The sequence below is a fragment of the Archocentrus centrarchus genome, chromosome 9 (genome assembly GCF_007364275.1).
Source record: "Archocentrus centrarchus isolate MPI-CPG fArcCen1 chromosome 9, fArcCen1, whole genome shotgun sequence".
In the NCBI taxonomy this organism is placed as follows: domain Eukaryota; kingdom Metazoa; phylum Chordata; class Actinopteri; order Cichliformes; family Cichlidae; genus Archocentrus; species Archocentrus centrarchus.
The window spans coordinates 10,340,569-10,411,462 of record NC_044354.1 but is presented as its reverse complement, the minus strand read 5'-3'; the positions used below and the strand labels follow the sequence as shown (position 1 = coordinate 10,411,462).

The 70,894-nt window shown below is 39.8% G+C and overlaps 5 protein-coding genes across 9 annotated transcripts in view; 3 read left to right on the top strand and 2 right to left on the bottom strand.

Moving 5' to 3' along the window:
• Positions 1–1,291, top strand: part of grid2 (glutamate receptor, ionotropic, delta 2) — a 540,691-nt gene extending 539,400 nt beyond the window's left edge. The window contains exon 16 of the mRNA XM_030736912.1: positions 569–1,291. Coding sequence (XP_030592772.1) covers positions 569–1,033 — 465 coding nt within the window. The 3' untranslated portion in view covers positions 1,034–1,291. The remainder of the gene's footprint in view (positions 1–568) is intronic.
• Positions 1,292–7,307: 6,016 nt separating this feature from the next.
• On the top strand, positions 7,308–9,516 carry atoh1a (atonal bHLH transcription factor 1a). Its single transcript, XM_030738271.1, has 2 exons — positions 7,308–7,675; positions 7,913–9,516. Exons 1-2 carry the CDS (start codon positions 7,402–7,404, stop codon positions 8,752–8,754), a joined length of 1,116 nt encoding a protein of 371 aa, XP_030594131.1. The 5' UTR covers positions 7,308–7,401; the 3' UTR covers positions 8,755–9,516.
• Positions 9,517–40,972: 31,456 nt separating this feature from the next.
• Positions 40,973–56,864, top strand: smarcad1a (SNF2 related chromatin remodeling ATPase with DExD box 1a). Of its 2 annotated transcripts, none has more exons than XM_030737962.1 (23): positions 40,973–41,460; positions 42,134–42,272; positions 42,350–42,479; positions 43,542–43,611; positions 43,891–43,985; positions 44,308–44,409; positions 44,618–44,696; positions 44,824–45,503; positions 45,943–46,139; positions 47,165–47,255; positions 47,587–47,686; positions 47,941–48,000; positions 48,497–48,572; positions 48,707–48,842; positions 48,939–49,070; positions 49,498–49,593; positions 49,987–50,104; positions 50,195–50,310; positions 50,954–51,142; positions 51,238–51,356; positions 52,000–52,182; positions 52,423–52,532; positions 56,167–56,864. In XM_030737962.1, exons 1-23 carry the CDS (start codon positions 41,337–41,339, stop codon positions 56,226–56,228), a joined length of 3,204 nt encoding a protein of 1,067 aa, XP_030593822.1. In that variant the 5' UTR covers positions 40,973–41,336; the 3' UTR covers positions 56,229–56,864. The 2 variants fall into 2 exon arrangements, with proteins under 2 accessions (XP_030593822.1, XP_030593823.1); XM_030737963.1 differs by having other exon boundaries at positions 40,975–41,442.
• Positions 56,865–58,650: 1,786 nt separating this feature from the next.
• Positions 58,651–62,519, bottom strand: prf1.5 (perforin 1.5). 2 transcript variants are annotated; one of them, XM_030737965.1, is made up of 5 exons: positions 61,768–62,519; positions 61,243–61,518; positions 60,781–61,052; positions 60,321–60,462; positions 58,651–60,166 (listed from the first exon to the last, which is right to left on the bottom strand). In XM_030737965.1, the coding sequence occupies exons 2-5, from the start codon at positions 61,510–61,512 to the stop codon at positions 59,279–59,281; spliced, it is 1,572 nt and encodes a 523-aa protein (XP_030593825.1). In that variant the 5' UTR covers positions 61,513–61,518; positions 61,768–62,519; the 3' UTR covers positions 58,651–59,278. The 2 variants fall into 2 exon arrangements, with proteins under 2 accessions (XP_030593825.1, XP_030593824.1); XM_030737964.1 differs by lacking the exon at positions 61,768–62,519 and having other exon boundaries at positions 61,243–61,634.
• A 606-nt stretch (positions 62,520–63,125) lies between these two features.
• LOC115785801 (macrophage-expressed gene 1 protein-like) lies at positions 63,126–69,708 on the bottom strand. 3 transcript variants are annotated; one of them, XM_030737669.1, is made up of 3 exons: positions 68,907–69,708; positions 66,783–67,317; positions 63,126–65,196 (listed from the first exon to the last, which is right to left on the bottom strand). In XM_030737669.1, the coding sequence occupies exons 2-3, from the start codon at positions 67,233–67,235 to the stop codon at positions 63,535–63,537; spliced, it is 2,115 nt and encodes a 704-aa protein (XP_030593529.1). In that variant the 5' UTR covers positions 67,236–67,317; positions 68,907–69,708; the 3' UTR covers positions 63,126–63,534. The 3 variants fall into 3 exon arrangements, with proteins under 3 accessions (XP_030593529.1, XP_030593530.1, XP_030593528.1); XM_030737670.1 differs by having other exon boundaries at positions 66,783–67,177; XM_030737668.1 differs by lacking the exon at positions 68,907–69,708 and having other exon boundaries at positions 66,783–67,349.
• Positions 69,709–70,894: the final 1,186 nt, after the last annotated feature.

Here is a 70,894-nt window from a genome sequence, read left to right as displayed (position 1 = left end):
CTTGCAAATACAACTACTTGAATCTTGTGTCATGTTTGTCATGTTTGCCATGTTTGCTTGTTGTCTCGCCCTTTTCATAAACACACTAACACTTTTCTCTTGCTTTCACTATTATTTTTAATAACCATTTATACTGATTGGATGGATGGCATCCGAATTGCTGAATACAAATGCACCCCATACTATGTCCTCTCTGCACATACTCTGTTTCCTTTGTTGTTCTCTTCCTTTCTTCCTTACTCCTGTATTTGCACTACCCTCACTCCTTTCCTTTACTCCCTTTATTTCCTTTTCTTCCTTTATCCGACTTTCCTCGATTTGTCCCTCCCATTTTCGTCCTTTTTATCCTGTTGTAATCCATGTCCCCCTTTCCCTGTCTCCCATCTTTAAACGCTGTCCCTGGATCTTTCTCCTATCCCATCCCTTCTCATCGTTCCTTTAAAACATCTTCATTGCCACTACATATCCTTTCCATCTTCCCTCAATTCCCATTAACATTTCTCCCCTCTTTCCATTTACCATCACTTCTTCTCCGTTCTACTCCCTCCCTGCCCCTCCCCACCTGCAGGACGATAAGGAGATCGACCTGGAGCACCTACACCGCCGGGTTAACAGCTTGTGCACCGAGGACGAAAGCCCCCACAAGCAGTTCTCCACCTCTTCCGTCGATTTAACACCCCTTGACATGGATGCGCTGCCTGCTGCCCGCCAGGCACTTGAGCAGATCAGCGATTTCCGCAACACCCACATCACCACCACCACCTTCATCCCTGAGCAGATCCAGACCCTAAGCCGTAGCCTCTCTGCCAAAGCCGCCGCTGGATTTTCTGCTGGTTTCGGTAGCGGTGGCAGTGGCGGGGGTGGCCTCCAGGACCACCGGACTGGTGGAGTGGGCCCTTTCAGGCAGAGGGCCCCCAATGGTGGCTTCTTCCGCAGCCCCATTAAAACAATGTCCTCCATTCCCTACCAGCCCACAGGTCCAGGACCCAACTTTGGCTATGGCAATGATCCAGACAGGGGCACCTCCATTTGAGGAGCCGCTAAGGATATGGTTGTTTTGGGAAGAAGAGTTATATGGAGGAGGAGGCAAGGTGGTTATAGTCAGTCGTGTGTGGCAGAACAGATATGTTGCGGCTAAGTTCAAAAGTCAAAGGATGGAGATCTGTGTACATAGAAATCTTTCTGTTTTCAGTTTCTGCTGGGGTATTTCCAGGGGTGTCTATTTTATACATGGGGAAGACAAAGGAGGTGGAGGTCTGTTGGGGTTTTCCTCATTTGTGCAAACCATGTTGGTGAGGTGCAAGAGGGGGAAGGGCAGGGTGGGGTTCGGGGGCCTGACTCTTTGCTTTGTTGTCGTTGTTCTTGTGATTGTTTGGGGGATTATTTTGGGAGATATGTGTGAAAAGGAATCTTTTTTTATTGTTTCTGTTTTACAACATGGGATCTGCCTCATGTTACGGGATCTGATGAAATGACTTGACTCCTATTACTATCTGAACCGCTGAGGGTTTAGTTTATACTAGTCCAGCACCAGGAAATACTTCTATGTTCTTGTTAGCTCCAGGGCTGTCATTTGTGGATGATTTCTGGTGATCTCTTTAGCCATGAAACAACTCCAAGGGGCTTCTAACTACTAAGCAATTATGGGGCTGTTATTTTGTGAAGGTATATAAAAAATATATACTTTTGTGTGTAGCCCTTGGAATACATACAGTATACAGCCCTTGTAGTGTTTTGAAAAGGCCCCATCTCAGTGAATATTGGAAGATTCCACTTCGCCAGTTTTACTCTGCCTTTTCACTCTGTTTTCTCTTCTCTGGTGGCGTTTCACCAATACCTGGGGCTCTAAATGTGTAATCATCTCCAAGATGGTGTCCAACCAGTGGCCTGACTAAACCTAAGGCTCTACCACTGAACACATAGCGGCACCTTCCTGGTGCATCCTGGTGCATCGGTCTGAAAACTGTTGAAATGCCATGACAGTGCAACAGTATGACACTGTAGAAATCGCCAGTTTGGTGCATCAATCTTAAACTACTTCTGCCATTTTGGTGCATCAGCTTGAAACTGTTTTCACCATTTTGATGCACATTAAACTCTTTGTCAATCCCACTGCACTGTACCAGTGCCCACAGACCTGTAAGTGATTGTATGTAGATCTGACCTTTTCTTTTGTCACCTGTACTGTGCTATCTGCTTTTCAAGTCAAGGTGAGATCCTCTAATCTGACTCTAAGAGGTATAGTAAAAAGCAGCTTAAAAAAAAAAAGAAAAAAAAAAAGCATAAAAGACAAGCTGAAAGACTTAAAAAAGCTTATGCTTATTATATGTCTTTTATTGAATTTTGTTTTTGAAAAAAAAAATAGATTTTAATGCGTGGAATGTGTTTTGGTCAGGAAGTACAAAAAAAATAACATTGCTCTAAGCTGTCTATGTTTTTTTGTTTTTCAGCAAACTTTGAAAAACTGCTAAATGAGTGCTGTAGTCTCTGGTTTTGCATCATTAAGTCATTCAAAATTTTGATTTTTTTTTTTTCCTTTGGTTCGCTTACCTTTAGTGCTACCATGGCTTGGGTGTTTAAAAAAGATAAAATGTCATTCTATAATGTCATCAAGTTCATTAATCACTTCTTATCAGGTTCAAGTGGTGATATGGAGTTTATTTTGTGTTGAGGAGAAGCCATTGCATCTTCAGTACAGGCCTTACGTGACAACTAGTTAGCTGCATCCTCCTAGCTTCCAGTTTAAACCCGTTATGTCAATATACTGGAACTATTTAAGAACAACAGGTCAGTGGTTGTGCTGTAGGTGATGGGAAAGTTGTGAAGATCCAAAGGCCATCACAACTCAATGGCTGCCTTTTATAAGATGAGTCCAAAATGTGGTTCTGTTTCATATTTTTCATGTTAAGGGTACTGTTTATATACCTTTTTGTTTGTTTGTCTGTTTGTTTGTTTTTAAGTGCCAATTAATTAAAATGAGACCATTAAGGTGCATTTTGGGGTGGTGGAATGGAACATTAAAAGCATTAAAGGAATATTTTGTGGATTAGGGGAGGGGGGGGCCGGGTTGGTAAAATGGAACCAAACCTTTTTCACTAACGCTGTATTAATAATTGATAATGATAGTTGTTTAGAACAAGTTTTCAGTTTGTTATCTTAAAGAACTAAAACTGCAAAATGTTGTGTGTAGAGAACTCAGTCAAGCCACAGTGTTTTGAAGCAAGCGTTCTTAGGCATTCTTTTCTTATATTAGGCTACAGTATGGCTATTGAATGACAAATAGGACACAGACGTTTAAAAAATTTTATTTAGTATAAATGAAAGAGACATTATAAAAATGTATATTTTACATGTTGATGCTATTTTTGTTTAACAAAAAGAAAAGAGTATATCATGTTGGGCTTTGGTGTTGAGTTGAGCAGTCGCATTGCTGCATTTGGCTTTCCCCTTGTCCTGCCCACGGTAAACATAAACACACAAACTGTTTGTTTTTCTCATGTCATCCTGAGTTCATTTTATTATTTGCTAGCTAAATAACAAAAAGTGGCAAGTTCACTAAAAAGAAAGCATGCACAAACTTGCTGTTTTGCTATCTGTTAACATTTTTAATTTCATACATAGAACTACAGGATTTACTTGATAATTTTCAAAACTTTATGATGTACAGTATTTAATATAGGCCTATTTTGTTGTATGTGTTGCATATTATTCAAAAACCGAACAAACTGGGGCCTCTGTTACAAGTGGCAAAGCTTTCTGTGTATAATTTGTCTAATAAACAGGTTTTCTACAGTGGGATGGTATTTGTTGTCTTTGCTAATGTGGACAACCATCAAAGTAAATTCCACACTTCAACCTTCAACATAAAAAAATACAACAATTTGTGAATAATTAGTCGATTAAAGGAGCGCACACCTCACTTTAACCTCCTGAGACCTGAGCTCCTGTTTGCGATGCATTTATAGTTTCTCCTAGATATTTGTGATTAGACAGACCTGATATGTATAAACTAAGCTTCCTCTTTAAACAGGAAGTTGTATTATGTTACATGCGCTTGTAAAAAAAAAATGTGAATAATGGGTTTATTTTACAGCATGACACAGGTTAAACAGCTCTTCTCAAACTTATTCTGGTGCCCCTTCAGAAGTCCCACACCACGCAAATTTCATCAGTTTTTTTGCAATATAAAAACACCCAAATGAAATCTCAGTGGTAGTGGTAGTGAAGTAAAGGTGGGCACAATCACATCAGCAAACGAAAAAATAATTTAATGCAGTGTCACTCCATATCTTTTTTCCTATTTTTCTTTCTTTTTTTTTTTCTTTTTTTTTTTAACTGGAAGGCCATGCTCCACTTGGCAGCAGCTCTAAGCCCCACCACAGGTTAAGAAACACTGCCCTAAACATGTCATTCTCTACATAACCTTAAATTAGAAGCATCTGAAGAGTTCAAATCACCAGCACTTTTCACTGTTTTCATGCGTTGTTTCCAATTTTACTGCTAAGTTGGTCTGAATACTGGGATGAAACCTACCAGCATCAAGAAAAAACTGGGTGCAAATGTTTTGTGAGATGATTTCATGTGTGAAATAGATGTGAAGTTCAAGCCTGAGCTAAGCTTTTGTGTTTTTCCCATAGGCTATCCCTTCAAAGGCCCGTATACTGCTGTTAACAGCTGGATAGAGATCCTGCTGAGGACGACTGCTGTCAAGTTCACTGGAGCATTACACTGCAATAGCCTTTGTGAACCAGATAGTGGCACTACATAGCTCCCACAAGTCTCTCTCGCTCTGAACTTACTCAGTTTGCACTTAGTGACAAGATGAATGGCGGTTGGGCATTTCCAGAACTAATGAAAATTAATGGAAGACAGTGATGAACACAGCTGAGCCACAGCAAGCTAAAATCCTGAGGTCACTGTAAGCTCCTTAATTTAGACTTAACCACTGATTTTCATCCCTTTGGAGAGTAAACCTAGGCTGTAAACCACTCTGGCTTCTTGTTTATTTGTTTGTTTTTTCATTAAAACTGTTCTGATATATTAGGCACAAAAATATAAACTGTGGTAGATATCTACATATTTTGAGAAACTTCAAGAAAATAATTTAGGCATATATATAATTTACTGACGATTGGGCCTGTTAAGGTCAAACTGTAAGCTACTATACTATCAAAAAGTTCTGTGTATATTACTGCTTGTGACTGCATTATAGCTCCAGATATGCAGCTATAATGCAGAAAGACAGTCAGAGGCTATGTTCAACTATATAACAGTTTAATACAGCCTACTTATACACTGTAGGTAAAATGTTGATCTCCAAGGCAGCAGCAACTAAAGGTGGATGAGTTAAAATGAAAACATGAGTATTTTCCATTGAAGTAAACGTAATCATTTCGAGATCTTAATTTTTCCCGTTGTTTCCTATTTTAAAGTTACAAATTTAGAAAATGACTTCATCCCAAACTATTTCAGATCTAGAAGGATTAAGTGGATTTAGGAAAGTCCACAGATACGTTTTGAAATCCCTGTCCAGCTCCCCTCACTCCAGTCTCGTGCCCGTCGCGCCCCTGTCTCCAGGGAGATGGGAATGAGAAGGGGCAGCACGCAGACTCCTCTCGCGCACTGGAATGGGAGCCCGCCACTCTCCCTCGAGGAGCCCCCCAGGCGTGACCAATGGAACATAGAGTCTCCATTGTGGCTGCGACACTTTAATAATCGCCAGCTACAATATCCAACCTGTCGGTAGCTTCAGGAGCCCAGCACAGCCCGTTAGATGGGGGGTGGGGGGGTGGGGGGCTTGTAGGTGGGAAGAGGGGGCGAACGCTCGGCGCCAGACCTCTAGCCCGCAAGACATCCACATGATGAATACATGAATAAAAAATTGAAAAGACTGATGTTGGATTATATCTGAAATTATGGGGTTCCTTCCCACAATCCCAAGCTATATCTTGTGGGAGTCCCATGGATTCGGTTTGAAAATGCAAAATTATATGATTTTTTTTTTTAAACTTGTATATACCGGAGTATACTGTTCATGGATTAATACTGCCTTAATTTGTTTTGAAGCTTTCCACCTTGTTTGGTTTTTTGTTAGATTATTTGATATTAACAGCATGGTGGGGCTTGGTTGGGGTCGTAGCCACATTCAGTCTTGCATCCCTTGATCACTACCCCTGTGTCCCTACACTGATCTTCTCTATCATATAGGCCGAGGCGCTATCTTTCTGTGCTGAGCCCATTTCCAACCAACAATTAGCCTCTTGCTCATTTGCCAGGTGCCTAAAGTTTGTATCTCAGTAAGCATGGCTACTTTGATAAGCAGACTGAAGGTGATTCTCTTAAGAGCAACAATTTTCTTCCAATTAATTTTTCAGACTGTAGCTTTAAAAATTGTTTGCCTATCTAATAATACACATTGTAAAGTTTGGCAATAACACGGTCGTGTGTGTGTGTGTGTGTGTGTGTGTGTGTGTGTGTGTGTGTGTGTGTGTGTGTGTGTTGCAACTGCGCGCCACTTGTGTCAGTACGGAAACAGCGTTGAGTGCAAGACCCCTGCTCATGTTTCCGTTCCCTGTGAAGCCCTTTTTACCGACAGGGCGGTTCCGAGAGCTGGATCAAAAGGTTTTAGAGCCGCTACAAAAGAAAAATGGAAACTGGAGATGATTTTAGAATGAATGAATTGACAATGAGCGCGCGAGCCCCAGGAACCGCTACTTTTTTTTCTCTTTTCCACCCCCCCCCCCCCCCCCCCCCCCCCAAAAAAAGTGGCTTTTGGTCAAGCTTAATCTATCTGCCCACAGACTTTTCTTTCTCAACTTTGTGTAGTTCTGCTACTTAGTCTTGCTTTGCGTCATTGATGAAATTCAGTAGTTTGGTTTTACAGTGGAAAACATTGAATTAATTAACTGAGTACTTCCAGTGCGATACAGCTGAGGGTTGCAAATTAACCATTTGAACCTTGCCATTTGCTTCTTTCTCCCCACTGTGTTATTCCTGAGATGTAAGCAGGTAGGTTTTCTGTCCTACGCGCGTCTCGCGCTGTCCACGCTCCTTACCTAAAACCGTCCTCACTTGCACGTGCGTCCTGTGGGAGGTTCCCCTTATCTCCCTTGCGTTAAACAGCCCCTTAAATTGTAACGTTATCATAAACAGTCCAGCTTCGGGGGGTCATAATCACCTCTCTCGGGCTTTACCGAGACTTCTCATTGGACGTCAACACGCGACCGGCGCGAGGAGGGGGGCTTCCAGACGCGTGCCGCTTTTTAAACCGACGCCGCGCCTTGAGACACCAGAGAAGGAGTCTCGCACGCGACGGTCATATTCACACAGTGCGACAACATAGCTGTGCGTGCCTCCAAGAACTTTTCCCCCAATATTGTTAGGAAAGAGTTTTTTGGAATCATGGATGTCCTATCTGTGGAGGACTGGAGCAAAGAAGCACGTGAGATGCCGGCTTCCCACTCGCGGCAGCAGAATTGCGGGAGCCCGAGTGAGATGGAGAGGGGAGGGAAGCAACAGTTCGAGGAGTCCCGCTACGAACCTGGGCTGACGCTCGTGGACAGCGACAGTGACCCACGCGCCTGGCTGGCTCCTACTTCTGGCACCTGCGCGGCACACGCCACTTCACCTGACTACCTGCGGCACTCGCCATGTCCGAGTACCGGCTCCTACCACGGTGAGGAACGCTGCAAACGCATACCACTTTGGGCAACTATTCGATTAATTTTCCAAGAACCACCACATGCAACTGGCAACAGGGATTTGCTGTGGTAATTTAACTTAATGAGCAGAAGGAGCGCTGCTTTTATATAAAGTATAATGTTTTGCACAGGAAATGTTTTATTTTGTTTTATTTTTTTTTCATTTTGTGTTATTTTTTCAAATCAGCTAAATTTCTGTTTTTATTTTTCAGAGAGTGGCTCCCCGGGCTCCTCAGGCCATCCCAGCCCTCCAAGCTACAGAAAACCTGCCAAGAGCCTCACCTCTTCTTCGCTCAAAGTCAGGGAGTTGTGCCGTCTTAAAGGCTCAGTCACCGGGCCCGAAGAGGAGGCCTCCATGAGACAGAGAGCCCCTTCCAGCAAACCTGTCAACGGGATCCAAAAGCAAAGGAGAGTAGCCGCGAACGCGCGGGAAAGGAGGCGAATGCACGGGCTTAACCACGCGTTTGATGAGCTGCGCAGCGTCATCCCAGCGTTTGACAATGACAAGAAGCTCTCAAAATACGAAACTCTGCAGATGGCGCAGATTTACATCAACGCCCTCGCTGAGCTTCTCCAAGGTCCGGTGTCCTCCTCCAGCAGCAGCAGCAGCAGCAGCAATAACGACATCTCCAGCAATAACAACTCGCCAAAGTGTGACATTATGCTCTCAACCACCGCTGTTTACGACGGAGCGAAGGACAGTGCCTCCCAGTCCCCTACAACATGCAGAACAGCGGACGCTGCGCCCGTCTCAGGTAGCAGCTTACCTGTTCACATCAGCGGGGTGCCTTTCCGTTCCTCCTTCGACCAAAGTTCGTTTTCCACTAGAGTCGAAGAATCGAAGTGTTCGCCCTCTCCTTCGACATCCGTTCGGGCAGGCAGTTCGCAGTTCGTAAACGGAAGGAAAGCGTCTCCCCGGAGCGACGGAGAGTTTTCCCCGCACTCCCACTTCAGTGACTCGGATGAAATAGCAATGGAGCTTCATTCAAGTGAAGAAGATGATCTCTCAGAACTTAAGCTGCCCGCACACCATCACCGCACAATTAGTTTCTAAATTTCTAAATAAATACACACAGTACAGCAAAGTTTCTCTATAGCCTACAATAAAATAATGTCCATAAAACGTGTCAATCATAGCTATAGTCTGTTGTTGACGAAATGCAATTTTAAGAGGAATTCTTGTTCTTTGCAAAAAAAAAAAAGTTATGTTTAATTTAACTTGTTACATGGTTTAAAGATATTTTTTAATGTGAGTAAGGCCTAATTCGATTCTGCCAATAAATGTCTATCCTATAATTTTCAGTCTCCATGGAGACGTGGCTGGAAGACCCCTCTGCCATGTCGCGCGCAGCACTGCCACGGGTATTTCCCACGTCACTCCAACCAAAAAGCTGTCTTCCACAGAAATCATAACTTTATTGATAATTGCTTATATTTGATAATGTAAAGACATTTTTTGTAGCTATGATATGAGTTTTTGTTGTGATTTATGTTTTTAATCGATCATTTGTTTGTATAATGAATTTTGTTTTGCGACTTAAAAAGTTCATGATGTGCACTTTAAACTATACGAGCCAGAGGCTTCAGAAATACGACTTTTTTGTTGTTTTGTTTTCACACCATTAACTATAGGGGTTTGCTTTGTTTGCTAGTGTAGTACTGCCAACTTCATACAAATAGCCTATTTAATGTAGCCATCATTGCTGCCTTCTTTTATATTTTAATTTTGTATCCTCATATCAGCTTGTGTGTCCTTTTTCTTTCACTGGTTGAGAAATGTTGTTGTATTTATTGCTCATAGCATATGTTCCATGTGATTTGATTTTTATAGTTAAAGTTCCGGGGGGGGGGGGGATTATTTGCCATTCTTAGTCATGTTAATTTCATTTTGGAAATTAAAAAGCAAACGAAAATGTCATGTCTCTGTTTCTGTGAACCTTTAGTCTCTGTAGGTTATAACCGCAATAAACTCTTAAAAACGATTATGTTTCATCAACTATTGTTTCTATAATAACAAAAACATAAAAACAATAATAGGTCTGTGATAGCAAACCTTGGACTAAAGTAGACTTGTTTTTAGCCTTTTGTTGAGTACAGTTGTATAATAGGTTTTATAAATAGAGGCAAAGTAAAATAGCACCAAATTTTTTTTGTAATTGCATATATTGCGTATTAACGAATTTTGAGTCCATCATAACAAACTGGATATATATTAGTTTTTAATTATATAAGCTTTATGAATTACTCGAACTCAAATAATCCAACATGTATGGCAGCTTTTTCGACAAAGTTGCGTGGAAAAACTGGGCTGCCTCAAGCCTAAACAGGCATTTATGTTTAATTAAGAAGCTTTTAATATTTGATCTTCTCTTATGTAATGTATCGTAAACGAACAGGGACTTGAAACGTGTCCAACACGCGCTCGTTCGCCATATGTTGCAGATGCACGCGCCCCCTGGCCTAGCACACCGTGTGCGCTATAAACTGTAAGTTGCAGTTTGCGACTTCTCCGACCCACAAAAAAGTTTGCATTAATTAATTTCACTATGTTGCTTCCTTGCAACAAACTTCTCCGCGCTGGCTTTTTTTTTTTTCTTCTTCCCTGAACTGTTGCCATGCTGCCCATTTGGTGAATATCAGATTCGTTAATGGGGAATGTGCATTAATTTCAGGCTATTGTTGGCAGGCTCGTGGGCCGAGGTGTTGGATGGCCTCAGTGAAGCACGCTCTGTCAGCTGGTGAGCGCTCGCGGGTCCCCACCGTGTCCCCGAGGACCTGACTGGAGAGGGAACACACTTTCACCACTAAAGAAAAGCCTGCACACACACATGCACGCACGCACGCACAGACACACGTGTACACCTCCTCGCCTCCACTTCTTTCTTTTCCTTTATTTCTCTCCATCAACTTAGACAAACACGCTCGTGGAACGCACGCACGCCCTCCTCTCACAGGCTCTGGCAACCTGTCCTGCGGCATGACTCAAGCTGAAATTAGTCGCCGTCTCCTCCCCTTCATCGGGCTATTTACTGTCTACAATGCTTAAAAACCCTGGTGGATAAAGGTGCCTGGTAGAGGAAAAAAGTATGGTCACCTTCGAAATTATTCATGAAACTGAGCAACCTGTTTGCTGCCTGTCATTGCTCTGTCTCCCACCCACTGTTTTGAGCCAATCACGGTCTGCGCCCCTGTGCTCGCCTCTTGAAGGCAGGGAATAAAAGGGAATATAATAAGGATGCTGTGTTAAATTATTAAAAGAATTTATGCAGGCCGAGCTGCGTATGATCGGACAGCAATTTGAACCGAGTTCGTTTTGCGGTGAAACGAGATCAAGTTTCGAAAACATTTTAAAATGGATACTGAAGAGCTCGACCAGTGACACTCAACTTCTGTGTTAACAGCCCCTGCAGAGTTTAGCACATGACTCCATATAATGAGGTCATAATAAGTATTCAAATTCTGGTGTGCGATCGGGTTCGAGGAATCACTGAAACTTCTTGTTATTCTACTTGATGTCTGAATCAGATAAATAAAAATGAAACGAGACTAGCTGTAAACGATATCCACGCATATTGCACAACAAAGAAGGGGGCGCCCGACGTGTTATATTTAAGCAAACCTGGTTTTGTTTATTTTTTAAAGCATTCATGTGTGATAGGCTATGCAAATAAGCAGGCCCAAGCCACCACCAGGAAACCCACAACCGCTGAGCTTTCAGAGGCGTTTCTATTTCTGTTATTTCTATCTTTTCTGGTTTGCCGCAAAAACCACAGGATTCGACTTCTAATAATACCATGCTCTCATCTCATGTTATTTTGTAGCGCTGGATAATTTACTGGCTTTTACAAATGATTTTTATTTATTTATGATCCAACAAGATGCAAATATCTGGCTACTGGAGTGTTTACAATAACGGCGACTAATAGGCGGTATTTTTATAACCATATAATAGATAAATAATAGATAAACATATCAAAAAAAAAGTTGCAGGCTAAAAACAGCCTTTCTCCAACAGGTGGGATGCTGGTAGGCAGGTTGAGGTTTCACTGTTTCAGACGCATTAATTATTAAAGCACGGTCGTTATGAAAAATAAAAACAGAGTGGTGGAGTTCGGGAGAACTTGAGCTGCCCTGACGCGTGTGGATACTGTTGTGAGGAAAGGGGGAGAAAAACAAAAAAAAAAAAGAAGAAGAAAAACCACACAGAGCTTAATTTGGCTCTGGCTAAGGCTTAAACTCAAAAAGTTTTTGAACATTGTCTTTACTACTGTGTGAAGATTTTCTGATGCATAAAGCATAGGGAATTTAAATGCATCATGCAAAACTTTATATCACAAATTTCAGAAATGCAACCATAAACTATACTGATACTGTGTTTTGTGCAAACTGATAAAATCAGCAAATCACACACACACACACACACACACACACACACACACACATATATATATATATATATATATATATATATATATATATATATATATATATATATATATATATATATATATATATATATATATATATATATATATATATATATATATATGCATTACAACCTTGTAAAAGTTCCAATGAAGTCCTGGGATGATAGACAGTGTTTAGTCAAGCACTGCATTCAATGCATTTGAAGCTTGTGTAGCCATGCTTATTTCGGTAAATATATTCAGAAAGTGTGCATTCCCCGACTTGCTTTTTAATGAAAAGAAAGGCACTTGCATTTTGTATGAGATATGGGGAGCCGAGTTGTGTGCTGTCCAAAAAGTCACTGGTCTCTCTGGGGACCCAGAACAAAAGGCAGAACTGGGCCATAGTTTCCATCTGCTGTCCCAGAGACAGAGAGAAAGAGAGGTAGAGAGAGGGCAGTGAGTGAGGACACCATGGGCAGATATAGAGAAAGAACAATGAGTGAGTGGGAGGGGGAATGAGAGAGCAGAGAAGAGCAGCAACAGGGAACAGGATGGGAGTAAGGGTAATCAAAAGTTGCAATAACTTCATTTCTATTCAGTTTAACCAACTGTAAAAGGCTAACACACACCCAACAATAGCGTCCCTCCATCTATTCGATCTTACCCTCAAATTAGCCTAAAGACCCCACCTTTCATTAGTCACCTATTATCGTGTACTGCAGAATAACCTATAGTGACCAGCAAACACACAATGCAGCTGTGATGCAAGGAGCACCTGTTGTATTGCATGCTCCAACTCAGTGATGCTATCAATTGTTAATGAGTTCAATTGGAAGTGTTGACACAGAATAACAAAGTTATCTTTTGTGGCATATTACAGTGAAATTACTGGTAAAACAGAAACATCATGACACTGGATTCAGATGTGCACAGGTTTCAGTGTTGATTACTGAGGTACAGCTAAAGTGTGGTAGAATATCATTTAGGTAATATGTCAGGGAATGTCATTTTATGTGTATTTATTTAGCATTGTCAATGAGTCTGGATGTTAGTCAGTCTATATATAATCATCTATTTTAAATTTTACTGTACTGTAGAAGAAATCTGTTTTGTAGACAGTGTGTGCAACATACATCTAGAAAATAATATCAGTGGAGGCAGTCAGAAAGCTGCATATCTTTAATACACTACAGTATAGTTAAATTAAAACTCAAAGCAACTAAGGAAGACTTGAACAATGGACAGTTAGATCAGAGTTAGCAAAATTAGACATCAGTATAAACATATTAAGTACTTAGACAGGGACAAGAAAGTGTATCATTTTACACAGAAAACACTCGCATTTCTGTATAATTCTGAATCCACACTGCCATCCGTATTGGCATTAAAAATGTATAAAATTTCAGAGAATTCAGCAAGACTAAAAAACTTGACAGTACTAAACAACAGGAGGGCTGTGTAAATTTTCATGTGGTATATATATATATATATATATATATATATATATATATATATATATATATATATATATATATATATATATAAAATGAAGAAGCATAAAGTGGCTGAGTTTAGATAATATCCTGGTTCTGTGAAGAATGTGCAAACAGACATAAATAAATAAAAAGCATTTGTAAAAGAACTGTAACTGTTACAGGGGAACAAAACTACTAAAAGAAGACCTCTCCTTTTATTTTGAAAGGTTCTAAGAGCTGAGGCCTTTGCATCCTCGTAAAAAGAGGTGTTAAACTATTTTGACAAAATACATCCTGTGTCTTCAGTGATTGCATGCCACCCATCCCTTAGAGCATTTCAGTCTGCACACAAACACACCAAAGCAGTCGCACCATGACAGGGAAGAAGATCATTTATCTCTGCGGTTCTCGCTATGAAAGACGTCTATGGGTGAAGCAGGGTCTCCCAGGGCTTTGTTCTGGGCAGGGTTCACCTCTTTGTGTCCACCACCTTCAAAGCAAATGTACATGAACACGAACATGAGGCTTCTTGGGTAACCAGCTCATTGAAGAGCAGCACAATGGTGCTACCAATTATCCACAGTGCTCAATGCTCCTGTGGAATCAGTTACATGGCGCTGTGTGTGTGTGTGTGTGTTTGTGTGTGTGTATTTGTGTCTCAGAGAGGGAGTGTGTGTGGTAGATTTGCATGTTTGACTATGTAAAGCTTTGAGTGTGTATCCTTGCACACAGGATTTTCTATGTAAATCTGTGCGTGCAGCTTTGTTCTGTGTGTGTTTATTTGTGAAAGAGAGTGTATTTTTCCATGTGTCATTTAGGTAACTTCCTAGAATTTCTTGCATGCTGTCACTTTTGTTCCTGTCTACCAAATCTTGTAAAAGTATAATATATTTTTTAAATGACAATTTTTTCATTAGTTTATTTGTTTTTTCTTTCATTTTTCTTTTCACTAAAACTGCTGTGTATGCACCATTATGTCTATATATAGTGTCTGTAGTGCTGTTATTCTTCTCAGTATAAATATACTCCTTTTCACACATTATGATTTCCACTAGGGTTGGATTACAAAGGGTGTGCAGCCAGCCCAGTGTGGAGTCATTCTGTATTTAGAGACATCCACTCTGACTCTGCAAACATGAAAGGAAACCTCTCTAAGCTCAGGAAGCAGTTTGGCTGCAGGTGTCTTGTCATCTTTTTCACACATTTAAACATGAGAGGTCTGTGAAGGTGTGGATGTAAAGAGCTAGGTTTATCCCATAGGTGTGTGTATGTATGTTCTGATACACGTGTGAGCTCCTTCAGTGTGTGACCAACCCTTTAACTTGACACCAGTGATTTTTACTAGATGTAACCTTTCCTGGCAATCTGCCATACTCACGTGTACAACACAAAAATGTGTAAATGTTATAACACAAAGCCATACATCACCAAGCATTATTAATGAATAGAAAACATTGGCTCCATTTACATTAAAAGGTGGCCACATTTGTTTTGGAATAATCTTCATCCTTCCATGAAAAGGCTTAATTAATTAAATAAGGCTTTAAAGAGTACTAAGAGGAGAATGACACACACTGGATGGAAGTATTTTTATTTTTAGCTCATTAACCATTTGTAGTGGCTGCATCAATCTGACCAAAATCTGTCTAATGCCACATAAAAAGCCAAATTGGAGAACTGTCGAGGCTTGCACATAATAATACTGATTAATTAAGGAAAATAAAAGAAAAGTTTTGCAAAAAAAAAAGAGAGAGAGAGAGAGACCACAATAAGCAGAATAAGAGCGATTAAGAGGGAAAGAATAAATATGGACATTCATCAAAAAAACAACATGTAACTGTGCCTCCTGGTGAAAATTTTGTCATTCTGTCAGTTCAAAGTTTGAAGGTAAAAGATCTAAACTGCAAACAACTGTGCGCACAACAAACTTTTAGCCATTCTGTATCCTTGTTACTCCATGCACATCTTTCTGATATAATTGATCACTTATATCAAATTTACACCTTTGAACATGCAACATGATTCCACATAAGCAGAGACAAAAGATTAATCTCTCCACATAACCCATAAATAAAATCATGTTAAAATACAAATTAATGCAAAGAGAAAGTCTTGGGATCAGAATGGTATAGGATTACACTGTCAGTGCACCTCAGCCTCAGCAGACTAAATGTACACTCTAAAAGGTAATACCTATTCTTACTTAAATTACGTTTGTGTGCTTTACTTAAGTCTCACTATACTGTTGAGTTAACTCAAGCAATGTGAGTAATGTACACGTTTAGCCTGAGAAAGGTACAAGACTAAGTTCTAGTGTGTAAACTGGACTTGAATATTTTTGTTACTGGAGTGAATGCTGGGGTGAGTTCAGCAGTGCACATGCGCAGTACAGAAGTGCGGGAAGCTTCCAGAAACCCTGTGGACTTACACACTGGAAGAAGCTAATCTTCTCTAAAGGTGAGCTGTTCATCTTCATTATATTTTTATGTGTCATGTATGACTTTATTATTCAATGTATTGTTACAGGCTAGTTTTGCATGATGATGCATAAACGTATTTGCAGATTAATGCTAATGTTAATGTTAGCATGGGCTTATGGGGCCAATATTAGCTAAAACTGCCATGTACTGTATTTTACTTGAGAGCCTTTAATGTTTTGTCCATGATAAGAGCTCTTAACATTAATTACCTGTATTTCAAATGCAGTATGTTAGCATGTTTGTAAGCGTAAACCAGGCCTGCTAACATTCGTGTAACCTTAATTTCACTCGGTCATGGAGGGTAATGTGATGTTCAGGAACAAGCCTCGAGTGGAAAAACTGCTGAACGGTTCAAATACTGGCACCAGAACCCCGTCGGTGGAAAAGCGGCCAGTGAGAGCCGTTCTTTGTTTTTTTACGACTTTGCTTGCTTATAATGCTCTGGACATGGAAGCATGGAAGAAAAAAATACAATGCATTCCACTAAATAAGTGCTCTCAACGAGCTGAACAATTATTTTGTATCACTTACAGTATTGTGAAGAATGTGATTCATGTTCTTCAGAAGATGCTTTTGCTTACTTTTATTGTTTTTCCCTTCTTGTAGACCAATGATGTTGTTGCCATGAGGACTGCTGTCCTGCGATGTCTCTCGGTTTTCCTCGTGGGTGATGAAAGAGACTGCTACAATGTCTCTTTTGTACGTATTGCAATTTGGTTTGTTAGAGATTCTGCACTTGGAAATCAAGATTTTCACCCCATTCTTTTTTTTTTTTTTTTTCTTAATATCCACAGGATTCAGATGCCGTGGCAGACTTCACCCAGGTTCCTGTGGGATTATTGCCTGTTATTCCTGAAGTCAGTCAGCAACCAGGTCCGAATGCTCTTCACCTTGAACCATCCAGCATGTTATCATTCTGGAAGGTACAATTGTCATGGTTGACACTGAACGCCACCATCAAGCTGTTTGTCTCATATTTGGGCTGATCTATGCCCTTCATATTTGGGCTGATCTATGCCCTTCATATTTGGACTGATCTATGCCCTTCATATTTGGACTGATCTATGCCCTCCATCCTGACAGTCCTAAAAAGCACCTTTGACTTCATTCAGAGACTGATGCTGTCTGGTTTCTTTTTTTATGCCATTACTTGTATTTCTATGTTTTTTCATATTGTGTATTCATTTAATATATTTTTTTTAACTTACTATCATACTTTTAATTTGATTTTTTTTTTTTTGCACTGTTGCACTGTATTATCAAATAAGTTGGTAAAGTTCTTATTTTGTATTTGTTGGATCCAATGTTTGGCACATGAATTACTTCATCAAGCTATTTATTTATTTCTGTTTATTGCCAAGTATGTCAGAATCTGTCCTCCATATATAACTACTTAAATCACTTTTTTAAAAAATGTTACAGTGCTAGAGTGCCTACTTGTTAGAGTTCAAAATAAACTGTTTCAGTTGCTGCTCATTCAGCCTGTAAGCTTACTTAAGCATCTTTCTGGTATTACTGTTATTGAGCCCTGTGGAAGGGTAAAAACGTGATTAGTTTTGTATTTGTTCATGTGTGGCCACATTGGCCTTTTGTTAAGAAGCTAAGGATAGTATTTTGTTAAAAATAAAACATTGAACCTTGTGAACTTATCATGTTTTGTTGTAGTTACTTCATTCATTTAAGGCAATCGGTTTCCTAGAGTCTACTAAGTAAACTGTACTGTTCATGTAAGTTGGACTAACTTGATGTAGCTAAGTTTAGAACAGGTCAATTTACTTGCTATTTCTGAGTTGAAACAACTTCACTAAACTAAGTTAATTTAACTTAACACGATGAAGTTGACACAACAAGGTCTTAAGTACACTGAACAAGTATATGTTAAGTAAACAAACATAAGACTTAATAGTTATACTTACTTACATTTTTCAGGGCAATCGGTTTCCAAGATTTTCTTAAGTAAGGTCAACTTGTCAAATTTTACAGTGTAGCTGTGTCTGTAAGTTTACAAGCATGCAATCTGACAATAGAATTATTAGTGAACTCTTTAAGCTGTCATTATTTTTGCTTCTCCTTTCTGCATAAAATGCATAATTACAGACATTATTTTTCCACCATTAAGCTGATAGAGGTCACAGAGTCAAATCTTAGTCTCTGTAAAAGGGTGGGCTGGGATGGCAGGACATTAGTGTGACGTTTTGGTAGCCCTGTAACCACAACCAGCTTTTTCTGAAGAGTGGTATTTTTGAAAGCAACATCAGTTTGCTCATAGTGTTCATTTTTCCAAGTATCATCCATCACTCATCCATTCAACTGGTGAAAAAAAACAAATTGAGCTGATAATGATAGGTCTTCTTAACTTGTTTTTTGCATTGATTTTACTGTTGCAGAACACAATGCACAATTGCTATTCATATAATTATACACTCATTGGCCACTTTTTAAAGTAAATCTTGCTAGTACTGGGTTGAATCTCCTTTTGCCTTCAGAGATGTCATAATTTTTCACGCCATAGCTTTAACAAGGTGCTGGAAACATTTTGGTCCATATTGACATGATAGCATCACACAGTTGCTGAAGATTTGTGAGTTGGGCATCCATGATGTGACTCTCCCATTCCACCACCCAAAGGTGCTCTATTAGATTGAGCTCTGTTGCCTTTGGTGTCATGGTCCTGGGCCGTATGCCCAGCATTTTGTGTTGGTTTTGTTTTTGTTGTGTTTCTAAGTTTGCTTACTGTTTAAATTTTTAGTTTGTTAGTCTTCCAAATCCTGTTATTAGTTATAGTTATTTATATTGAATTTCTGTTTCTCTTAGCCCTGTTTGTTATTCTTGGCTCTCCTCACATAAAACCATGTTTAAGTTCAGTTTTGCTAGACGAGTCCTGCATTTTGCTCTTCTGCATACTTTGGTTGTAATGAGAGCTTTTGTTGCCTTCTTACCAGATCGAAGTAGTATGACCATTCTCCTCTGACCTCTGGCTAATGAACTGATGCTCACTGGCTTTTTTTTTTTGTTTGTTTTTTTGTTCATTCTCTTTAGATGGTTGTGTGGGAGGATCCCAGTAGACCAACAGTTTCTCTCGCTCCAACAACTATGCCACATTCAAATGAACTTAAATCACTTTTCTTCCTCATTCTGTTGTTTGGTTTGAACTCCTTGATGATATCTACATGCATAAATGCATTGAGTTGCTACCATGTGATTGGCTATTAGATATATCTATTAAAAAGTAATTGGACAGTTGTAAATAAAGTGAAGAGCAAGTGCTTGAAACTGTACATGCTTTTTTTGTTTGTTTTTTTGTTTTGTCTTTTTCACGTTTCCTTTTTTTTGGTTCAACAATTGCCCCTTTTTGGATGGTGTGGATGTGTATTTTTTCCTATCTTGTAAGTAATAAAGTGGCCAGTGAGTGTATAATTATACAGTTCATCAGTTTCATCAGGTTGCATAATTACTGCAATTCTCAGCCCTCACAAGATGAATGCAACATTGATTGGACATTTCCACTGACAAAGGAAAAAACTCTTCTGACATGAGGAACTATTTAGGCTATTTGCCCCTGTTTGAATCTTATTTTTATCTTGTGGTTATTCTACATATGAGTTTCCATTTTGCATACTGTGTTTGGGTTCAACTCTTTTTTTTTTTTAACAGTTTTGTTCTGTCAGTGTTTCCCTGTCTGTTCTCTTTCTGTCTCCTTTGCTAATGTCTTGGCTCCCCTATGTTCCCCAGTCTGACGTCCTGTTAAGTGTTATTATTCATGCCTGCATTGTTATCTTGCTTGTTTCTTGTTTTACTTTGAAGGCTGGCTTTCTTTCCTGCTTAGTTTTGCTTCCTTCCTGTTTGCCTTGATCATTTTGACCTGTGCTTTTTGTGCTCTTGTCTTGCTTCTCTGCTTTGTCTCATCCCTAATCAGCCCTCAGTGTATAGTCCAGTCTTCCCTGTGCTCTTTGTCAAATTTGTTATGTGCCCTTTTGTGCACCCTTGGTTCTTATGCCTGTTTGGATTTTTTGGACTCAAGTGAACTTTTTTCTTTTAATTTTGCGTGGGACTTTCAACCAGCCTCAATAAAGGGTTGTTTGTTCAATATTCAGCCTGTAGTGACACACCCTACTTGACTCCACATTGCAATATGTATTGCATTTAGGTTTAAAGTGATCAAGTTTTGGATTAAAATGCATTCAAAGATCTCTGTCACAAAGATGATAAACATATGTTAATGAAATGTAAACTCTGTAACCGTGAAACACACAGGTGCTCTTCATTGACACAAGGTAATGGAATGGAATGGTCATGGTTAACTTTCCTCTTCTCTCTGATCTCCTGTCTTGTCCTTCCTGTGCCCATTGTACAGTTGCCCTATACGAGCTCTCCTTTCAGCTAGTTGCCCTACTCAGGTGAGGGATACAGTATATTGAAGGAGATTTTGCTTGTATTTGATTCCGCTCCTTTTCAGAGCTTCTGAAAGCCTGGCCTCCATGCTGCTCCCTCCTCCCTGTCCTGTCCAGTTCCCAGGGGACCCCCACTCTCTACCGGGCTGGCCTGGGTGGAGCGGTCTCAGAGTGGGGCAAGTAGGGAACAGACAAGGGTATCGCTTACAGCCTCCCTCCTGCACTTGCACAGCACAGAGTACACAGGCACCAACAGCGCACCCCTCCCCTCATCTTGCCTGTCTCCTTCACTTGGGTGCACACACAGTGGTTTTAATGTGTGCTCACACGTACATGGACACATAGGCATCTATTTTCTCCATCTTTACCAATTAGAGATACATGTCCTATCTTTTTCATCTCACTCTTTTCAATCTGTCCACTCAGCCACAGCTCCAGGGTGGAGGCAGTCCACAATGGAGCTGCGGAAAGTCATGTTTTTTTTTTTTTTTTTCGCAGTGAAAAGTCAGCAATTGCGATTCAGAGACCAAGAGTGATGCATGAGTTTATAGTTTATGCATAATGTTACAGATGCACTTACTGTGACAAAAACTTGATTCAGTGGCATGTGCACAAATAGAAGCACATGCACACAATCTCAGAAAAAGAAATCCATATCTGCTCCATTTTAATCAATTTAGTGTGTATTCTGACATCTTTGGCCTATGCATATACCAACCAGGCATGTTGATAGGATTCAGTGTTATGAGCACAGGATACATTGTTTTATTCTGATCTGATTGGCTGTCTACATGCTGTCTAAATGGCAGTGAATTAAGCATATCAGGATCTTTGAAACATTGTGTACTTAATCACAGAAATATTAGTAATTAAACCAGAAATTTTCATTATGTGCTGAGAACTCGATTGTTCTTAGCTTCTGAGGTAAAGCTCGAATAACTTCACACATCACCCACTTAATCAGCATAGTGGTGCTGTCATGTAGTTCTTGACTGGTCTTTTGACACACAATAGCTATAGGGCAATAGCCCCCCAGCTAGATAAAACAACAGCGTGATACTTCCTACAGTGAGAGACTCAGATTAACACAGTTCTTTTCAACAAGACAGGAAGGACAGTGGTTTTGTGAACCTCAGTCCTCACAAAAATAGCTTACATAACAATGCTCAAACTTTTTTCTTTGTTTTTTGTTTTTAACTAATGCTGCTATTACAGTTCAATTATAACACTTTAAAAGCATACTATATGAAGCTTGTGAAAAACCTTGTTTTAAATGGTCTTAACATTTCTAAGTATTTGTTTCCTGGTCATTGGTAAGGCCTGTAGGGCATCTTTAGAAGGAAAGTACTAATCCACAGGAACCCAGCAGGATAACATATCTACCATAGCTAGACATTTCCTACCAGCATAAAGGACTGACAAGCCTCTTAGCCAGGTAACACGAGCACATGTGTTTGTTTAACTGACTATAAGATCTGACTCAAATTCACCATTTCTTCTAGTGAGACATAAACCACTACCTAAAATTTGGAATTGTGTTCCACGTTTACATTCAGACTTGTTTCATTGTGTCATTAAAATGAAAAATGATTAAGTTGCCTTTCTTGTGAAAAAAGTGCTAATTGCATTCATTTTTGCAGGGTCAAAGGGGGTGGTAAAATGGAAATTAGTTTTCTTTTTTGAAAGTGCAAATGAAAAAAATATCTGAGCTCATCAACATTGTTTGTTTTTGGCTAATTTTGTCATCTTTACCTCCTTCCTCCCAGATTCGTGCTTCATTCTCCCTGTTTTCACATCATTAAGACCAATCCACATCCTCTTCTTTTGGGGGGGCGGGGTCCCACGGAGATCAGTGACGCCTCACTGACCACATCAATCAATCATTCTCCCTCTGGCTAGCTCTCTCCTGCTTCCTTTTGTCTCTCTCTGTATGTATCTGTCTCCATATCTCTCTGTCTCGCCTACACAACTTTAATATCTCTCTTTCTTTCTTTCCCACACACGACATGAGAGCTATTTATCATAAACGCACCGATAAATGTTGTTGAGCAATTCTTTGACAGGGGCCAGTGAAGAATGTTTTTTGGGTGGTGAATTGTAACCATCAGCAAGCAGCTGTTGTTGTGTTCATTAATATATATATATATATATATATATATATATATATATATATATATATATAGACAAAACATATGTTTGATATTCTATCTCTTTTAGTTACCTAATTATTTGAAAATTTTGCTAATTTCTCAAGTGAATATTTCTCCATATGTTGTATGTGTTAACCTAAAGCGGCCCTAAACCAACATTTAAAACAACTGACAGGTGAAGTGAACAATGCTGATCATCTCATTACAATGCATTGTTCTACTAAGAAACTGAGTCCTGGCGTTCACGTGAATGCTACTTGTACACAACAAACATTTGAACGTTGTCCGTCTCATAAACATGTCACTCATCGAGAACACATAGGTCCTATTGTCCATGCCCATAATTTGCTTTGACTTTTACCTTGAGGTCAAAGTCACTGATATTCAAATTTGTCCAAGAGTTTTAGTAGATCTATCTATGGCGTGAATTTGAATATCCCAGGTGACATCATTCTCATGTTATCTTGTTCACAAGAAACTTGACCTCTGACTCTGATCTTGACTCAATTATGGCAAAAATTTAATCAGGTGGTCTATGGGTCACTGGCCATCTTTTCTGCTAATTTGGTATCAATCAGACTGGTAGTTAACTGTAAAATGAACAAACAGACAGACAAACATATCAAAAACATTACCCCATTCCCCCCTCTGGGGGCTAGGTAACAACATCAAACCTATTAACAAGTATTGCTTGTAAAGCAAAAGGCCTGATATAACCCCATTCCTGTGTTATAGCTTTTCTCTGGTACTCCCTAAAGCACATATAAATGAGCTGCACATTTGTTTCTGTTACTATATTCATTCATCATGATTACATCAGGCACTGTGTTTTATTTTAACTTATTCCCACATATACCACTTTTCTGCTTTCATAAATGCTTGCTAATTTGGCTCACCATGTCCACATCTGAAAATGCTCATCTTATTTCTATTTATTTAGTGTTTGCTACAGTGCCCTGCTTTTTTGTTGTGTTAAATATGAAACTATTTATGTATCTGTGAACCATTGTTAAAGATTTTGCTTCTGAATAAGAGTGAAACAGCTTAGGTTTGACAGTCAGGATATTTCCAGCCTTATCATTTAGCATGGTGGTTAATATCAATATGAAAATGATTACAGCGTTCAGGATAAAATGAGACAAAGAAACACGCCTCAGCTGTCTATCACCCATTTCTTTTATTTTTATGCCACCCTATACACCCATTTTTAATTCTCTTTTCTTGTGATTTGCGTACTTTGTTGTTCTGTCTTCCTTTTATCTTACCTGCCTGTCTGCATACCGACCCGCCTGCTTCTTAGTGTTCCATTTTGCCTCTCAGTCTGTATGTCTGCCAGCTAGGAAAGGTCAGCACTAAATGGGCTGAGTGTAAACAATGCCTTTGGTACCCGGGACAGGGACAGCCAGCGTCCCACAGCCGCCGTCCTGCCATCAGCACATGTTGTGTGTGGTCACCCCATTCATCTTTATTGTTTTCCCTCCTCCTCTCTTTCCCTTTCTGAAATTGTTTAATTTTTTTTTTTTTTTTTGCCACACTTTTGGCCATTTCTCACTTTTTCCACAACTGTGTTTTCTTACTCCTGCCCTCCATCTCCATATCCGTCCTTTCCTGCATTCCCTTTCTCCCCTCCTTTCCTCATCAGTCCCCATCAGAAGGAACTTAATAGGAAATCAAAGTTTCTGGTGGAAGAATGGAGTAGGGCTTAGCATTACTGTCCCCTGGGTCCTTTCTGCTGAAAGAGGAGTGCAGAAAAGACTCTATGCTGGCACTGTGGAGGCGAAGCTTAATGCAGCAGATAGTCTTTCCCTTGCTCTCTTTCCATGTCTCTTTATTTATTCTTTTCTCTCTGAACCACATGCTCTTCTTACCCCCCCCCATCCTTCCATTTTTTAGGTTTTTTCCCATTTTTTTCCCATTCACTCAAAAACCCACACACTCAAAATATGCATTCTTCTTTTAGCGCATGTGTTTAGCTTCTCCTGGCTGAATATTGTTTGGTGAGGTTGAATTTGCAGCCCACTACTGCACCATCCTTCCATTGGGATGCGGTTGGGGAATGGATCGTGTGTGCATGTGAGTAAGCCTCCCCCAGCTTGGCACAGAACACAACCCCTGCCCTTCAAAGCACTGCGTATGTGTAGCAATTGACTCCATTGCCCCTGTGAGCTCAGGTACTATTGCCTTGTCAAGCATGTCAAGAAGCATTTACAAAGGCTGTCTGTGTGCCTTGTTACCCATGGAAGTCTTTGACTCATAAGCAATAATGATCAGCAGATTATCAAATATAAATAATCAATGAGCTGACAAACCCTTGCAGAAAGGCATTTGCTTTTTATGAGTTAAGATTGAAACAAAATTATGTCAACTGAGCAAAAAAAAAAAAAAGAGAGAAAATAATCTATTTTTAAGTTCAAAGCAGAAAAGAAATTATAACCCCTTCAGTGTGGCTCTTGGGTAGCATTTTGAAAATTTCTTATCAACAAAACACAAAGTAAAAAAAATGCTAAAGTCAAAGGATAGGGATGCTAAATGGCTTGCGTACAGTAAATATTGGCTGTGCCTGTGTACTTGCTTGTTGGGCGTCACATATCAACAGACTGGTAGAAAATGCCATGTAAAAGTGAGGGCTAAGCCTAGAATTAGTCCTGTATTAGTTGAGCGTGAACCGACTTTAGCCTAAGCAGTCCAGATCCTGCTGTGTTAAGCTTCTTAAACACTCAAAGGTGGAAAAGCTTAACAGCATGAATGCCTCAAGGCACGAGGCAGCACTGAGAGCACTGTGAAGAGGGCAGGGGAGTTAGTAGCTATAGAAGAGGGTGGGGCACGGGAGCCAGAGAGCAGGAGGGGGCAGCAAAAGAAAACACATCATTTAGTAAGGAGACATAAAGCAATGAAGAAGGAGGAAGGCTAAGAGGCTGGAAGAAAAGAGAAGATGCTATAGCTGAATCCACATTCTTTTAAGATATTTTCCAACCTCCCAAAATTTCCTCCTCTCTGCTTCCCTGTCTCCCCACCTCTCTTCTCTGCTCATGCCTGCACACCACCCACCTGCCCTCTGTACTCCCCCACAGAAGAGTTCGGATTCTTGGAAGGTGTTGGATGTCTACAGTGTCACAACTAAACAAAACCATTTGAAAACAAAGTGGGCTCGTGAATGTGCCGGCGCAATCCGACCCCTGTCCCTTTGTGTCCGTAGAGAAAAACGGCCTCTCAGAGTGAAGGGGATGGGGAGGAGGGAGGGGGCGAGCAAAGGGTGGCACACTATTTCAGTCCACAGGTTAGCCCCTATCCACCCACCCAGTCGCGCTTTTACCGCCTCCTCTCCACCCCACATGCACCCAGACTTTTAAGTGCACCCTTCAAAGGTGAACATGCCATTTGAGACAGAGCTGTCTGTGTTACAGTACCTCCGAGAACAAGGCACTTCCCTTTTTTTTACCTCTCTCATTTTATCTCGTTTAAAGCACTTTCATTTGCTTTCTTCCCACATTAGATTTTAGCGATGTGATTTTCCCATAAGAATTTTTAAGCAGTCAAGAAATGTAAATAAGAATCAGATGATGTAAAAATAGACTTATAACACAAGATCACAAAAAAAGCCAGATGATGGCATTTTTTGTCTCTATTTTGGAAAACAAAAGAGTGCACCAGATGTGTGTGTGCGTGCGTGTGCATGTGTGTGATGAACTGTCTGTCAATCAAAGCCGGAGTTAATTATTTTGTCACCCCGCTGGGTGTGAGTGTGTGTCAGGAACTCTGACCTGGAGACCTGAGCTTGAGTCACCAATCCATTCTTCCCCCTGAGAGTGGAGAGATCCACCCAAGTCCTTCAAGGATGGTTCACTGGCCACCTGACTAGCCACTTTGCTGACCAGAATGACATGAATGTGTCAATATGAGTATTAGTGAACACTCTTTGCAAAAGCATGGATTTCAGGAGTTATCTACAAATTTAAGTACAAAACATTCACTGTTTTTTTTTTTCATATCTCCAATCCACTTTTTTAATCAACATCTTATTTGTGTTTATGTATTAACAACAGTGCAATGATGAACATCTGAAACAGAAACCCAGCAACCCAGCTTAAGGCAATGTGGAAATATGTGTTTGTGAAATGAAAGCATGCAAAGGCTTGTGATTTTTCTTTACCGTTACTCCTGACTAGCAGCATCCTCGGCTTTTATTCTGACTGACCAATATCAGATATCAAACTCAAATCATCAGCACCAACCACTAAGCTTGAACAAATCTTCCCAGCATGATCCAATAGACATTGCATCTGTAAATAAACAATAACAAAAAGCTCCCATTCTAATGACATCTAAACCAAAACCCCTGCACTTCATTTTCCCACAGGAGAGAAATGCTTGTACAATAATCAGCACCTACATGTGTCTCAGTCCATAAGCTCCACCACACATTGTGAGCTAAACTGATGAAGAGTAACCCAAGAATGAAAATGAAAACACTGTCACCTTGTTTTTGAAGATGAAAGATGCCGAGTAAAAGAACAGTGAGCGAGGACTTATTGGATTAGCAACAGACACAATCGCATCTGTGCAGATTTGCTTCTGTGCTGTAAATGTGATTGTGGGCAATAACATGTCGATTAAGGGGCCGTGGCTGGACTATTGGAGGCTTTATGTGAGACTGCAGAGGAGGTGATTTGATTAGTGAGGGCCAAAGTGAGAAGCCTTCTGGGACAATGGAGTGAATACTGATGAGAAGGTCCAGAAGTAACCAGCCAAAAAGTAATACTTTTTTTACCACATGCGTTATTTGCTTTGTTTTATTTTGAGAACATCGGGAGGCACCAGGAAATTACTTGTGATTTTTTGTTTTCAAAAATGTAGGATACAATATGCAAATCACTTGAAATCTATATTTAATTTATTCTTTTTTTTTAACCCAATCAATTTAACACCCACCTAGAAATAGCCCTAACATAACAATTATTACTTTAAAGCGCACCAATATGTGCGCTTTTCTTCTGTTATTTTTTTCTTTCGTTTCTGAAAAGACGCTCCTTTGCTACTTTGTATGACAGAATTTAAGGCCTGCCATGCCTGCATACAACAGCTAAGATGATGAGTTATTACATTACTCAAAAAAAAATTAAAGGAACACTTTGAAAACACATCAGATCTCAATTGGAATATCAATGCTGGATGTCTATATTGAAATTGACTGGGTAATGTATCAGGAACAAAAGGATGACGCATTGTTTGTTGAAAATGATCAGCCTATAGTGGGCTGAATTCAAAGACACCCCAATTATCAAAATGAAAATATGATGCAGCAGGCTAGTCCATTTTGCTAAGATTTCATTGCAGCAACTCAAAATTGTACTCAGTAGTTCGTATAACCCCCACATGCTTATATGCAGGCCTGACAATGTTGGGGCAATGGCAGATGAGGTTTGTTCTGGGGGATCTCTTCCCAGATCTGGACCAGGGCATCACTGAGCTCCTGGACAGTCTCAGATGGACAGAAACATGATGTCTGTGTGAGGACCAGTCAGTGTCTGTGTGAGGACCAGTCAGTGGTATCAATTACTTCATCCTCCAGGAACTGCCTACATACACTCACCACATGCAGTTGGGAACCCAGGACCAGCAATGTCAAATGGGGATTTGACATTGAGTCCAACGATTTCATCCTGATACCTGATGGCAGTCAGGGTGCCGTTGCCTAGCCTGTAGTAGTCTGTGCCTCTCTCCATGGATATGCCCCCCCCCCCCCAGACCATCAGTGGCCCACCACCAAACCAGCCATGCTAAATGATGTTACAGGCACCATAACATTCTCCACAGCTTTTCCAGACCCTTTCACATCTGTCGCATGTGCTCAGGGTGAACCTGCTCTCATGTGTGAGAAACACAGGGCCCCAGTGGTGGATGTGCCAAATATTTCCATGGCAAAGGCCAGTGGGGCTCCACTGTGCCAGGCAGTGAGCACAGAGCCCACTAGAGGACATCAGTCTCTCAGACCACCTTCATGACATTAGCTTCTGATTGTTTAGTTAAAGGCATTCATACCAGTGGCCTGCTGGAGGTATTTTTGTAGAGCTCTGGTAGTACTCATTCTGTTCTTCCTTGCACAGCAGAGAAGATACTGGTCCTGCTGATGGTTTAAGGACCTTCTACGGCTCTATCCAGCTCTCCTAGAGTAACTACCTATCTCCTGTAATCTCCTCCAAGCTCTTGAGACTGTGCTGGCACACAGCAAACCTTGGCACGTATTGATGTGTAATCCTGGAGGAGCTGGACTACCTGTTCAACATCTGTAGGATACAGGTATCTCCTCATGTTACCAGTACTGACACTGACCCTAGCCAAATGCAAAACTAGTGAAAAAGCAGCCCCAAAAGATGGGGAGGAAAAACATGTCAGTGGCCTCCACTTGTAAAACCATTCCTGTTTTGGGAGTTGTCTCATTGTTGCCCCTCTCATTGTTGTTTAATTTTAACACCAAAGCAGCAACCCACTCTGCTATTTAACTGGCAATATCAATATCCCATGATTTGATGCTAAACTCTGACTAAATTTTTTTTGAGCAATGTATTTTGGGAAGGGTTTTAGGGAACTGTTAGATGGACACCTTGAGTGTAAGAACAATCAGTCTCAGAGGTTTCAAAAGGCAAAACATGGATTTTTCAAAAGCACTTTCAGTTCAAATCTTCACCTCACCTGTAGACTTCAAAATTTCCTGACAATTTAGTGATTAAAACTTGCACCTCTCTTTTTACAAGTTCCCTCTGATGCATTTACCATCTTTTAGATACCATCAAATTATCCATGACCTTTTCTGAGTATATTATTAACACACAAAAATATTTCAGACACCTTGTAAATTATTGCAATCATTTGCAGATGTTGCAGAAGTATTAAAAATGCATTGGTATTTCCCTTCTTGAGTTCCTTCATCCATCTGTATCCTCCTGGTGATCAAAGAGGCCTCTCTGATTTCTGACTTACAAATTGTCTTATCGGTCAGTGAGCTGATTGGAGAGAATGAAAACATGACCTTCTCAGATGGGGTCTCTAACAGAAAACTCCAGGTACACTTATCAGGGCTGATAAAAGCTTAAGGAAGAGGATACTGCAGAGTCACAGAGAGTCTTATCTCTGGGTTCACTGATCAGCAAAGATAAAGCCATATGAGGATAAGGGAGAGCAGTGGAGTGGCAAACAAGCACCATTATTACTTCTCAGACTTTCAGAGTGATGGTGAGCAGACTGACTGAATGATTAGTTTGCAGATTGACAGGAGTGGATGGGTTGAAAGAGGAGGGATAAAAAGAGAGAAATTACACACATTACACACAATTGCCTTTAAAGAAGATAAATGGATAAAACGCACCATTAAGGGTCACTAAACCCAGTTTCTTCATCAGCTTCTTCTAACACAGATATCAGAGATAAATGTGTGAAGATCTCATCTTGATACTGGCTTGTGAATACACCAGCATAGCAGCTCTGGTCTGCATGTCAAGGTATCCTTGGGCAAGATACTGAACCCTGAGTTTCCCCCAATGCATCCATCAGAGTGTGAGTGTGTGCACAAAGGTTAGACAAGATGCTTACATGTAGGTATGGGAAAAAAAAAAAAAAGCACTAGTATGAATGTGTGTGATTGGGTGAATCAGGTTTGTTGTTAAAAAAAAAAAAAAAAAACTCAGAAACTCAGAGTGGAAAACTGTCATAAGCCAATTTTTTCTTTACATTCTAATGTAAAAAGTGCACTTGTTTATATTCATATTCCTTTCATATAGCAACTGCCCAAATATGCAGAAGTGTGAAATAAAGTGGGTTAGTTTCTACCTCAAGCTCATTTTCTCCTTCTCGACATTATGTTTTGTGGGTATTTGAAGTAATGTTTTCATTACAATTAATATGTCTAATACATCTGTGAAGGCTTATCACAAAGTCCTGTTTCATTTTTTTCTTTTTCTCTTTTTTGGTACAATTCTGACAAGAATAACACATAAAGATATGCAGCTCTCTTTCAACCTCCTGTTGGCTGCAAACCTATTTTTATGATTCTGAACAACAAACAGATATATGAAAAATGGGTAAAAGCAAGTAATTTATATTTATAAATAAATACAAATATTTAAAAGATTGAGGATTGGGGTGTAGAACAAAATCAGGTGTAAGTAGCAGCATAAGAAAGAGAAGGATCAGTGAAGGGAGGAGAGTGCATGGGGATACAGTGCAAAAGGCTGGCTAAACTTTCAGATCTGTCCCATTGTTCCACATTAAAAGCATCAGTGTCCATTCTGACAGCAGGGAGGGCAAGATTTCCATGCAGGCTGGGGATAGTTAGAGGAAAAATAGAAGGAAAAAAGAGACAAAGAATGACAGAAAATTCAAGGAAGTAAGAGGATGTGTCAGAGCATAAACAATACATCAAAACAAAAAGTACGATGGGAGAAAGAGAGGGAAAAGGTGGGCGTAAAGGTAAATCAAGTTGGGATGTGCGCACATGATAAATCCCCCACCCCTCCCCCTTTGCTCACGCTTGGCTGCTCCAGGATGGAGAGAGAAGGAGAGAGAGGGGATGGGGGAAGAATAGAGGGTCATATTAGACAGTGGGGGCTTTGTTGGCACTTATCAGACTGATGGCAAGCACTGAACCCAGAGAGGGGAGACAGTGAATAGAAATGGATCAAGGTGTGTGTTTCTATGTGTGAGTGTTGGACTGAGGATGTGGAAGAGAATGAGGAATGAGCCCCCAAAAAAGGGGGATGATGCAAATACAGATGAGACAAGAAAATCTGAAGAGCAAAGGAGAATGGAGACAAATGAGGAGAGTCATAGCGCCCTGGAGATCACTTTACTAACCTGAATGCACCTTCAGGAGAGACTGCACAAGTCAAAAAGCGATGGAAGAAGGGGCACAGGGACACCGACAAAGAGTGAGAAGGTCAAGGAGAGGTATATGATATGGAGTTAGAGAAAATGGAAAGCCAAGGAAGGAAAGGACTGGGATGATTGTGTTACACAGGAGTAGTCTAGAACTAAACTTAACACAAAAAAGTAAGGCAATTTGTGTTTGGTCAGTTTCTTTGTTGTAACAGTGCTTCTTGGCTATAAATCTTATACCATTGGAAAGCCTTAAATGATGCCATATTTGTAAGGAAAATGCATTTGTGGGTTGAGCAACAGAGTTGAGTATGTGGTTTGCACCCATGAAAAAACTTGCCAAATCTTCTCTGCCAGTGCCAAACAGCTTGTTCTGCTATTGATCCGTGTTTGGTGTCGTTTATTGAACTGGATGATTGAAATCTGAAGAAACAAGAAATGTTGGGAATTTCACAATGTATTCAATGTATTCAAACGAGGGCCTCAGTAGCATGTGGAAGAACCATACACAACCACACAGCTTGGTCACACATGGCTATGGGACAGCATCCCATTCCTCAACCCGCATTTCTCGCAATTCAGCCAGTGTGGTTGTGTTGGTCCCTGTGGCATGAACAGCACTCTCAAGATGATCCCACAAGTGGGGTTGAGGTCAGGACTGCAGACAGGCCATTCCATCATTTCCACTCCCAAGTTCTAGAGGTCGTCTCTGATAAACCCCGCTCTGTGGGGGCAAATGTTGACATGTTGGAGGATAGAGTTCCATCCCAGACTCCGGAGATATGGGATTGCCACTGGTTGCAGAATCTCACCTGGATATCTCTCCACATTGAGATTGCTTCCAATGATGACACGCCTGATTATCAGCACCCGGGGTGCCAGAAGCTAAAAACAAAGTCAATAGCAGAATAAGCTGTTTGGCATAGGCAGAGAAGATTTGGCAAGTTTTTCATGGGCGTAACCCGCATACTCAACTCTGCTGTTCAACCCACAAATGCATTTTCCTTACAAATGCAGCACCATTTAAGGAGAAATAAACAGGTTTTTCAGTGGTATAAGGTTTATTGTCGAGAAGCATTTTTGCAACAAAGAAATTATTGCCCAAACACAAATTTCCTTCCTTTTTGTGCTAAGTTAACATCCAGCAAGGTGGTTTTTCAGACAGAGGGACGCTGCTATGACTGTGACTGTGTATCAGACGAGTGAAAAAAGTTTTTCTTTTTTTTTTTCCATTTTTTTTTAACTCCATCGCTTTCATTCACTTTCCTAATCATACACAGAGACATACAGGCACACACCATGGCAGCTCCCAGCTCACTGCCTGCTGAGAGGGGTCATGTCAGACATCAACTCCCGTCGCGTCAGCTCTTTTTCTCCCACTATTCAGCACAGCTGATGCTGTCACCACACTAACCTCCCCCCACCCCCCAAAAGGCAGAGACATAGCCTCTAACATTCACCTAGACGCAAACATATTTATGATGTATACACATAATTCAAAACGCACTCACACACTCATTCACAAGCCCTATCAGACACACCTATTTAGATGCAGTGGCGTTCCAGAGGGGACCGACCCCCAACTGGTGTCCACCAGCAGGGGTGCTGATCTTGTGTTGACATTCCCATCTCAGTCGCCTCAACTTCCCTGCCAGTTTACAGAACAGAGAGGCCAGGACACACACATGTGAACTCACACAGTCACAGTTGTTCCAGCAAGACTGTCAACAACCAGAAACGACTTAACAAGATTTTCTTCCTGTCCAAGTTTCTTTTTTTTTTTTTAATGAGTGTTAAAGTTTTCCTGTGGCTTGTAAGGGTACATTTTTGTGCATCAGTATAATGTAGTGGAGTGAAACTGTGGGAAACTCCTTATACAGAAGGCCAAAAGTGAACTCCTAACTAAAGATTATTTAAGTTAACTGCAAAGCCACTGAAGCTGCTATGAAATACTGCAAGCAAATGTGAGTAGACTTAGTACAACTCCAACCAGAAACAAGCCCTAAAATTATGACAAATAGCACTCGCCATCAGTGAACAGGTTCAGACACCAGTAAATTGAATATATAACCAACACTCATTTTAGTGATCAAAGTCATGTCCTGTAGTATTTTGCCTGTGCTTCCCTTTTTTTACACTCCACCAGTAAAATTTAAGGCAGTTCCTCACTTTGTGTTAAAGTTGACAGTTTAAGGCTAAACTGTAAAAACATTTGTAGCAGTAGTAGATGACACCAAGCAATCCAAATAGGATGATAATCAACTGGTAAAAGCAGAGAATAAATCATGAAGCCAACAATATTATTTGTCTAAGTGACAGAGACATAATTGGCATCATTTGAGTCAAACAATTGCAGACAGGCAGACAATGAAAAGGCATGGAGCACCAACAAAGCTCTGTCTGAACAACGTTTTAAAAGGCAGCCTGGGGATCAGTCATTGTCCCCCTGTCTTTCTGCATGTCTCCTTCTGTTTAATTAAAACACTGCAATAATGTGACAGACCCATCAGAGTTGACTGCAGCTACTGATTTCCGTAGCCGCTGAAAAGAAGGAAAAACAACCGTTTAGCTGTACCCAACTTGAGGCAAATACATTAACAGAATGCTATCGTTACAAAGCAAACGCGGAGATTACAGGAACAATATATAATTGCATTTATGACACAGACCTAATTAACAATGTTTCATTAAAGGAGTGCAAAGAGGACAATACAGAGGAATGCAGTGCTAACAAAGCTCTTTTTGACTGATGTTCTGTAAGGCAGCCAGGAAGATCAGTCATTGTCTCTCTGTGATTGGTGTGTTGTCTCGGCTGCTCCGCGGCATCACCACCAGCAACACGGGAATTCTCCCCTGCTGCTGTTTCACTTTGCTTGCAGAGAGAGAGGTTATGAGTGATGACTAAACAAAAGGAGTATTTAAAAAAAAGTAAAATGAGTGTTTTAGAAGTTTTCTGAGAGCAGATTTTGAGGTGGATTTGAGAATGTTTTAATAACTCAAATGCGCTTTCTGTCCATAAAAAAACATACTGCTGGAGTACTTAGACTCTGCCTTTTGTCTTTGCTCATGCATTTATATCACAGTAAATTATTCTGGCCAGCTTTTTGCAAAGAAATTGTTTATTGGCTGATTATGCACTGCTCAGTCTTGTCAACTAGCCTTTTGGCAGCAAAAACAATATCATAAAGAATGTTAAAATGCCACCGTGGGTGTTTTCTTTGCTTTGCCTGTGCATGAGCATTAGCTCAACTTGACTTAAAAAGTGAAAGTAAGATATACAGTTAAAGTGATGCTCTATTATTATTAAACTCTGTACCTGGTACAGTACGTGTGAAATGTGAATATTTGTGGTTTTCCTCTTCATAGAAAAGCAGATGTGGTCAACTTGACTTTTTGTCAGTTATACAAAAATGTAATGACAAGGTTTCCCAGCAGAAATAAGAGTCACCACATCCATACAAAAATTCACATACCTCCAACAGCATTTCTTTACTGTTCACTTACATGTGTTAGTATTTATATTCATACACTGCATCTGTTAGCACCCACAAAAGAACAAAGGTTACATGACATGTTATCCCTTCTTTCAGTTTACTAGAGCAAAACATTAATAAGGTGTCTAGTGGATAGGGCACTACATTAAACTGTTTCTGGCACAGTAATAATAATTTTCTTTTTATTTATAATGAGGCTAGCATAGCATTGTGGCAATATTTATCTATGCTGTTCAGTAATGTGGGGGCTGTGATCACTTAGATTTTACAATAGAGGGTGTTAAAAAGAAAAAACAAAAAGAACTTTTGGCTTTTTGCGTGCTAATGATCATTTTGTGGGATTTTCTTGTAACAAAAAACTTTGTCAAGTAGACAAAAAAAAAGTAATAGAGAAGGGTTTACATTAGAAATTGCAAGTCTATTTCAAATTTTTTATACAACATCAGTGGAAAAGTCTGTTAATTCAATATAGAGTGGCTCTGCAGGGTTGGCTGCACTGGCAGAACTGGATGTATCAGAAGAATCTACCAGTCCACAAACTAATTACAGTCTGTGGTGTGGAATTTGGTAAATGAATGTTATTAGAGCTATAAAACTGTTTTGAAATATCCCAAAACTGTTAAAACCAATAACCACAGCACAACAAGATGCCACTACCATTATGTTTGGTGGCTATATGCAAAATATTTTGAAGCTTAAAAGAAACCTAGAAACCTAAAATCTATGTCTCAGTGTTTTCAGCCACATCATTCAGGGTTGATTGTTAGTTATTTGAAATATGAAATATGAAATACACTCAAAGAGAGACTTTTCAAGGTGTGGTGTGTAAGTTTGCATGCATGTTTGCATGCATGTGTGTGGTGTGTCTGTGTGTGTGAGTGTGTGTCTCCCTGCATTTCTTGGGGGAGTTGGGGGGGGTTTACATCCCAGACATGTTACCACGGTGACAAGGTGCTCCTTGCCGCCGTCGGGTCTCGGCCAAGTTGGGCGCCGCGGTGACTGGGTGGTGACAGACACTGTGACAAGTCCACTGGGACATCATGGATGGGTCAACCTTAAAAATTCACACACGCGGACATGCATGTAATGAATGCACTTACACATGCACTTGACACAGGCACTAAATATTCAAAAGTGCACATAATTTACAAATTAAATATGCATATGCAAGCTTTTCACATATTTTTTTTCCAGGAGTGCATGTACACTATTTACATGTACAGTATGAGAAGTGCAACCAATATTTGTGGTAAGCATCAACCTTATCAGACAAGCTTGCGTGCCTTGTATGTGTGCACGTGTTACACTAATAATTAGGAGGTTGTCATATCTCCCGCTCCATTTTTGCAGTATGTTTCCATACTTTTGTCTCAGTTGTTGACTCCAGCCAAAACATCCATAAAAACATCCACAGTACAAATGATTCTTGCCTCACCACTGGGACAGTCTAGTGATTTATATATCTGTGTTGGTGGATTGGATACACCAACACAGATACACTTGCTCTTGTCTTTGTTTTTGATGTGTGTGTGCAATCCTATCTGACAAACATGCACATAACAACTCTGACAAAGCAAAACTGAAAAAGGAAAAAACATATCCTAACACACACACACACACACACACACACACACACACACACACACACACACACACACACACACACACACACACACACACACACACACACACACACAAACCTTGACCAGGAGACAGGAGAAGCCAGGAGCCACGGTTTGAATATCCTGCTGTGAAGGGTCACAACCCCTATCAGACTCTATGTCAGTCTGTCTATTGTGCTTTGGGTAGAGTACAAACACACACACATACACACAAGCAATGCTATAACTTACAGGGTCTCCATGACGATGGTGGGGGCGACAGTAAGGCGGCAAAATGGCGCTGTATTGGCAGCTGAGGCGTTGTGATGAGATGACCGAACGTAACCATCAACACTGTACCGACGCAAAGTATAGTGACATTATGTGATTAGGTTAAGTGTCATCTGTAAAAGGTGCATTACTTTTTTAAAGTGCTGTGTGATTTGACATTGGAAGAACATTCAAAGAATAATCAGATTTTACATAAGGCTTACAACTTATTATGTCATACAGGCATGTTTATCTGACAACACCCAAGTAGCCAGATTATCTCTGACACATAATCTATGCTCACAGTCTACATATTACATACAGTTTAAACCCATCTGTCACCACAACCTGTCAACTCACAACCTAATTCAAGTTGTACATATGCAACTGCCCAGGCAGGCATACCAATTGGATGCTTAAGGATTTCCATCTTAGCTGTTGTTACTTCACAAATTTACCTCTCTTGGATAAGAAGACACGTTAGAGGGCAAACACTGTTAAACACAGTAAAACATAATCTTAGGATGCATGTGCCAAATAGATTCAGAGTTCTGTACTGCTGGAAAGACATTTCAAAGGATTGAATTGAAGAAACAATGGTTCTTTCCGAACCAAGTAAGGTAAACAATAAGCTAAAACTCAATTTTCAAAAACAAAAAAAAAGGACCTGATCTGAGGGGGGCAAATAACTTTGTTCTCATTGCAGCCTGCTGTGAGACAAGTGCACAGAGAACATCTACAAAGTGCAACACTGGAAAAAAAAAAAGAAAAAAAATCTACTCTTGTGCAGTGTAGTGCAAGAGTTGGTTATACAATAGCACTTTTTTTTTAATTGTTATAATTTAGCAATAGAAATACTGAATAACTGTACTCTCATACAATGTAAGGTTACCAATAAATAAATGAATAAATAATAATATGGCATTTTTTTCAATTACTTCACTTTTCCAACCCCCACACTCCTGCATAACATTCAGTTCATTGGTATTATCAAGCAGTTACTGAATATGACAAAAAGCTGCAGTGGTGGTCTCTCAGTCATGGCAGAACTTATTTGACATCCAGCACATACAATAGTTAAATCTAACACACTGAGAAATTGTCATTGTCGTGGCTGATGCCCAGGATGCTCACTTACACCCACCATCTGTGGTGGCTACCAACAGAGAGAAAGCAAAGATTACGAACTAGACGGTTGAAATCACTTAAAAGTGTTGATCACTTTTAAGTCACCTGGTGGAATTCCCTAAACTGATAACAGAAAGGGCTTTGATTCTTTCTGTCTTGATCTCCTTTCACACAGAATAAACTGAACCGTCCTTTATAAAAGGAAATTAGATCATTCCAAAAAGCATCAGAATGTTCTCAAATATGTAATTTATTTAAATTACAAATGTTTTCATCTCGTGCCATAACTTGCTAATATGCTGTTTGGAACTTTGTTTCAACAATAGTAAACCCATAGCTCAACTATGATCTTTACACAGTCTTTGTAAAAATCTGCTTATAATTAGATTATTACTTGTATAAGGCAGAGATTATCATTATGAGCTACATTAAAATGACCAAAGTTAAATTTGTTGCACAAGATAACTCAGTTTGTCCTCATATTTGAAGCCTGGAGGCTGTGTAGCCATATCATATGATTTTTATACTCATCAAATGTTTTTTTAATACAGAAATAACTTTGTACTGATTTGCAGTGAACGTGTCCTGTAACGGGAAAAACTTACTCAAACCATGCACCCCTTTGAGGCATAAAAGATTGACGTGTGTGTGTGTGTGTGTGTGTGTGTGTGTGTGTGTGTGTGTGTGTGTGTGTGTGTGTGTGTGTGTGTGTGTGTGTGTGTGTGTGTGTGTTTGGGGTGGGGTAATTTCAGTTGACTTTGACAACCAAAACTAAATGAAGATGTTATCTACAGTGGCTTGTTGTTGTGTATGTTAGCAATGCAACAATCGACAATTAAGATGGCAAAACCTGACACAATGCCACATAACAGAAGGACTTGGAATTTAACAAATTCTATATTTCTTTAATAACTCTCTTTGTTACTCTGTCAATTCAAATGGGCTGTACCTTGGACACAGACATTTAGCATCGAATAACTAGTTAGTCTTATTGAAGACCATTTTGAGAGGAATGTACAATGTACAGTTTTTTCTAATCATTATAAATAAGAGCAAAGAAAATACATTTCCAGGAGATGCTGAAGTTACACAGGGATAGTTAAACAGTCTTGAAGGTTAACCTCAAGGTCCTTTTGTCCCATCTCAGACAGAATGGATCTGCTGCCCTCTTCTGATCAGTGAATGTGCAGTCTTTTGCTCTTTTTCATGTTTTTACTAAGGAGGATATGCTTCCTGAGTAAAGGCAGATCTAGATTATGGGGACAACATATTACCACATCACTTAAACACATCTTCTATAAGGAAAGCATGTATGTAGTTTTTATATAAGCATGTTTTATTTACAGTACGGTGCTAAGGTCTTGAGCCACTCCTCATTTCTTTTTATTTTGCTAGGAAAATGGGAAATAGGTGCAGTAGTTTATTGAAACATGTACAAACATACATGAAAATACAGTATATAAGGCTAAAACAGAGTTTGTACAATTCTAACAAGCTTGAAAGTCAATACTTGTTACGACCACCTTTACTTTTCAACATACTGAAAAAAAGGAAATCTCACTATTGTTGGATTTCAAAAATCCTCTTTAGCTGCATTTACTTACTTTAACTTTTTTTTTTTAGTTTCTTGAGTCATTTGTATTATTTCAATGAAATACTGCGAACTCAAAAAAATATTCTTTGGATTTATGTCAAGTGTTTCCACCCAACTGTGTTAACTCCTAAGAAACTAAATGTTGAACTGACTCTGCAAAAAGCCACTGAGTTAACCTGCTGCAACACAATATTTCACTGAAAGAACAAAAGTGACTCAAGAAAACTTAAACTGTTTCTTAGAGTTTAAGTATATCCAAAAACATTTTTATGAGTGCAGCCTGAACTCTCTTAGGCAGCTTTCTTGTAATCTCTTTGAGTAGTCTTATAAGAACAAACTGCATACCATGCTGAGATATGCCAAGTTTTTGGCTAATAGCTCTTTGGGAATCACCTTGTTGGTGCAAAAATACTGTTATTCTGGTCAAACTGTGTGATCTTGTCCATTTTCTGAAGCTTCAACTAAATAAATGGGAACAAATTAAAGACACAATTTTAAATGTGTTCTCTGCTAAATGGCCTGCTATGTGCAGACACAATACTGGTTCATCCTTTGACTTATGTGCCTCTTTTATGCTTGAATAATTCATAGGTCAGTGTTAAGTGGCTAGAAAAAATACAAATAAATAAACTGCATTCCTTTGAAAATGGTTTAGGCACAGGCTGGACTGAAAATAAGAAAAAAGAAAGAAAGAAAAAGTTTGAAAGCTCACTTGAAAACCTAAAGAATTACTGCTCAAGACTACTTTGAAAAAATTACAAGAAAGTCTTGCTCCTTGGAAGCAAAATATAAAGAAATGAGGGGTGACTCAAGACTTTTGCGAAGTACTGTGTCAGATGAATCTAAATAACTCATTGTTGCTTCCGAGACAAATATGGGTTGATAAAACTAGGCATTCCTTTTGTTTTCAAAACGCATCCAGTAGTTTGATGCTCATTATTGCATTTTTGGAAATTCCACCATCTTTCTTCACGATCTATCTAGAATGGTGTTTTTTTTTTTTTTTTTTTTTTTTAATTGCACGTTTTCTGTGATTTGTGCGCCCAAATACTCCTTGCTGAACACATTTCACAGGCTAGGCTGTAAATTATATAGTTATAAATAGACCGTAAACGCATTGCAGTCAATGATCCATACATTCAAATGATATGGTTAAACACAAGTGTTGCTAGCGTGTGTTTTTAATCCATCACTGATTTCATAAGCGATTTTGAAAACGCTGTCAAGATAATTAACTTCCTGCTCTTATGCCCACAAACGGAAAGTGCTGCTTATCAAACCTTAACGTATGCAGGTATTCATATCCGCGATAAGACACTGACACTTTGTATATTTCACTACTAATAATGTGGTTGCATGTAACTATTTGCCTGTAAAACGGAATTTGAGCGGAAACGGAAGTATGCTACGGAGTATTATCTTAGTGCTGAGTTTCCACCCACTTCCTCCTCTTACCAATGAGCAGTGCCGGCTTGGATTCCTCCAGGGCCGAGGGAGTTCGCGGGAAACCGGTTATAGTCGGGATGCAGCATACATAACTGGGGAGTAGAACGGCTGCCTTTGTTAAAAACTCCGTGTGCTATTACCGATCAATTTAAAGCGAATGCGCTTAAAAACGGAGCAGTGACAGCTTTGTTTGCCCTTATGCTAATATCTGACGCTAGTTAGCGGGTTGTCACATCGTGCTTCACACGACTGGACGGGAAAAAAAATAATACGACTGAATAGGAAGAGACAAAGAGGTGCCGCTGTCAGGCACGGAAAGGACTAGTTAAAATGAGTGTGTTCAATTTAGACCGGTTCCGTTTTGAGCGGAACCCAGTCAACAAGGACCGGGATAACGGGTCCAAAAGTCCAGAGTCTGAAAAGGAGAACAAGCCAGGTAACCAGCAAGCTACACGTAAGGGCTAGCTTTGCATTGCTGATAGCCTGATGTGTTAAAATGCTATCGTTAGCAGTACCTGTAGGGCTGTAACGCGGTTTTAACAGCTCAGCATGGCTTTTCCCTGGAGCAGTGCTAAGGCCGATATTTAGAGATTAAGGTCCCTGTGTATGGCTGGACATCACAAGACCGAATATCACACACACACACACACACACACACACACAGCATAGAAGGCTATGATTAATACCAGCAATGTGAAGGTATTTAAGAAATGCTATTGGAGCTTTGAGATGATGCCAGTCTAATCTTCATCTTTTTGCAGTATACGCGCACTAAACTGAATATTATGAGGATATGTTGCATGCTAATATATCTAGCTGGTCCCTTGCATATCCACCATCTTCAATTTCAGCCTTCAGATGCTTAAGGGAAGGTTCCATTTATTGGCATATATTTGACACCAAATTTGCAGTATCACCTGATGCATTAAAATAACATTGATGTACAGCTCATGATGAAGCCATACTCTTAAGTCCGAGTTAAAGAGCAGAATATTGAGAAACTAAACTAGCTGCTAACTTTGCATAAGATCCAGACAACATATTCCTTACAAACATTTTTTAATATAGCCAATGTAATCCGTTTGCCTCCTGAAAATCTGCCAACATGTTTCTGCCTTTGTTTTCAGCCCAGATGAAGCCTGTCAAAACTCCACCAAAATCCCACGCCCGAGGAGTTGTTTTTGAGGAAGTCTTTACTGTTGATTTAGACGAGGACGAAGTCATTTCTGAACCAAAGACCAAGATATCATTAACACCAAATTCCAAGTGTGTACATGCTAAATTTATGTATTCAGCCACTCATCTGCTGCTTATATTACAGAGTTGTTGTTTTTCCTCTATAGCAATCCTGTAGAGAAGGTATCCCAAACTATAGTGTTGGATGATACAGACGATGAAGACAATGAATTGGATGACAAAACGAACAGACTACTGGATATGTTTCCTCAGTTGACAAGAGTGGATGCACTGGAGGTGAGTCTCAGTAAACAAGGAGATTTTTGTATCTTTACACATCAGTTGCATTTGAAGCCAAAAATGCTAATTTGCAAGGATAAACCATTGGAGGGAATGCTCTGATTTTGGTGTAGAGTAAGGATGGGTACCAATTTCCATCCATCCAGTCTCTTCCGCCTATCCGCTTTCTAGTTTCATTAGAGATGAACCAACATAAGGGCCAAACGTTTGTATCAGCAGACACTGGCCTTGTTCGCCGCCACTGCTCTAATATGTTTGCTGTTTATATTTTTGTTTTGCATCAAAGATGGTGTGATGAAGACCTAAAAGAATTAGTTTTGTGGTAAATATTTATTTGAATAAAAGGAAGGAATAAAAGCAAAATTCAAAAAAGGCAAATGCAATTTTATTATCAGTAACAGCTGTTGGCCAAATTGTTATTTAAAGCAGTGGTGTCCATATTGGCCCAGAATTTCACAGTTGGTGCATTGATACAGCTCCTCTTAAGGATTTACTTATCTATCCAATACTTTCCTGGTGCATTATTGTGAATAACTAAACCCACCCCTCCTCTGAGAGCAGTAAAACGGAGTTTATGAACTACAGCACAGATTATACTCTGACCATTTGGGGCTACGTTTTTGAGCTGACGTTTTGCTCGTTAAATAATCAGCTCACTAATGTTTACTTTTGATTTTCATTAACTCATATTCGTGTACCGTTACTTGATTTAAATTGGTGTGTGGGCTCTAGACTGCTAGCATTAATAATTACTTCTTGCAAAGGAATACCAAAACTAAATTAAATTTTATTTATGTAAGCTTTAGCAGTTACTGTGTATTTAAAAATCTTAATTTCTCTAGTACCAATAGCAGAACCAGCATAGTCAGAGTAGAGCAATGCTACAGTCTAATGGTTGTGTCCTGGTGCCTGTTTATTACTTTGTTTTGGCACAGTTCCCAAATGTAGACCAGCTTTATGCTAAATTTATAATGATGATTAAAAAGTTGTATTTGTATATTAGGCACCTCTAATTTAGTCACTGTTCATTTGACAGGGTCCCTTCTGTTTTCCTTTCAGATTGTTCAGAGTACAAGCACACTGGATGGAGCTGTAGCTACCTGCCTTTTAAAATACGGAGATAAAGAAGGTAAGTATTTCTTTCACTTTTCATAAGCACTTAATGGCTAAGTTGATGCATTCCTGTGAACCATTCTACCATGAAGGTTTATAACTAAGAGGGAAATCCAGAGTTTTTCATGAACCTCATGTATAGGTGTATAAAAGTGATTGTTAGGTTTATTAGGTGTGAAAAATTATTATTCCAAATATGGGAAGATGGTATTGTAAAGATACAGTATTAAAGAAGAGGATCTTTTTCTTAGTTAGTTGGGGTTTTTTAAGAGCACTGTCTGTTTTGTCTTCTTAGCCTCAAGTCAAAGCAGGAAAAGAAAGCAGGATGGAAGCAGCAGTTCAAAAGACAGTGGTGAGATTCAACCTAGCAAGAAGATAAAACCATCAGTGGTAAGCCTTCTAACAGTGTCTTTATGTTCTCCGATTGAGAATATGTGCTTCTTTGCAACATTATAATAGTGATTTCACAGTCATGATACTACATGAAAAAACTGCTGTTGGGCTGCTTTTGTGCCCAAAAGGTTGTTTTGTTGTTGTTTAGTTTTGTTTTTTTAAACAGAAAAAAGTTTAGATTAATGTTTATAACAACTGATGAGGGCAACAAATGCAAATTTCAGGTTTTGGTGATTTGAAATGGTAAAGCTTGTACCTTTGTTTTTTTTTCTTTTTGGTTGTTTTGTTTGTTTGTTTGTTATTATGTTTCAATGGAAAGGTCTCTGAAGGGGAAGAAGATGAAGGCAAAGAACCCAGCTGGGAGAAGCAGGAAGCAATGGTCAGAAGACTGCAGAAGAAATTTCCTGACCAGGACAAGGAGGTGAGGACACATACTGTCTGTAACACAGTGAGAGATTTCATACTGGGAGTCATTTTTGTCCAACATGACTGTACTTGGTAGCTGAGCATTTACAGTTGAGTTCAACATGTGAGCCCAGCCAACAGTGTCTTTGTCCAATTATGTCAAAGCAAAATGGTGAGAAATGGAAAGTCAGTTAGTTTCAGTACTGATCTGTAGTCTGTTGTAGGAGCTGCGGATGGTGCTGCAGGAACATGACTGGAATGTTGAAGATGCTCTGCAGGTCCTACAGATGTTCTCAGACACAGGTGCAAAAACAACAGCTGTCATCTGAATTTGACCATTGTTTCACTTACAACGTGCAGTATATATGTACTTTGAATTTTATGTAGAACTGCTTAACTAATCCTAAACTTATTTGTTTTCTGATATCAGATAATGCAAGTTTCAGCTCACATGAGTCAGAAGGAAAGAAATCTGACAAATCAAAGAAAAAAGACAAGTCAAACAGAGAGCTGGACCACCAAGAAGATCAGGAAAATGGTAAAAAGAGGAGCGACTATAAGGACTTTAAAGCCCATGTCAGTGAAACAGAAGAGGACAGTACAGATGATACAGATGTTACAGAGGACAGTGAAGATTATTCTGACTCAGAAGGCAACAAAGACTCCAAAAACAGAAGTAGAAATCTCACTTTGTCTTCATGGATTGTAAAAAAATCTGATTCAGTGGCTTCATCATCTTCTGCCAGCACAACTACTACCTCTTCCTCCCTGAAGCCATCCTCTTCATCTGTTGCCCAGACTTTGTCCAGATTTGCCAGTGGGACCAGCATAGCTAAGAAGCAGGCAGCAGAAAGAAAGAGGCAGGCACGTGCCTCAGATGAACATGTCAGCTCTGAGGGGGAAAATGACTATGAAGATGCAGTAAGCAGTGAGTTTGAGGACTCAGATGATGAGCTGGACTCAAAAGTAGGCATGACGGAACTGAAAAAGGAGATCCTTGCATTCTTTCAGAATGCCTCTTTGGATGAACTGTCACTGATTTCTGGGTGCTCCATTAAAAAAGCACAGAAAATTGTGGAACTGAGACCCTTTGACAGCTGGCAAAGCTTGGTAAGAGGCCAAATTTGCAGATATTTCTAAAGAAGCAAGAAACCTTGAATAGATTTCCAGCAGGTTATTTGTATTAAATAAAACAGTTTGCACAAACTTTCAGTAAGAGAAGACAACAAAGAGCTGCATTTATAGTCTGAAATCATCTGACTGAATGCCAGAAAAGACATTGTTACCTTTCATTCATACTAGATTTGCTTGTTGATCATGTTACACTAAGGTCTTCTGCATAGCGGTAAGGCCTTTATTACAGTCTGACATTACAACACTTTGATATACCCCAGCAGTTTTTCTTTTTCTAAACACTTCATCGTCAGAGGGTAAATATGCAGTGATGGAGATAAGGACATGTACAAATTGATTGTGCTGTAATGACTGCTATTTATGTATTGTCGTATTGTGTGAATTGTTTCCGTATTTATTTTTTTTAATCCTGCAGATTGAAGTCCTCCATAAGGACAATGGACTTTCAGAAGATTTACTGCCAGGCTGCAGAGTCGTCCTCAAATTGAGGAAGGTTGTCCTGGGGCTGATGTCCAAATGTCAGACAATTTCATCAAAAATGGTCAAACAAGTCACTGAAGTGATGGAGAAAGGCACAGGGGCCGTGAAACAGCCCAGTGTACTTAACAGCCAGTGAGTATAGTGTAATTTCTTATTCTTTACTATGACCTAAAACAGCATTAGATTATCACATAAGGCATAAAAGTAACTATTCCTGAAGTCAATGTAAAGATATTAAAAAAATAAAAGCTTGCCTAAGAGTTCAGGTGTGTTGGCAGTTAGTGGGCAGCCTCAGACTACCCATCAACCTGCAGAGTGTCTATTGTCAGATGGGCACACTATCAAAAATATGTGATACATCTGGTCTGCGGGTTACTCTTGGTGGTCAACCAGCCAGCATTCGATTGACATACAGTATCATCCATGTCAAGCACTGTGCAGTTGGGATTTTGTAGGACTGCACGGGAGCACTTTTGAAGTGTTTGGAAACCCCTCTCGGTAGGCAAATAACTCCACAAATTCCATTGTGGTAGCATAAATTAAGCATAAAGGTGGTCTGTTATATACTGTATTTTTATGCATGTTTGCACATGTTTCAGTAAATCACTGCACCTGTTCCCGTTTTCTTAGCAGAATATAAAGTGGAGTGGTTAAAGGTTTTTGGGCAGAATTTCTAACCAGAAAATTGAAAAACTTTAGTGAAAAAAAATGATTAGATACAAATTTTTATTCAGAGCAAGATTTATCAAAAAGTCTTTCTATAACTTTTTAAATATTTTAGTTTCTCCCTTTGTCTTTACAGTGGATAAAACAAGCAAAGGTGTTACAAAAATAAGAGCGTGTAATGTGCTAAGATGAAGAAAGAAATGTGAATTTTTTTTGTTTGTTTTTTCTGTGAAAGCTGAAAGGTCTTCAACATAACACTCAAGTGTTTGAAAGAAGTGCAGGATTTGTAAACACAGTGGTTCTACCAATGTAGCTGCCTGAGGTGACTTGTAACCTCAGAATGAACTTGGTTTTCACTGATCTTATAACAGTTTTTATGGGGTTTTTTTCTCCATAAATTAGGCATTACAACTTGATGGGTGACTCAGTGTGTTAAAAAAAAAAATGACAGACCAAGTTCTTCTTCTCAGTTTATTGTTGTTGCCTTTCAGGTTCCAGCTGAAACCCTATCAGCTAATTGGGCTGAAGTGGCTGCTGCTTCTTCATGAACACAAATTGAGTGGTATCCTCGCAGATGAAATGGTAAGCCAGCAACCCTGTGACCTGCAGGATTTGAAGGTGTCAAATCCCACAGGTTCCATGTATATTTTTTTTCTTGGTGCCAAGCCATCCTGGAGGTGAATAAACATGTAGAAAGTATAAATAAGGATACTGAATTAAAGCAGAAAGTTAAATTTGTTGTTTTAGCTCAGAAATTTCAAGAGAACTTTGATTTGTAGAGTTCAGTAAAGGTGCAGTGAGTCAACGTTTTGTTGTTAGTACTTATGATAAATGGTACAAAACATAAATGTCTAAATATTGTCCGCCTGTTGTTTTATCTTTTGTGCCTGATGTCTGATTGTACTTTTTTCAGGGTTTAGGGAAGACCATCCAGGCTATAGCATTTCTAGCTCAGTTGTACCAGAATGGAATTGAAGGGCCTCACCTCATCACTGTGCCTGCTTCTACACTGGGTAATGATCTCCACATACCAGATGCTTTACCTTTTCACTTTATACCATATAATCTTACAGCATGCACTTGAATAATAAGGTAAAACATAACAGTGTTATTTTCTAAAGCTTTGTATATGTACAGATTTTTGTTGTTGTTGATTCAGACTTGAAATATTGAAGTGTATTTCTTAAATCTTAATCTTTTTGTCTTAAACAAAACTTAAGGAGATAATTATTTGTTTTTGTTTTTTTTTCTTTTCTCTGTCTTGTAGATAATTGGGTCAGGGAGATGAAACTCTGGTGTCCGGACCTCAAAGTTCTTGTCTACTATGGTAAGGTTATAGTTCATCTTTTCTCTTTAAACCCAAAGTTTTTACTGCAGTGAAGTGTGTACAGAGAAGGCTCAGAGGGAGTCAGACTCAGTTTATGTTCATTCACCGATCAACAGTAACCTTCAGTAAACCCCATGATGAGCTATGTTGGTGATGAGTGTTGCTAGAAAATGAAACGGAAACAAGAAAGTCAGGTTCAGGAAGGTTCATGAAACTGAGCTATTACACTAGGATTTGTTTTGTGGAGGCATAGTGTTCACATATAAATATGCATAATCTCTGTTGATAGTTGGAAGGTTAGTTCGAAGCCATGTGTGGTATACTGCCTGTTGTGTGCACTCGCACCTTTTTTAAAAAAGTTTCCACATTTGTTTAATCCTTAAATGTTTGTATATGCCTGTATTTGTTAGCTTTTCAGGCATTTTAGCAAAAAAATCTGTGAATATTTTCTCAGTTTGCAAGTGTGTGTGTGTGTGTGTTCTTATAATCTATATAGGGTCTATAGAAGACCGTCGCTACCTCAGACACGACATCCTCAATGGAGATGTTGACTTCAATGTCATTGTGACCACGTAAGCAAATGCAGAATTAGTCATCATTATAGCATCATACTCATCATGGAAGATGCAGTCAAGTATGAGCTCCATGAGGAACTTGGAGCAACCTTTTGCTCAAAGTTTTGCTTTTGTTTGATCTGGTTTTACAGATATAACTTGGCCATAGGAAACGACAGCGACCGCAGCCTGTTTCGTAAGCTGCAGCTAAAGTATGCTGTGTTTGATGAAGGCCACATGCTGAAGAACATGAACACTTTGCGTTATCGGCACCTCATGGCTATTAATGTAAACTGAACTCTATCTACTCGTGTTTTTCTACAACACTGGTTTTTCCTTCATGGCACCTAACAGGGTTCGGTCTCTGTGCCTCTTTCTGTGTAGGCAGAGCATCGCTTGCTGCTGACAGGAACTCCATTACAGAACAACCTCTTAGAGCTGATGTCTCTTCTGAACTTCATCATGCCATCTTTGTTCTCCAGCTCCACTAGCCAGCTCTCAAAAATGTTTTCTATGGTAAGTGTCATTCAAGTTAAGTTTGTTTTGACAGGAGAAAATATTTATTTTTTTCTTTAACTCTTATAGCACCAAATAACTGCAGGGTCATTACAAGAAGATGCAAGTCTTTTCTCCTTCTTTTTATGATTAACTATAATTCATATCTTCTCATATTAAAACAGAATAGCTTAAACACCTCAAATCTTGCATATGGTGCTTCATAAAATAACAATCTTTACAAATACACTTAAGCTTTTGACCTTAAGTGACTCTTCACCATCCCCCCCGTGTCTACACTTTATTTTCAGGAGTAGACAAATTTCACGGTCTTATGCTACAGAGATTAAAATGATGCAAGAAATACAACCAAAAACTGTTTAGTTGTAAGGTATTCCAAAATTTTAACTCCCACCTGACTCAAATTGCTTGTTACGTTGTGTGTTAGAAATCCCACGAAGAGCAGAGTCGTTTTGAGAGGGATCGTATTTCTCAGGCCAAACTCATCATGAAACCTTTTATCCTCCGGAGGATCAAGAGCGAGGTAAGTTAATCTGGGAAAGTTACACATTTGTACTGTGAAAATATTATGAGTGTTTCAAGTATCTGAAAGGAGAACACTTTTGGTTTTCCCTCTGAAAGCCTGCAATACAACTTAAATTGTCCAAGATGTGTTAAACCCTTAATGGTAATAAAGTCCAATGACAATTAATTAAGTTAGAATTAAGCCAAAAATCATGCATTTTCTATTATAAATAAGAACCTTTGTTGTATGTACTATATCTTACTTAGACAGCTACTGGCCAGAAGACACACTCCCAGGAAAAAAAAAACACATTATATGCATTTCCTTCTGATAGTCATTATAATGATTAAAAAAATAAATTTATACACATTATAGGTAATAAGTAATTAATGTCTTTCTTTTTTCCCCCAGGTCCTCCAGCAGCTTCCAGGAAAGGAAGAGAAGGTGGAGTTCTGCTCAATGAGTGAGAAACAGCAGGCTCTGTATCAGAACCTTTTTCAGAAACTCAGATCTTCCACCAATGGCGAAAGTAAGCATCATTTAAAATCTCAGGATAATAATCTACAGTAAGCTAATCTGATGTTTAATCCATAATTTCTTACATGCATTTTCTCTTCAGAGCGTGAGTTGTGTAATGTGATGATGCAGTTGAGGAAGATGGCCAACCACCCTCTCCTTCATAGACAGTACTACACCACTGAAAAACTCAAAGCCATGAGCAAACTTATGCTCAAGGTAAAAAGCTTCTCCCTGATAACAGTTGTTTGTGTTCTGTGTTGTTTTGTTTTTCTTGTTAGCTAATCTGGCCAAACTCATGCCAAGACTGCGAGGCATCCATCCACATTCTCTAAGAATTGCTAATCTTCCTACAGCATTGGCCCGATTTTAGTGAAACTTGCACACAGTGATCACCTAATGGGTCTTTGCTAGATTGTGTTCAAGTACAAGGTCACATTTGTGGTTTTCACTGGCTTTTAATTCACATTAGTTTGTGCAATAAAATCAAACAATGACAGAAAACATCACTTTCTGTACTTTACACATTACAGTAACCTGTGAAATTGTGATGGGTTATGAACTACAACATTATTGGCTTTCTGGTTTTTCATTCTGTTGTCCAGAACTTCTCCAAGTTGTGGTCCAGCGCTTAGTTTGCTGAGCTTGGCTCATAACACCAAACATTTGGATAGCTTTGCCATTACGTTCGTAATGTATTTGAATTTTGGTCAATTGTAACTAGTTGAATTGTCACCCCACAGTTTTTGTGGCATCTTCACACCAACACAAGCTGGTGGCTGTAAAGATGTTGCATTAGCACATTTTCTTTTCACTCTTCCCTCTGTAACATTTTGGGTTGTCTCTCTTTCTCTCTCCTCAGGAGCCAACACACTTTGATGCAGATCCTGCTCTGATACAGGAGGACATGGAGGTGATGTCAGATTTCGAGCTGCATTGTCTGTGCCAGCAGTATTCCTCCATCAGCTCCTACCAGCTTGAAAATGATCTCCTCCTTGACTCTGGAAAATTCCACCACCTTACAAAACTGCTGGCTTCACTTAAAGATAAGGTGGCTACAAATGTACCAAACCATTTCTCTGTGTGTTTTTCATTTTGGGGCACAGATTTAAGATTTTATAGCACAACTTTCCTTTCATCATACAGGGAGACCGAGTTGTATTATTCAGTCAGTTCACCATGATGCTAGACATTGTAGAAGTGCTGCTGAAACATCTTAAGCATCGTTACATCAGACTGGATGGATCCACACCCATAGCCGACAGGTCAGCTTTGAATGAAGTCAAATCATTGTAGCTAAAAAGGCACCAAGCATTTGATGTTGTCGGTTCAAAATCGTGTAAAATGTACCCATAAAATGTGTATCCACGGTCCCATAAAATTCCTTATTGCACTCCATTCTTTCAGGTCCTCCAGTGACACTGTTGCATCTGTGTACATTTTAATTGCAAAATAATGTATTCAAAGTTCAGTGCTACTTATCATCACTCTGTGCATGTGGCCAAAGGGATTATGTATTAAGGTTAACTGAATTTGGCTCTCAGGTCAAGTCGCATCACAAATCCAGGTTTTGGCCATAGCTCAAGAACCTTTAACCTGCTTGTTAAGTTGAAATTACAAATGAGTTGAATGTAATTGTAAAGGTCGAGTGTGTACAGACTTGGATGTCTGTAAAGACACTTTGACTGGAATTTATATTACATTACAATAAAAGCACCTTAAATCCAAGCACATATGCAAAAGCTTTTGGTTAATCTTCAGCTGTTACAAAAATTTTAGTACATCTGTTTTTGTAGCATCAAGGAAAAAAATGACAAATTTTGAGGGAAATTGAAGCAATTTCTGTTCAATTCAGCGTTTACCCACCTGTAGCTGCTACACTGTTTTTTTTTTTTTTTTGTCCTTCAGGATCGTGTTGATTGATGAGTTCAACACAGACCCTGACATATTTGTGTTCCTGCTGTCAACCCGTGCTGGCGGCCTCGGCATAAACCTGACCTCAGCTAATGTTGTCATCCTGCATGACATCGATTGCAACCCCTACAATGACAAACAGGCAGAGGACAGATGTCACCGTGTGGGCCAGACCAGGTTAGATGGAATCTGTGTGCAATCCTAGATATGTTTTACCCAGTGATGTCTTGTAATTGTGTCCTATGTCAGTAACTGGGCATAAAAGATTTCTGTAATATGCATACAGATTGTAATGGGAGGTTAAAGACTGTGGCTGTTAATTGCAGTTTCAGGATGTCCTGGGCTGAAGTGTTTCTCTTAGGGACAGTTCTTAATATATAGTGTGTAGTGATGGATCTTCCTTTTTCTGTGTGTCAGAACTGTACAGGTGATTAAGCTGATCAGTAAGGACAGCATAGAGGACTGCATCCTGCAACTGGGCCACAAGAAACTAAAGCTGGAGCAAGACATGACCTCAGCTGCACAGAGTAAGGAAATATTTACGCATACGTACTGTACTCATCTCGACTGCATGCAAACCTTTTCTCTAATTAGATAAATGCATTTACTTTAATTTTCAAGATTAACATTTAATATACTCAAAAGGATTGTGGAAAGGAAAGTGTGCCCAAAGTGAGCTTGCATTCTGTCTAGCGCAGTCAGCTATTTAAAATTCCTTTTCTAATAAGAAACTCTTGCAAAACCTATAGTTCATCAGTACCAAAAAGGTCTGGCAGATTATTGCCGCGCTTCCCAGCGAGATGGTCCGAGTGTTGATAGTTCTTCGGTAAAACTCTTTCCTCCCCGACACTCTGCACAAGCCCAGCCCCTCTCTCACATCTGTGCTCTGCAAGCAGGCACACTCTTGAGTTCTCCTGCAGTACGTAGGGAGACGCATGCCTTTTCTACAGTAATCTTAACCTCCTGAGACCCTGCGTCCACATATGGGGACGTTACATTTTGGCTTTGCTGCACCTTATACTTCATTGTGCTCAAGAGTATTTTATACTTTAAGTCATGTTGTTTTTGTTGTGTTATGCTATAAAATAATCCTAGTGTCCACATCTGAGGACATCTTTTTTTCCTCACAAAAGTATGTAACAACCATGTAGAAAAATACAACTTCTTGTTCTAAGAGGAAGCTTAGTGTATATATACATTTCAGGTCCATCTAATCACAAATATCTGGGAGAAATTGAAAGTGCATCGTAAACAGGAGCTCAGGTCTCAGGAGGTTAAAACATGTTAACTCACTGTTACAGCTGCAGATGTTTGATAAGAGCACTTCTTATCTATTTAATCCCTTAACTGGCTGCTCCAAAATCACCAGAAACACACACACACACACACACAATATAAGTGGCGTAACAACAGCGTACAGTGATATTTTCTGTGTAATGGTGCATGTCAAGCTCACCATTACGTACATATTTACATCTAAACGGCATATAATACGAGGACGAGCTGAGAATAAAACGTAACACGTACCATGAATCGCCGGCAGAGTACAGCTGTTCGTTCGCAGGATTTTTCAGCGATAAAGCCGGTCGAATAAGTGACGAAATTCTCTAATAAATAACAATCCACTCTCGAGAGTAATTTAGTCACTTCGTTGAATGAATATAGTCTGTGTTTGATGCATTCTGACAATCCGTTGGTGAGAAAAACTATTGTAAACACTGTTTACGCACGATGGCGCACACATTCTTACTACCTGCTCAGTTTCACACACGGAGGATGCACTGATTACACAGTTTATGCATTCATGTGAAAACACACCTCATAGCGCCATATACCCATGTGTCAGGAATTTTATTGGCTATACAGCTGTGGTTTTGGATTTTGGGTCAGAGTTGATCAATAAGAACGATTGGAGAACATTTGGGGGCATGTCCAGAGAAGTCACATGATGCTGTCTGCTTATTATTGGCAATGGAAAATCTATTTCATAACATGATTGGCCAAATGAGGTGTGAATCCAATTCTGAGGGTCTAGTCTGTCATATAAAAGCATCGTAAGGGCGGAGTGCAGCGTTACTGTGACGCTGTGATTCAAAGTCGGAAAGCAGTACAAACGGCCCGCCCGCGGGCCATTGCCAGTTAGTAGGTTAATAAACTAGTACATGGCTATACTATAGTATTGTTTGGCCTATTTGTACTGTTGGGGATGAAATTTAAAATGATAGGATGATTTCATAAGGCATTGTAGGTGCATAAGGGGAAAAAAACAGGTCATGCTGGATATCTATACTGACATGAACTGGATAATGTGTTAGAAAAGAGAGGATGCAACATCATTTGGTGGAAATGAAAATTGTCAACATGCAGAGAGCTGAATTCAAAGACATGCTGAAAATCAAAAGGAAAAAAATGATGTAGCGGGGTAGTCCATTTTGCAGAAATTTAATTGCAGCAACTCAAAATGGTGCCTAGTAGTTTGTATGGCCCCCACATGCCCCTAAATGAGACAACAGATGGTGTCCTGGGGGCTCTCCTCTCAGGTCTGGACCAGGGCATCACTGAGCTCCTGGACAGTCTGAGGTGCAAACTGGTGGCATCAGATAACTTAAACATAATGTCCCAGAGGTGTTCTATTGGATTTGATGAGGTTACAGGCAGCATAAAATTCTCCACAGCTTCTCAAGACCCTTTCAAGTCTGTCACATGTGCTCAGGGTGAACCTGCTCTGATGTGTGAGAAGCACAGGGTGTCAGTGGTGGACCTGGTGTTTTATGGCAAATACCAGTGGGGCTTCGTGGTGCCGGGCAGTGAGCATAGGGCCTATAAGAGGACGTCGGGTCCTCAGGCCACCCTAACAAAGTCTTATCTGAAAGTTGCTTATTCTACCCCTCCTTGCAAAAAGGAGCAGATACTAGCCCTGCTGATGGGTTAAGGACCTTCTCCAGCCCTGTCCAGCTCTCCTAGAGTAACTGCTTGGAATCCTGAAATCACCTCTGTTTTCTTGCAACTGTGCTGGGAGACACAGCAAACCTTCTGGCAATGGCATGTATTGATGTGCCATCCTGGAGGAGCTGCCCTACCCCTGTAACCTCTGTAGACTCCAGCTATCGCCTCATGCCTCCAGTAGTGACTCTGACCCTAGCCAATTGCAAAACTAGTGAATAAACAGAAAAGATGAGGAGGGAAAAAATGTCAGTGGCCTCCATCTTTGTAAAACCATTCCTGTTGGGGGGATTGTCTCGTTGTTGCCCCTCTAGTGCACCTTAATTTCATTAACACCCAAAACAGCTGAAAGTGATTAACAACCCCTGTTGCTACTTAACTGACCAGATCAATATCCCAGAAGTTTAATTGACTATATTCTGATTAGAAAGTGTTCCTTTAATTTTTTTGAGCAGTGTATATCATGCATATTTTTTAAAACCTTTATTTTACCAGGTAAAATGTTTGAGAACCAGTTCTCATTTACAAACATGACCTGGCAGACTTGAAGTTTTCTAGTTAAAAATTAGATTATTGTCATGAAGTAAAAGGGGTAAAATGCTTTTATGTGTTATAGGTGTAAACATGCTTTAAGCAGGTAATTTTAGCCCATTGCTAGGTGATTGCAAGGCAGCATGATAATGTCATATCATCAAAGAAAGAAAGAAACTGACTTACTTATGGGGCCTACTTGTGTAAGTACTGAGTTTGGTTGCTCAATTCCAAATCATCTAGAAGGAATTAATGACCAAAGAAAGAAACGCAAAGATTTCCTGTACTATAGCAAAAAATCCATTGAGTCAATTCCAAAGTGGACGCTCACTTAACACTGTTCTCCCTGTTAAATGGTTTACATCATTACCAAGTTTGGGGGATTTGGATATTTGTTTCAATGGACAATACTCCTTGATGTTCTGATGCGTCTCCCTCTGTATCTTTTTGAGTGAGGACCCATAATATGTGTTCACACTCTGTTGCTTCTTTCTGTTTCTGAGTGATAGTGTTATAAAGCACTTCCTTTAACTTTTGGATTTTATCATTTTTCTGGAGGCTTGTGGAGGGTGAGGCAAGTCTTTTAAGTGGTTAGGAGGATAGATAGATAGATAGATAGATAGATAGATAGATAGATAGATAGATAGATAGATGCAAAAATAATAATTGTAATAATTTTTTCTTTAGGTGGCGAGGGGACCATACCTGAAGACATGGCATCTTTGATAAAAGCCTCACTGGGACTGTGATGCACAAACATGTGACACTTGAAACTGTACAAATGCATTTTTATGGAGCCTCGTGGGATTTTGAGAAGACTTTGAGTATTCTGACTGAACAAACACCGTTGTGTCTGTACTTGAGAACTGCTGTAAACCATATACTGCCATCCAAAAATTGAAATCTGAGAATTCAGATTTACAGTGTGGCATGGCAGCTGTGCCTAAAACACAGTTTTTACATACGCACAGTTTTTTCTCTCACTTTGACTACAAGACCAGTATAAACAACAATTTAGCCTTCTAAATATTATGCACTCCATATTTTGTAAGCGTTCCAAGCAGTGAAAACATGAAAGAGTGTGGTCTTTAAAACTTCAGTACTAAAGGGTGCTTAGAGTGCAAATCAGACTTTAGTTGATGGAATTAAAGAGTCATTTAAGTTTAAATGCATGCAGTGTTGCACTGCTCACATTCAGATAAAAGTAATATACTGAAAAGGAAAACGATGCTTACTTGCCAAATTTTTATTGGAATATTCCAAAATCTAATACTTACCAGAAAAAGGTTCAAGCATGTAGAACGATGGATATATTTTTACCTGTCATTCCATACAATGTTACATGTTTGTGTGTTTAAAAAAAAAAAAAAAATTCCAGTTTAAATGACAAGTATACTGAAAGTATTGCTATTCATTCACCGTTAATTCCTCTACCATTTTTATTTGAACGTTTGTATTTGGATTCTCTGTCAGTGTTAAGTGTAAAGTCTTACGTTTCATCCTGTTGTCATATTCTAAGTAAATGTTTAGCAAAGGCAGAATGCATCCAGCATACAAATAATTCAGACTTTTCTGGTATGTAAGCAAGGAAAACAAAACTATAAAAAACGTAAAGGAGAATGTTTTAAAACTATGGTGCTTGAATTTGTTTCATAACTGTTTCTACTCCTTTAAATATCGGGGGTCCAGAAAGAAAACTTTGGGATTTAAGGAATCAGCTGCTGCATTCATATACTGTTTAAGTAGTTAATGTGTTGTTATTGTAGAAGTGTTACTGTAAAAGCTTTTACTAAAGTCATTTGTATGTTTTTTAGGTTTCTGTTAAAACTGAAAAATAAATATTGGAATAATTATTTGGGTGGTGCTTACAGAAATTGACCAAGAGAGGGAGCCAATAAGATTTTATTTATTTTGACTTTTTATTTTATCATGTATTAATTCCTCTGGGAACCTCCCAAAGTCCAAAATTGTCTGTCTCCCAAATTAATCTTGGTATATACAAAAAATGCAGACATGTACTTGATGTTACAACATTTGGAGACGTAGTTAGAAGACGTGCTATAGCTTCTTAAATTTTGTCAAATCAATTGCATTTTAATTATGAGATGTAATCCAATATATGTCTTGTAATCCAGAACACTGAAAAATGTTTCTAGCTATTTGAGTAAACTATCAAAACATATTAACAAAATCTAATGTGCAATGGCACACTTTATTATAATGTATTCATGTCAAAGAATGAGGAAAAACAACTTCCTGTCTGAAAAAAATGTCCTCAAATACCCCCTCAAAGTGGAACGGCTCTGAAAGTTGCCCATTTTGCCAAGTTGTGCCGTCATATATGGAAATCAAAAGAAGGACTTCCTGTCTTGGAAAGCAGAACCACAAAAGGGTTTGAGTACTTTGCAAAAGTTTGAGCTGCCACTCATTTCTTTATATTTTGCTTCCAAGGAGCCAGACTTTATAGCAATTTATTAAGTGGTCTTGAGCAATAGTTTTCCAGGTTTCTGAAGGTCTTTTCATACAGTGTCCAACCAGACACTTACTCTAGATGGCTTTACCTTGGCTTCCAGTAACGGTGAGGAATATTGGAGTCATTTTTGACTAGGATATGTCCTTCATTGCACATAATAAACAAATATGTAGGACTGATTTTGTTTTGTTTTTTCCATTTGCACAATATCCCTAAAATTGGTGAAAAGCTAATTCATGCATTTATTACTTCTAGGTTAGACTATTGTAATTTATTGTTATCAGGTCCTGAAAACTCCATCAGTTTATCCAAAATACTGACGGGGACTAGAAAGAGAGAGGATATTTCTCCCCTTTTGGCTTCTCTTCATTGGCTTCCTGTTAAACCTGAAATTGTATTTAAAAAGGTCTTGAATAATCAGGCCCCACCTTATCTTAAAGACCTCATAGTACCACATCACCCAATAGAGCACTTCATTCTCAGATTGCTGGCTTACTTGTGGTTCCTAGGGTATTTAAAAGTAGAATAGGAGGCAGAGCCTTCAGCTTTCGGGCCCCTCTTCTGGGGAGCCAGCTCTGGGAGGCAGACACCCTCTCTACTTTTAAGATTAAGTTTAAAACTTACCTTTTTGATCAAGCTTCTAGTTTGGGCTTGATCAGGTGACCCTGAACCGTCTCTTAGCCTAGGCTGCTGAGGGGGTTCCCATGATGCACTGATTGTTTCTTTTTCATTCACTTGTTTTTACTCTGTTTAGACACCACTCTGCATTTAATCATTAGTTATTATTAACCTCTGGCTCTCTTCCACAGCATGTTTTTGTCATGCACAAGACAAGAACTGGAGCGAAAATTGATGGTCAATCTAGGTAGGAGGTCAAGAGAGGTAAAGCCATCGGTAAAACACGGTGGAGGCTGGTCATGGTTTGGGGCTGCCAGTAATGTTGGGGATCTTGTCAAAATTTATAGCAGTACAAACATGGTAAAGTACCATCAGGTTTTTATCCACTATGTGTTACCACCTGGAAAGGATCTGATTGGCAGCAATTTCATTTTTCATGACAGTGATCTCAGACACAGTAATGCAGTAAAAGTGTACCTGGATAGAAAAGCACACAATGGAGCCCGGACCTCAACATTGAAGCAGTGTAGGATCATCTTGAAAGAGAATGTAACAAAAGGCATGCAACATCCAAAGAAATATCCATGGATGTTTGCATGTTTTAATAAATTGCTCCACCTATTTCCTGTTTTTGGAGCAAAACAAAGAAAAAAAAGAATTGAGGGGTGGCTCAAGACTTTTGCACTGTACTGTATACCCAGAACTAATCTACTCAGCATTGGGGGAGTATCGTCCACACCTGTACCCTGTCAAGTGAGCATCACATTTGATTGTGTAGGTAAAATAGAGAACTCCCTTGCGCAGCTGACAGCTTAAAGAATGAGTTCCTCGCTCAGGACGCAGAACACACTTTCCTGCAATATCATTGTAAAGCACATCCCTATCCCAGACTTCAAGCCTCAACTCCTGACCCAGTTCCACTGAGCCAAAGTCATATGTGGCATTCCATACTGGGTTATTGTCATCCATCACAGTTTCAGTCTCTTCATATATGCCGCTGTAGAAGATCTTTACGTAGGCATCTGTTTTTGTGAAGGTGTCTGCCTTCAGGCCCGCAGCTCTGTGAATCTCTAGTCGGAGAGTTCCTCTCCCAGTCCTTAAAGGGCAACAGTTATGGTCCAGGTTGGGAGTTGGGGAGCAGTTCTTGAAACCAAGTTGGTCCTCCTTCAGCTGGTTCTCTTTGATGTACTCTGAGACAACGATTCTCAGATTAGCACTGATTTGTGAATCTTCCACCAATTGATGCAGAGGGAAGATGGCATAAGAAACCACATCGGGGTTGTCATGAAGGCTGTTCATCCAGCTGTGGTACGCTTCAGATGGGTCCTGTTGGTAGAGGATGTCAGGGAAGTACCTCTCCCCTCCAGTAACCTCAATCTTGTGGGTCATGAAGCCTTGGTAAAAGCCCATGCTCATGTTGCCCTTAAGGAGGCTGTCGCACCTGTTGGAGAAAGATGCATTGGCAGGGAGGAAACCCAGAGCCATACGGAGTTCAACATTCAGGCATGTTTTGATCTCAGACTCAGAAAAGCCCTTCAGGGTGGCCAGGCAGGTCCTGAAGGCAGTGATCCGCCTCACCTTACCACCTAGCTGGACCTAACACAAATAAAGGAAACAGTAACAAAATCCCTCATAACTTCTATGTTAGCATCTTTAGCACCATCTCAGTATTATTTTTGCACCGGAAACACTTTCCACAACCTAGGTACTCCAGTATTAAACCTCTGTGTATCCAACAAGTTTCACTGACCTGGTGTATATAGTGTGTCCCATAAGTGTCTATCAGTCGTCTGTATAGGGCTCTGTTCTGGCTTGTGTTTAAACTCCGTGGGAGTCTCTTTAGATGCTTTGTGAACGCTGCACTCAGCTGTGGATGATCAGCCAGCCTGTAGCTGCAAAAACAAAAGGCATGTGAAGTTCAAGCATAACACAGTGACAAGGGAGAAACACAGCTAGATCTCGGTCATTGAACTTTTTTTTTTGCTCTGTTATCAGCTTGTAATTTAATTTCTAAACTTTTAAATCTTTATTAGTTCCAAAAGTAAAAAAATTTGCTCATGCTGTAATTGAGGGTATCCTTTTAATTGTAACAAATATAATGCTGCGACCCATATGTGTCAAAACTGCCTTCTCATTTCTTTGCAATTAATTTCCCACCATTGTGAAAACTAACACTCTGTCTCTGTTTAACTAAGCCTGTGCTGCTTTACCTGTAGTAGGTGCAACTGATTTCATGAATGGCAAAAGTGGCTTTGTCCACACTGTGCTGCGAACGTGCAAACTTTGCCAAATCTGAGTGGCTTCCTCCCAGCACTGCCTTTCCAATATTATCAAGGCTCAAACCCAAATCCCAGTTGTTGTTAACCAGTGAGTTGGAGCTGCGCAGCAGGGAATCCACAGAATGGTGAAGTGCACTGGAAAGCTGCTTACTGCAGCGGCTGAAGGGTCGCCAGTCAAGCACTGAAGCTGGAAGTCTCTGAATCTGTGGAGCAGATGAAAGCCAGGAAGTGGAGCGGGATGCAGGTGGTGGATGAAAATATAGGAAATTGAGGGGGAGGAAAAATGCAGGGGAGAAGATGAAAAGTACAGAAAACAATTGGGTTGGAATTGAAGGAATGAACTTGAGGCTGATAAAGAGTGGGAAGGTTAAGCAGCAGGTTCAGTGTTTTCACCTCTCCTTGTTGGAATCGGTTCGGACACAGTGTGCAGGTGTCATTATCAGCCAGGTGGGCTTTGACATTGATGACATATGCTCCTGTTCGACGCATCCGCACCACATCAAAGCCTTCTCCGGCCAGATTGTGGCCTGGGACAAAAGGAGCTTTCTCGCATTCTGACCCTCTGCCACTCTGACAGCCCTGGACTCTGAGGTCTTCCAGCATAACTGGCAAAGCCAGCATAAACAGGAAAAAATGTCTCCGCTGGTATCCTCCTTTGTGCATGGTTACCTAAAGGTAACACAATACAGTGAGGGGGGGGGAAGTCAGTGAAGCTTAGATTTTAATGGTTACTTTGTATAAACATATTTTTGTAAATGATTTATTTGCCTTTGAAGTGAACAAAATGTGAATTAGAAGTTATATTTGTTTAACTGCAAATGCAAATAAGCTTCTAATCCTCTTAAATATATAAACTGTAATCAGGCCAAAGATGATGTGTTGAAGCTGAAAACATGCACGAGTGGCATACATTCTTACCTTGTACTAGCTTTCTTTGTCCTCTATGTTCTGTCTTTGTCCAGTATTTACCCCCCTCAACTAAAAAAATCTCTCCTGATTTTTTTAACTCCTCTTCTTTACCCACGTCATTGATTGCACAGCTCACTGTAAACAATGGAACCCCTAGCTGAAGTCTCGATCCTGCTGATAATAAAATCACGGTTGGACGAGCCTTGGCGTTGCTGAGAGGCTGTGCTGGAAGCCTGCTGCGTGCACACTTTGGTCGATCATCTGCCTTTTGAAAAGACCGTGGAGGGAGTTCGCTGGCTATGCCGGTCTCTCCCTCTTCCCTTCTGTCTCTCCCTCTCTACCCTAAGGCATTACCAATTTCCTGAGCATGAGTAGGTTTGTTTTTATGCTCAAGACCCAGTTCTGTAAATCCCTCACAGCCCTGTATGTCTGTGTGCACGTGCATGCGCATTTGTGGGGGAGGGAAATTTTATGTAGTCACGAGAGAAAAGATGAGCACTGGTCTGAGTAGTCTTTACAGGAAATGGGTGTGTGTTTATGTATGTGAGTGTACAGTACACGGGTGTATGTCTGTTGGAGTGAATCTGTGTTTTTGTCTATATAATGTCTGAGCTGGTCTGTCTGTGTACTGATAACCTCACCAAAACCACGAGGTCAGCTTTGCCACTGTCTATTTATGGATGTGGGTGGCATGCCTGTGGTTTTTCTCCCTGAGGACAAAGAGGGAGGAAAAAAGTGTCTTTCTGCACATTGTGCGTCTTAATCAGTGTAAGACATACAGAGATTTTGATTTCAACTCAATCATGTTTAACAAAAGAATATTTTGTGTGGTGCCGTGCTGACAGATTTATGCTTTCCTACTTTAAATGCTCTTCACGTTTGGATTTTGTAAATTTTGCATTGTTTTGTAATTTCACACTATAATGCAGCTAAAGTAAAAAGTTGCAATTAAATATGCTTCAGATCAGGTCAAAGATTTAGCACAAATTCATTTGTTGTAGCATTAAAAAAAGAATCACCTACACACTGATCTAGATAGATCTGTTGCGAGGGCTGGTGCTTTGCATGCTGGGCATGGACGAGCAAGGCAAAGTGTAAACTGAGTGAAATGTTTTATTTAAAGAAAATATACATGCAAGATCTGACCTTTACCTCACAAGGGTTGGAGTGGAAGTTGTGAAACTTGTTTGTCTTAAAAGGGTGTCATATCAAAAACTGTTTGACAACTATTATTTCACTGATATAGGCATTTTCTCTACATGGCTAGAAAAATATGCAGGAATAAAACAATAAAATTAAAACATATACTTTAGACTTGTACATTGGGAAATAAAAACAAAGTGCTCATCAGTTATGTTATACATGGTTTATTGCAAGCAGTTTTAAAGTCATACAAAGTTCTTGTGCAAAATTACAACTTATATACAATATTATGGTATTATGCATCTTGACCTCAAGGGGGTAGTATTGGATCACTGTTTACATTGAAAATCACTTCTGCTTTCTGATTTGAAAGGAGCCATTTAATCGTTTAAAATATAGGGTACTAGAAATCCATTTGCCCCAATCTATAGTACAACAGTTTAAAATTCATGAGAACAGAATACGGAGTATATATACTAAAATCTAAAAGAACTGATTCAAAATAGAAGTTCAGCGCATTTTTTTTCTGTGCTGGAAGAAGCCTGGCTGACTATACAATCAAAAAAGAAGTTAAAAGCTGAATATGTCACACTAGTTTAATCTGCATCTGAGTGCCCAATCCTTATTATTTTCTCAGGCCTCATCTTGCAGGGTCTCCCTCTCAGCCTGTTCATGCATTTCCTCATAACCTCTAGATCTAAATCCAGATATCGTCCTCCTCCTCTTCACCAGGAACACTGCCACTATGACCACCACCAGCATCAGACCCATCCCCCCAAAAGCTATTCCTGCCTTTTCTCCACTAGACATCTGATTGAGTTCAGGGTTAAGGCTTTGAACAATTTCCTTGATTTCCTCTGGTTTAGCAAGTTTCCACATCTTGGTCTGGCCCACTCTGACCCAGCTGTTTTCTCCTTCAGTCATCACCATTACTGTGTTTGTGGCCTGCATGCTGATAAGTGGAGGATTTGTGAATGGAGGCAAGCGGATTGGTTGGAGCTCTCCACCAGTGAACAGTCCAGACTGCACACAGTAGAGAATTTCACAGCCATCACTGACTGCAGCAAGGTGCTGACTGAACTTGGGAGGGCACCTGCGTTGATTCATTGCCAGTGGGTTCCTTGACTGACAGCTGAAGAGGCCTCCGAATGGTACTGAGAATCTGGTACCTGTCTCATAGTCATTACTCACACAGATCACCTCACCATCTGAGAGAAATTTCAGTGGAATGAAGTTTGGAGGACAGCTTTTGCTTTTTGTAAGAGGGTTCAGGAGAGAGGGGCTGTATATTCCTCCAAACAGATACCCTGAGTTTTCTGGGGCCTCTCCATTTGCAGAGCACCAGTAGGTGTTGATACGAGCAGAGCGAACATGGTTTACATCCTGACACCGTCTGTTGTAACAAGTTGACCATCCCAGAAATCCACAGGAATAACGTTCCTCATAACATTCATACTTAAAGTAACTCTGCTGTCTCACTTCTGATCTCAGTAATGTTGGTGTGTAAGGTGGACGGCAGGAGAAGTCACCTGTATCTGGGTTTTTCTGGGCCAGGGCATCACAAAGTGGACCTGCATCTGAGCTGATTTTTTCACACTGCTGGTAGACGCCACCAAAACTAAGGTTTGTAGCGGGACCCTCACAGGAATTATCATCAAAGTTAGCCTGGAAGTTGAAGTTCTTGGAGTTGATGTCAACACACCCAGGGCGCTTGTTGATGTTGTAGTAGCGCTCTATGGCCTGACTGACTGTAAGAGCAACTTTTCTGGTCGTAGGGTGTGGCAGATCAGGGACAGTGTTGGAGTTTATAAAATAGTGTAGAGGAAATCCTGAACGATCGATGGCAACAAGGTTATTGCTGGTACTTTCCTGCCATTTCTGCAGAGTGATGCCAGGATAAAAAGGCATGCCTCCATGGCTTTGAATGAGGGAGTATGTAATGTTGGACTGATATGTTTGAAGTGATGAGCTCTGTTGGGAACTTTCACTGCTAATATCAAACTTCAGTTTATCAAAGAAGTTTAAGCCAGCCTGCGCTTTGACAGAGAAACTTTGTGACTCACTGTCTGACACATATGAAGAACGGAGATAGTCCTCCTGCACCAAAGCAGCCCCAGCATCGACACTAGTGATGACGTGAGTTCCATAGTCCAGCACCATCTTCTCTGAGAGATAGTCTGCATACTTTGTCTGGTTGTTCTCAATGGCATCAGCGATGTCTCTGATTTGCTGAGCAAATCGTGTGTCCAACGTGAAGTCCGGATAAGCCTTGACTGTGTAGATGAAGTTACGAACCTTTTGAAGGAGAGAATTATGATATCATTAAATGCTGCTGTATTTCTACCATTTTGTTTTGTCATGTTGACAATCCATTAAAATTTGGCTCACATCCACCAAGGTTACCAAGATCAGCTTAATGATTTGTTACAATTTACTACATATTATAACAAGTGTGGTTTGTGTATTGTCAGCATACCATATAATGATTTAAAAATATGTCAGATTTTTGTATTCTTATTTGTATTTCCTATTTTGCTTTCCATAATGTTCTCTGGTTGTGCATACTTTAGTTATTTGTAACTGCATTTAGCGTTTATAGTTAATTCCCTGAGTTTGTTTTCCTGCCTTCCTGTGTTATCTGTGTCCGCGTTTCTTGGATATTCCTTTGTTCACTTACATCCTGTTTTATTTTGTTGGTCCGTCCTTGTGTGTGTGCAGTATTTAGTTTTTCTTCCCTTGTCTTCCCTGATTAGTCTCACCTGTGTTACCCTGGTGTTTTCCATGCCCGTAATTACCCAATGTGTGTATTTAAGCCCTCAGTTTTCCCTTACTGTCTGCTTTCCTGGGCGTTTTCCTCCCTTTAGGACTTTTTTGAAGTCTGGTTTCTTCAGCCATCTATGCCCTGTTATAGGTAGCGAGCTCAGTATTCCCACAGTGTATTTCAGTCATCTGGATTCATTTCTCATAACACTGGCAATCAGGATAAACGCTCAGAGGAGGCTGGTTATCAAGTTGCTAAATTAACCCAGGATTTCCCCTGCGCGTTCACATGAAAGGGGCGGTGTTAACAGCATCTAAAAGAGCGTTTCACAGGTCACCTGACTCTTCGTCCACAAAAAAATGATCCCTATGAGTGCCACCTACCAGTTATCAATAAATCTATTAAAAAAAAAAGTAAAACATATACCAATAAAATGCAACACTGTTGTAAAAAGGGACATGAGATAAATCTGGTGATTTAGCGCAAAGAGCGGTAAAATAAACACTTTAATTCCAGTTAATCGTTTTATCGCTGGGTGCGCTCTCTGTTTATTTCTGAGGTGACGGCTGCTCTGAAACTTTAAACTTGATCCATTTAACATTTTTTAAAGTTACTGCCCCACAGCCTGATAAAGGAGGTAAGGAAATGATTGAACAAGTATTCTTGGATTAAGTGGTTCTAATAAATTACGGCTTTACAAACTGCACATATAAAACGCATTTCTCCCGGGAGAGGATCCATATTACACTTAAAACATGTTGTAAATAGAAGAATCAGTCTAAACGTTATGCTTCCAACCGATTTTTAAACAGAAACTGAACATAATCTGCTTCCGACAGTTTCAGTTTCGATTCTTGCAGACTTTGTGGTGTTCAACGGTTTGAGAGTACAATTTAAAAAGGGAATTTAAACATTGGCTTAGTCAAGGCACAAATTTAATGAGGACAGCAAGTGCAAGTGCTGTTTTAAGGTCATATTAATGCTTACAGAAAAATCTAATTTGCTGACAATTTGTTTTATAAATGGAAAATTACTTTAATATGTAAAAATGAGCCAACATCACGTGTGTTTTTTTTTCTTTCATTTTATACTTTCAAAACATATGAAAATCAGAACTTACCTGCACTCTGGCTGTATTTGAAGAATCTTTGATCTGATGGCTTTTCATCCTCTTGTTCTCAGAAGAAAATTTGCCATTGAGACCCGGTGGGAAGGATATGTCTGAATTAATGCTTTCAGATGTTGAGCTTTTTTGCTCAAGCCAGGACCTGATTATTTCTGAGCTGGTCTCCACACCTGTCTCTTTGTGAGGGATGACAAATACTTCATCTGGGATAAGGTAGAGCCCATCTTCAGTTGTCTGGCATTGGAAGTAGCTGATGTTCATGACTCGACCCATATCCATATTTTGGAGATTGTCCCATCCTCCTCCAGGGACCACCTCCAGTGCTGTGATGGAGAGGTTGGTAGAGGTTCGGCATTGCCTGAGCCAGTTGGTTGGACGGCTTACAGGTACTGAAGAGCAGAAATGAAGGAAAGAGAGGGCCAGGAGGATCATTGATGTTTCCATCATGACTGTAACAGAAGTGATGGCTGAGACCTCTGAATATAAACCTGAATCATGTCCCTCCTACTGTCATATGACCATTCTCCCCCTGTTAATGTACAACAACAAAGGGGAGGGGGGGGGGGGTTATTTTACTTTCATTATGTTTATGTACAGTGCATTATACTGTTGGAATTGTATGCAACTTTATTTTGGTTGCTATGAATTATCATAGCTTCTGTTTTTATAAGTTGATAATTTTCTATGTTATATTGTTGTCCCTTTTATCTTGATGGGCACACACAAACACACACACAGGTATGTGTAAACATACGTGATTTAATCATGTGAGTGAGTGAAATAAAACAGCTGCGAAGGAAGCCGTCCCTAGGAGATCTTTTCCTCTTTGTTCCGAGAGAGCTTAGAGGACGGTTTCCCCTTGCTGCAAGTAAAAATAAGAGTTGCGTGCTTTATTCCATGTTTTATAAAATGATCTGAACCTATCAATACTGTTTTAGCTGAGAAAAAAACTGTGGTTACCTATTTAAGAGGAGAGCAAAAACCTGTTATTCACCTACTGCACATAGTCCTACATTAATTTATGGTATCTAATTGTTTATTTGATTTAAAGCTGTCAAATGTGAAATGAACTGTAACACAGTACTTGTCTATGAAATTTATCAAAACCTGTCAAAATGTGTAGTTACAGGTAAATGAGACCTCCTGGTGTATTTTTGGGTAAATCAATCCATTTATTAAATCATTGAAAACACACTTAATTGTTAGTAATAAGTAATAACATTAAAGAGAAAGCTAAAATGTAAACACATCTAAAAATAATTATGAAAAAAATGGTCACATGAGTGTGAATCACTGGGAATTTCCATTCAGACAAGTATATTTATTCAACCATCCTGTATATGGAATGTTTTCACATGCTGGAGAGAATCTGGCTTGACTGGTTTGGCATGGGTGAATGAGATGACAAATGTCTAAACAACATATGTGAAAATCCAGAAGAAAGACTGCAGGGAGAATTGTTTGGCCTCCCTTACAGTATATTATGAACATGTTTTGTTTACATGTAAAGTAAATACATTTTTCTTTATATAGCACTTTTCAAGATAAATATCACAAAGTGCTTCACAACAAAAATCTAAAAGATTAAAACAAAAAGAGAAGGGTCTTATGAGTGTACATCAATGGGAAATTCCACATAATTTATGAGGCTCTGCCTAACCATCAAACCTTGAGTCTATGGCAAACTATAAGACGAATAAACAAAACTCCCTTTTACCAAAAAGACTTCAGTAGAACCAGGCTCAGGGAGAAGCAGTCCTTTGCAGGACTCTTTTGGGGGAAACAGGGCCATATATTAGACCAAAATTTGACCAGCTACTGGACAAAGCTAATATGCATGACATATAATAGTGGTTCATAAAAGCATGCAGTGTGTAAAAAGATGCAAGCGTTGAAGAAATGCTTTATCAATAAACGTTTTGGTTCTACTTTTCAAAACTCCAGGAACCACAAGTGCTTTAAGGCTCCTAGTGTGTTTTGCTATAGAACTTGTGCTAACATCTTGCCTTATCTGTTTTTGAAGCTTCCCTCACCTGTTGTGCTACTCACCCCTGTGAAAAACCTCTGTGGAATTTCCAAGCTGGTCCACACTTTCTTGGAAGGAAACAAGAAACTTACCTGTCATCTGCCTGTCCAACCTCCACCACTTGCAGCACTACATGAAAATCTGGTCAGTCCATTCTCCTCTTGCCGCTGTCTCCCAGAAAAAGACCAAAAAAGGACCTAAACTATTAAGACATTCCTACCTCACCATAGCTCTGTCATCTACTGACAGTTACTGGATTCAATGCATTCATTCAGTTCAGTTCAATTAATTCCAGAGACTGGCGCCGGGGTGGCTCAGGGGTGAAGCAGGCAACCACACACCTATTCCGCTTTGCGGTGCGGGCGGCGCAAGTTCAAGTACCAGCTTGTTGCTGATTTGGCTGCGTGTCTTTCCCTGTATCTTTACCCCATTTCCTGTCTCTCTATACTGCCAATAAAAGCTGCTGTGGCCCCCCCAAAAAAAAATCATTCCAGAGACCTCAGAAGTGCATTCCATAAAATCCATCCATCCATTTTCTTCCACTTATCCAGGACTGGGTCACGGGGGCCTCCAGTCCACCTCCTCCAGTTTATCTGGGCCAGCCGAGAGATATAATCTCTCCAGTGTGTCCTGGGTCTGCCCCAGGGCCTCCTCCTGGTATCATATACCCGGAACATCCAGCCCAAGAGGCACCCAGGAGACATCCTAGTCAGATGCCCAAACAAGAAATTCTGTCTATAAAAATTATAACCAAGTACAGCCCTCGCAGAGTCCAACACCCACTGGAAATGAGTATGATGGGTTCATCATCATTCAGTAACAGACAAAGCACACCAGTTTTGACTTCCAAGCTTGCAAGGGGAGACCTTTCACAGAGCTCAACACCTGAATACTGCAAAGATGAAGTCTCTGAAAAGCTGCTCCCTTGGAGTCAGTTTTATTGCTTCGATTACGTCACAGGTTAAGTTCAATTCCAGATCATGACATTTTGAAATAGACATGTGGGGGTGGTGTGTGTGTGTGTGTGTGTATGTGTGTCTCGTCTGGATGTGTGAGACTGAAACTGTTACTTCCTTTTTCGATACTTAAGTTTCCAATAAGTACAACATGTTCAAAAGGCCATATATGGTGATTTTGTGCACTCAGTAAAATGTGACAGAAAGAATTATGATAACGTATATTTACAGCTCCAACAATTCCCTTTTGTTTATCATTATTCTTGACAGGTTTAACATCAGCTACATGCCACTTGCGCTAGCATTTTCAACATGTGCTTCATTCTTTTTACACTCCAGTAGTCCCAGCATCCGTGTCTTCAACTTGCAGTTGAAGATAAGCTGCTGCATAATCTGAAAAAGCTTTATTAATCATTGAACGAATACAAGGTAAAATACACATCATAAAAACACAGAACAGTATGAATATGGCTGCGATTAGTGTCACAGTTTTCAACAGAATTTGCCACCAGGATCCTGTGGCCAGCCAGGAAAACCAATCCTGGTTTCCTCCTGACATCTGATGTTCCACATACTGCTGTAGGCTGTCCGAAGCTTCCAGGGTTGTATGGATGTCTCCTCCATCGTCACTCTCATCTGGGATGAAAGTACAACAAGTCTCACGTTATATGGTCTGAGGCTTGAGTTATGAACTGCCAACGGCATGTGGGTGCACACATAGCAGTTGGTGTAGTTCCTGTTGTGGACCGTGGCATTCATCAGCTGCCACCGCTCATTGGTTGCATAATCATGTGGGTACTGAGTGTGGTTCAGTCTCGATGTGTGTTTTCCTCCCGTACGAGCCATACACACTCCGAGGGCCACCAGGAAATGCAAAAGGCTTGCCATTCTAAGGAGAGTAGAGGTCAGCTGTTTTCTTCACGGGTTTGAGATGGAGAAACTACTAAAAGGAAACTCCCCCTTTGAAGCTCGACTTCCTGCTCTACTCAGAAGATAATGGCTCCACCTTCTTGCAGTGACTCAAGTATATCCACGTAGATCTCTCAGCAATCTTTAGCCATTGGAGTGGTCAGCAAAACTTTGTAGGGCCCGTCCCACCTTGGATTAGACCAGCACTTCCGCTT

Bases quoted from the DNA above. Each gene is read 5' to 3' on its own strand.
- atoh1a (XM_030738271.1), top strand. From the start codon at position 7,402: ATGGATGTCCTATCTGTGGAGGACTGGAGCAAAGAAGCACGTGAGATG. The intron at 7,676-7,912 runs GTGAGGAACGCT...TTTATTTTTCAG, and splicing joins GAGTACCGGCTCCTACCACG to AGAGTGGCTCCCCGGGCTCC.
- smarcad1a (XM_030737962.1), top strand. From the start codon at position 41,337: ATGAGTGTGTTCAATTTAGACCGGTTCCGTTTTGAGCGGAACCCAGTC. The intron at 43,986-44,307 runs GTAAGCCTTCTA...TTCAATGGAAAG, and splicing joins AGAAGATAAAACCATCAGTG to GTCTCTGAAGGGGAAGAAGA. The intron at 48,573-48,706 runs GTAAGCAAATGC...CTGGTTTTACAG, and splicing joins TTCAATGTCATTGTGACCAC to ATATAACTTGGCCATAGGAA.
- prf1.5 (XM_030737965.1), bottom strand. From the start codon at position 61,512: ATGCACAAAGGAGGATACCAGCGGAGACATTTTTTCCTGTTTATGCTG. The intron at 60,463-60,780 runs GTAAAGCAGCAC...TTGTTTTTGCAG, and splicing joins ATCAGTTGCACCTACTACAG to CTACAGGCTGGCTGATCATC. The intron at 60,167-60,320 runs GTCAGTGAAACT...TATTTGTGTTAG, and splicing joins GGACACACTATATACACCAG to GTCCAGCTAGGTGGTAAGGT.
- LOC115785801 (XM_030737669.1), bottom strand. From the start codon at position 67,235: ATGATGGAAACATCAATGATCCTCCTGGCCCTCTCTTTCCTTCATTTC. The intron at 65,197-66,782 runs GTAAGTTCTGAT...CTCCTTCAAAAG, and splicing joins CAAATACAGCCAGAGTGCAG to GTTCGTAACTTCATCTACAC.